The sequence below is a fragment of the Caloenas nicobarica genome, chromosome 2, assembly GCF_036013445.1.
Source record: "Caloenas nicobarica isolate bCalNic1 chromosome 2, bCalNic1.hap1, whole genome shotgun sequence".
Lineage (NCBI taxonomy): Eukaryota > Metazoa > Chordata > Aves > Columbiformes > Columbidae > Caloenas > Caloenas nicobarica.
In genome coordinates, this window is record NC_088246.1 from 135076927 (window position 1) to 135149015 (window position 72089).

At 42.2% G+C, this 72089-nt stretch overlaps 1 protein-coding gene across 1 annotated transcript; it reads right to left on the reverse strand.

The window, feature by feature from the left end:
* Positions 1-22996: 22996 nt before the first annotated feature.
* On the reverse strand, positions 22997-37703 carry PAG1 (phosphoprotein membrane anchor with glycosphingolipid microdomains 1). The gene is made up of 6 exons (XM_065629420.1): positions 37510-37703; positions 34805-34856; positions 34189-34285; positions 30814-31409; positions 26226-26285; positions 22997-24275 (listed from the first exon to the last, which is right to left on the reverse strand). Exons 1-6 carry the CDS (start codon positions 37632-37634, stop codon positions 23925-23927), a joined length of 1281 nt encoding a protein of 426 aa, XP_065485492.1. The 5' UTR covers positions 37635-37703; the 3' UTR covers positions 22997-23924.
* Between the last annotated feature and the right edge of the window lie 34386 nt (positions 37704-72089).

Sequence of the window (72089 nt, forward strand, 5' to 3'; positions counted from 1 at the left end):
TTGTTTAGAAACACTAGAACTGTTCCATTTTGCTGGCTTCCTTTGGTAGAGGTGTGTTATATTTTAATCTGTGATTAGTGTAAGCAAAAAGAAAACCTTGGGCACCGAAAGTGTTACTAAATACAAAGTGTTCTTTTCCAGTGTTTATAGAACAAACTGGTTTGTGTATACATTTTTTTTTTATATGGACTGCTGTAGTGGATGAATGGAATGCACTTCACTCAAAAGAGTGAAGCAGCAACATGTTTTATTGACATAAAATAATAACTTGTCAGAGTTCAATGAATTTGATGGAATTTAATAGGGGTTTACCCAGGTTCACTAAGTTTGATGGCAAAGTTCACCTTATTAATTACTGCGTGGAAGAAATACACAGAGGAAAATTGAGTTAGAATGTTTCACACAGGGACCGGAGATACGAAGGGTCTGGGAAACCCTCCCATTGAGTCACAAGGTTCAGAAAGGTCCCCCTTGCTTTCTAAACTCCTTATGGAGCCTAGGTGCAGCTTGGTCCAATCTTAGTCCCAGACTTAGTCAATGGTTTATGTCTAAGGGTAAGGAAGAGAAGCATAGAGTAAGGAAGACCCTCCTGTTGAGTCACGAGGTTCAGACGGAACTCCCTTGCTTTCTAAACTTCTCAGGAGTCCTGGTGCAGCTGGATCCAGACTTAGTCTCAGATTTGGTCAATGGTTTATGTCTAAGGATAAAGATATACAGAGGTTATAATTAATATTGAATAGCTATGTGGATTGGCAATGTTTCCTTAGTATCAATTCAACATGCAAGCGTAGTTACCAAGGCAAACTCAAAGTTACCAAGGCAAACTCAAAGTTACCGTACTACAAGGTTATGTGCAATATCGGTCACTTACCAAAGATGTGTGATTGGTAAAAGGTCTCTCTGCACCAAGGAGCAACCTTGAGAGGTGTCCCAGCTCGAGGGGATATCACCGCTGTACAGCCACTCTGCCCAGCAGGGAGAGCTTGAAGAATAACTCACCTACGCCACTATATTCATGGATAAAGTGGTTGGCTCGCAGTCAAATCATACACGTGGTGGGAAAGGTATGCGTGAGACTCCTTGTGCCCATGGCTTTGTTCCTTGATAAATGAGTCTTGGAAACGCCACCCACTATTCATACGTCTCTCGCATGATCGGTGTTCCAAGCTCATCGGTGCTCAGCGTGCCGCTCTGCTGCTTTGTGGGTGAGCTGGAGATCACGTCTCTGCCACGGCTCAGGCCTTCGCTTCCTCCGGAGCCTGAACCGAACCATCGCCAGTCTGGTCAAGGGGTCGAGTGCACCCATCACAACTGCTGCTCCAGGCTTTGTTGTGGGAGGGATGGAGCAGCGCGGTGGTGGAGGGAAGAGGGGAGCACAGGGGAGAAGCCAACCCGAGTCCCCCTGGAGGCTTTCCCACCTCTTGGTGTTGAAGATATTTGCTGAAAAGGTGCTAGCACAGTGCAAAAGTTTGGTGTAGATGGCAAGATAATGAGTTTCACTTGAGCTACAGTTTATTGAAGCATCTACTGCCTTGTCTGAGTTAGTAATTTGGAACGTGTTACTTAGATAAACACAGGCTCAAAGCGGAAAACTAAAGCAGAATGAAGCATCTCAGGGAAACAACATAGAGAAGAAGCAACAGTAACAGCAGAGGATGGCAATAGTCACAGCGGGAGGACAGCAAAAGAGGAGTGGGGAAGCAGGGGGGATAAATCGGGGAATAGTCCCCCAGTAGTGAATGATAGCAGAGATGTTGATGAAACCAGGAGTTTTGCTTCTGATATTTATTTCCTTGCAATTTTCCCTTGAACACAACTCTTCTTCATTGCCGGTTTACTGGGTCAGGGGAGAAACAGGTAATCAAAGTGATATCACACCCTTGTGAAAGAGGCTTGGGATAATTACACATGACACAGGTACGTGTCCTGAAGATACCTGATAGAGCTCATGTTAAAAATTTGGGTAATTTTCTTTCTGCGTCACTATATCTCTGGTCACATTGACCCTCGTGCCGCTCACAAGTTCAGCTGTCTGCAAAACCCAAACTTGGGAGACTTGGAACCTGTATTACCATTTTCCTACAGTAGCACAAAGTTGTTCTTACAGAATAAGAGACACCGATTTTAGAGAAGAATTAACCCCTTCTGCCACAGAACATTAGGTGAGTAGCCTGCCACACAAATTATTATTTTGATTATTTTAAATTTAATAACTAAAGTGTAGCATAGTTCTTTCAAAAAGGAGGTTAGTTAACCATCTATTCCTACTAGTTATCTGCAACTAGATTAGAGAGAATGATACTCCGTTTGCACATGCATTTCACAAACTTACTCCGCAGTTGTACTCTTTATTTTGCAAATTGCAGACATTGAGATGAAGGGTCTATAATTTCCTGGCTTGCCTTTCTCTTGGAACAGTGGTGCTGCACTGGCACGCATCCACTTTGCTGTGACTTCATTTGAATACAGCGAATTCTTTATTATGATTAACAAAAGGTTGCTCTCCGGTCTGCTTTGAATCTCAGTCTGCTCATGGAGATTAGTGGGTTCTGAGCAATGCCAGCTCACTAAATATCTCTGCTTCACTGATCTCAAAGACATTTGTGACAATGGATTTAGTAGTCATTTTCATGCTTGTTGTTGCCTTTGAATGGATAATACCTTAGTAGTTCTGCTTTCCATTGCTCTTTGATTCTCCATCCCATTCAAAAAGGTTTAAATTCAAAACTTCTCTTTCCTCTACGTTGCTTCTTTGTGATGCATAAACAGATCTATTTGTGGTTTTAGTCCTTGAATGCAGCCTTTCTTCACCTCTTTGATTTTATTTTGGGTGAAAATGTTGCAAATATCTATGTATTATCTCCCTCTTCATGGTGGAAACAAATAAAGCTTTCTCTCCCAAGTCAAGATTAACGGAAATAGTTCTTTAATTGAGCAGGAAGAGGTGGGCGGTTTTAAAGGAGAGGGGTCCCAGTTACATGTCCCGATGTTACATGGGGTCCCAGTTACATGTCCCCAATGAGACATTGGGCCACAAGAATTAGAGAATGGGTGAAAGTACAACCTTAGGTGGCATCAGATCAGATCACTGGCATTTCATGCCAATGTCTCCATTAACCTCTCCAGCTGTTAGCAGGTAACACATAGCAGGTAACACATACAGACCTCATTTAGCTGTTAAGTCTGACTGAAGTGTTTGTGCCAAGCACTTTTTTAAAACGAGGATAATTTTTCTTCAAATCGTCTGTTCAGTATTGTTTTCTTGTAAAGGTTTCTCTCAGTTCCACTGCAACATAACAAAATAATCTTCTTCCTTCCCCAGACACATGCCTCAACTTTGAGTTACCCAGAAAGAGAGATATTAGATGCGTATGTATTTTTCATGATGTAATCACATAACACATGGAGTGAAATCTGAAAACATTGGAGACTTCCATCATCTTAATTTCTAATTTTCCAGTTAAGGTCACGGGCATGAGCCACACTGTATGTTGCCACTTCCAGAGGCTTTCTTTTATACCTGTAGTCCCTAGTCTTCTCTAGGGACTCAGGACCAAGAGAACATTTAGGTTTTAAAGTCCTTCTTGCCCCCAGGTTTAAGATGTAATTCTTTTCCGAAATGAAGATACTTAACAGGTAAAGTGCTCTTGTGTAGTCAGAGCTCAGTGATTATGAACAGCTTACATTTAAAAATAGAATAATTATTAGCAAACTCATCCCTGTCTTATACCATTCACTGCAAAGTGGTCACACAGGTAAGATTTTCTAATGGGTAATGATGGGATGGGATGGTGGTCTAGGTATGAAAAATCTTCCATTTGTGTATTTCTCTTACTCCAGCTAGGTGGGACATCACCATTATCATCACCTAAATAATGAAAATGTGTTCATTTGGATAAATCCCTTATGGAAACAGGGCCTTATATTGCTCATTAATTTCAATGAATAAAACTAGGCAGTATTAGAGAAGTAAAGCCAGGAGTTAAACTTTTTTGAAGGAGTATTTGCAATTTGGGGTTTATTTTCATTCATGTTAGTAAGACATACCATGTGGCTGAACAATATCTTATATTGATGTTTACCACATTACTTCCATCAATGCATTGAACACAACAACTTGTATGATAAAGCAGGATCTTGGAATGACAAATTTTAAATTTTCTCAAAGAAAACTGATCAGCCTCTTTCTCCTTCCCGAAATTTTCTTAAGACAAGCAGTATTACTTTATGTATGAGACAGAAAATTATAAACCTTTCAAAAATACTGTGTTAAATTTATGGAAGCAAACAGACCTCAGGTTGAGCTATAGACTGCTCTTTTAATTGCTCCAGGAGAACAGCAATTGGTCTCCAGAGCTGGGTTTGGTTTCAGAAAATGGATGAGCACAGTGAACTCCTTATTAAACTAAAGAAATTTACTAAAGCAACTTTCTCAAAAGAATAAAAGCAAAAGAGGTTTGAGCTCTTAGTTCACAGAAAATCCAGATCCACCTACACAGACATAAAATAGGTAAGAGAAGTAGAAAGTATTAAGTAATGCTGGGAGAAAAACAAAAACGAACACCAAAAAAACCCCAAACCAAAACCAGACCTTGACGGTAGTTTCTCTACAGGGAAATTGTTCTCAGCTCAGGATTTGGCTGTTATACTCCCAGTCTATGCGCAACAAAGGATATAATTTATTTGTAGTATCTCAGAGGCTTCTTCTAGGCAAATCTTTCATGATCTGCCCTACTCAGTATCTTTATCTGGATTCCAAAGGCCTTTACTGTCCTCTGAGGTAGAAGTTCCCACTGATGAATCCAGTGGATCACTCAGGGCATTTGCCTCTGTACATAACACACACTCTGACATCAGCAGCACAAAAACAGAGGCGGTGGCGTAAAAACCTTGCAAGAAAGCTCTGTCGGTGCTGTGCTACGCTCACAGCAATCAGCCACGAAGAACGTGTTCACTGATAGCAGCTTGCCCGGGAGAGCTGCCGTCACGTCCCTCTGGCTCCAAGTGCCAGATCGGCCGAGCTGTGAGCCACCGGTTGCTTCCACCTGCTCCGGGTGTTGGGTGGGAAAGATGCCATAGCCTTGGGCTGTTAAATCTAGAGCAGGGTTTCACTAAAGGCAAGTGTCTGAATTGCCACCCAGCAATGTGAGGTTGCCCCCACGTCATTACTTGCCCAGGGATGTACTGAATCTTGTTCAGCGGGCTTTATAATCCTATCATTAGGAAGTGTTAATAACGGTGCCTCTTTGTACTCAAATAGATATTTTCCTGCAGCGTGACCCTGGGCTTTGCCTCCAGCTCTTCCTGCCAGACCCAGTGTTTCCACATACCTGTCTGGGGCTGTGCTCCACTGGGATCACGTCACCTACACAGATTTACGTAGCTTCCAGCACAAGTCACACGGTACCTGAAACATCTTTCAGCTGTCAGCATTTCTATCCAAGGTAAAAAATACAGGTCTCTAATCCCTGAGTTTTAATTATGTTCCAGCCACCCTGATTCTAGTACGCTGACCTGGCCTGAAGATACCAGCAATGGCAAGAGATATTATTATTATTATTATTATTATTATTATTATTATCATTATCATTATCATTATCATTATTATTATTATTGTGCATTTGTTCCCTCAGAGTATAATTAAGCTCCAAGTTTTGCATGTAGACATGTACCAACAGGGACTGGGCCTGTTGAAACGTTTGCGTTGATCAAACTTGAATTCCATTCAGAGTTACAATCAGGGAAACAGCTTTCAATGTATGCAGAGAACATTTGCTTGATAATGAAGAATATGAAAACCTTTCCATGAAATTTGGTAGCACTAGTTGAAGGCAGAAGGATTTTTACTGAATCTGCCCCAAATTCCCACTGCTGAAAAGGAGAAAGATGATTGCGTAAAAGGCAAGATTTTCCCGTTTGCCTGTCAGAAGTTATGAGGAACAGGTGATAATGAGGAAGAAACTAGTGGCATTATTTTGAAGCCAGAGCTAAAAAAACCCAGTGCATGGTTGATCACAGGGCTAATACTGTATAATGATTGATGATTCTGTAATCAGAACCACATAGGGAGAAACAGGCTGTAAATTAAATGATGGAATGTGTCACAAATGGCTTGGAATTGTAATGTGATGATCAAGAATTTACAGAGAAAGACTTTATGCCCCTTTTTGAATAAGCTGCAGTATTTCTAACAGAAATAATTAGGGTTCTGACAATGTATTCAGTTGAATGAAAGATTGAGTTTGACAATAAAAAAATAGCTTGTAATCTGTGTATTACGTGCAGCTTTCTACTGACACACAACCTTATGGTCTAGTGCTCCAGCATTCACAGCAAATTAGTCTCAGTTTTGCCATATTCTTTAACCATACCAAGTGGTACCTGGAGAAATAATGTTATTTTACTATGTCACTGCTAGTTAGGGAGCTCTTACGAGTGAAAAAATTGGAGAATGATTCAGTGCAGATAATGCCTCTGACACCTCTAGGAAACACAGGATCTGTTGCAGCCTTCCTGAAAATTGGAGATGTCAAGTTTTGAATTTATCTTGCCTGTGTTCCACATCGCATATGTACATATTCTGTTTGGGAAATCCCAATGGCATCAGCCCTAGTTCTTTCTAGTGTTCAGTGTCACAGTGCAGCTGACCTCTTTCTTGAGGAGATCTAAGATGCTCTAAAACTGCCGGTTCTCAGAAGTTCTGGACACAGATTTTCACCAGCTCATCAGAAAACTGAGCAGTTTTATTAACCATCTCTTAATCAACTGATAGATAGAAAGGGATCTTCCTTTCTGTGATGGCTTGCTTGATCATACAAACTACCAAAGCACCATGTGTGAGTTACTTAAGCATTTTAGTGGCTGTCTTCATCATTGCAGATTCAGGGGGAGGTAATTCCAGCAATGACCACTTCTGGGCATACAGAAACTGCTCTCAAAGGAGTCTAAGCATCTGTTCAAGTTGGGACAGCTTTTACCTTGGGGACAGTGATGTCCATCCCAATGAGAAATTTATAAGTCTTGTTAATAGCTTTCTTTGTCATTGTATTTAATAATGACTTGTAACAACCTTCCTAGGTCTTATGTACATGACGGTGTTCTTGTCCGTTTGTGGTGGCACATCTGAGTCAAATTTTTCTTTGAGAAGAAGGTGTTGAGCATGCGGAACAGATGAGACACTCATTTACGAGAGCTGTGTGTCTTGGCCAACTTTTACACCGGTGTGGTTATGAGAACAAATGAAAATGTATCTGTGCAGCAGCCGTCAGTGAGGGTTTCAGCAGCTGTCCCCAAGCTTGCAGGGATGAGCATGTGACAACTCTAACTGTGAAAAGGGGCACACAGCAGAATGACACATGCTCCTATCTGCTGGACCCTGATTTTGGTCATGAAGCTAGTAGAGGGAATTTACAGTATAACTGTACGCTTCAGTGCTTTAAGGATTTTTTTAACATTATTTTGTGCAATATTTTTATCTTAAATCTCACTTGTGTTATACATATACACTTGCATGCACATACCAAATTTATGTTGAAATGCCCACTAGATAGGAAGAATTAGAGCTGTCACTAGTCAGGATAATGCATCCATTAAGTAGCAGCCCTTTTCATGTAGACTGGTTGTGGTTGTCTTCTAGACCACACTCTTCTAACCTCCTTGCAGAAGAAGTATCTGGTGAAGGGACCACCGTGCAGGACTGGGCTGGTAGAAGTACTTGATGTGTGTGTGGTGGATTACCTGGCTGGGGAGATGCTTTGTTGTCACCACCTACCAATCCACTTCGAGGGTGAGGCAACTGATACCAAGAGGACTCCCCATTGCTTCACTCTGCTTGTTTCTCCAGAGAACTCTCTCCCAGGTAAGTTTAATTAAAATTCCAGCAAACTACTTGATTTATCCTATGACCATAAGGCACACCCAGGTGTGCATCGAGCAAACTAGATAAGCCTTTTGTGGAGAACGTGAGAGACAATGGTACAGAGCGCTTCTATCCCCTGTTCATTCCCAGATGTGGCCAACTGGGCATGGCTGCCCCACAAAACCAGTTTCCAGCTACTGCAACCAAAAAAATCTCCTCCGACCCTGAAATCAGTGGTCTCAGTCTTGTTGGTGGCAACAACATCTGTGACTGCGGTGAGCACAGCAGAGCTACAGTGAAATCCAGGTAACCACCAGAGTCTATCCTAAAGACACTGAAATTAGAGAAATACTTTAAATTCCCAATTTGCACAAATAAAACAACCCTTTACCATTGAATCCAAGTATGTACCTACTGTACTTTTGACTTGCCGTGAGTGTTTCATGCTCCCATGATGGTTTTAGGGCTAGAGACAATTTTGAAGGGTGTTGAGCCAACGTTTTTCACACATGTTCAGTTTATTTACACTGTGGCTTGTTTTGTACATTGCCTACAAAATTATGCTTCATAGAAGAAAAGCCTGGCAACACAAGGGAAATTGTAAACAACCAGAGTGAGCATTCCAGTCTGCGTACAATAGACATGCTAGAACTCAAAATAGCACCAGAGGACAAAAAAAACCCCAACCCTTAATAAACAGTAAGAACATTGTTTCTTTTTAAGAAACACTGAACATTGTTTTCAGTTTCTAGATTAAGCCAAATTGCCAATAAAAGCCTTTGTTACTGCCTAAAACAAACTCAAGTTGGGAAGCATAGGCAATAATTATTTTACTTACAACTGGACAGCCAAAAACCTAGGGGTGGGATTGCAAGAAGTGAACATTGTTCTACATGAAGAGCCTTAACCTCTCCCTGTCCTTTGTCTCTCTGTTTTTCCAGGTGTAGGAATAGCAGCTTTAATGAACAGCAATAGAAACTGAGTTTCTGAGAGAAAATGAGTTTGAAAACAGAGAGCTTTTGGCAGTAGTCCGCCTCCCCCTCTTTTTGAGATCCTTAACACTTGCCAAATCTTTCCTCTTAACACTTGCCAGGGCTATTGAAAACCGAAGCCAGTGTTTTGACCTTAAAACCTCCTAGAACTCTGAGACATTTGTATGGAGGGTACTTGCTGCCCTGCATATCTGCCAGAACCCAAGACCAACATTTTAATTGTAGATTCAGCTTTGGAATCTTAAAAATGAAAATCCTGACTGTGTTCTGTCTCCTGTTCTTTTCCCTCCCCTCCCAGCTCTTCCACCGCATCAGACACAAACAATAATTTCTTGTGCCCTGCAGTACCCACCTTCTTCCCATTAGGAGCAAAAGACTTGGCAGTCTCCCTGGATGGCCATGCTGGTCCAAAATTGTCTCTGGGATATGTGATTTATTTTGTGCTCAGTGGAGCGAGAGGTACATCCCTTGCAGCAGAAATATAGCTCACAATAAAATGGGGAGGACCAGAAGTTGTTCAGTAGCTGCTGTTATTACAAGTGGGTGTATGTTGTATAAACAGTAAGTACACTAAAGCTGTCCAAGACCATGGACTCTGGGGATTGCCTCTCTTCTCATCCTTTTGCTACAGAATCTGTTCATCAGATATAGAAATGGGTTAGGGGATTATTGGCAACTTAATGGCAAGCTTTTTATTTCTGCCCCAATGTAGAGAGCAATTCATGAATTAAGCACCCAAGGTACTTTTCTAGTGCATGAGGAAAGCTACCTCATGGCCCCAAAACCTACATAACAAGGATGACACCACCCCCAGGAGTGCATTAAGAAGAGCAGTTGAAGTCTTGGACCCTGTGGAGACCATTGATGGATTCGGAGCCAATCATGCCAAGGGCTTCCACCTGTCTAGGAAAGACAGAATACTTTTTCAGTGTGGTAAGGAAAGGCAAACATATAACAGCAGTTACTGGTGAGGCCTGCAATGTCAAATCCACAAGATGTGGATGTAATAACATGGCCCTTTTTCAACAGGAGAGGTAAAACATTCCCTCATGTCAAGTAACAGAGTGGTTGGAGATCTCTTCTGGCAGCAGGGAGGTGGGTTTAAACTCTCTTTGCCTGGGAATAGAGCTCATCCCCTTGCCCAGCATTTCACTAGAAAATGTCCTGTCTTCTCTGAATGTGTCTGTGACTGGTTTTGTGCTGAACTCTGTGACACTGAGTTGCATTAGGTGTGTTCAGAGCATGCCTGCTGGATCGGTGCCCTCGGAATAGGATCTGTCTAGGATCCTAATGGCACCAACATAATTAAATCAGGCACCTAATTACTTGAATTTGATTACTGCTGGGATGGTGCAGTTGGTGTGCAAACAAGTGCTCAGGGGACTTGTAGGTCATACACTGGGGAATGTAGTGAATTCATGTATTTGTGGAGCTAACCAAGCAGCTACTAAACAGCAGCAGGTCTGGATTGCACTTAAAAGATTTTAGGCGATTTTTGATATCTAGGTCATCCCTTGGCTCTAGCCTCAAGCCTAACATGACTGAAGTCTACCAAACTGGATCTCTCAAGCCAAGAACAGGAGCTGCTGGGTTAGCAGTCCCCCTCAGTGAACGTGTACTTGAAAAAAAAAAAAATCAAGCAAAATCTGTCTGAAGAAAATTCCTGCAGTTTGTTCACCTACCTCAAACTCTTCTCTCTGGTTGCAAAGAATAAGTGTAAGAGTAGCAAGAAGCCAATGCGATGTGATAGCATTCTCATTCTTTTTCCTCTGTTGAAAATGTACTTTACAGAGGAACAGGTGACTTCATCACAAATAAACTACACTTCACATAGTGCTATTTGACGTGCCTGGCTTTCAGTGCTGCACCTTTCCTATTCCTGCAGTATGGAAATTGCACACGCAGCACTGGCGACAAGTCCCTGAATATGCAGTTTCTGTCGTTAGTTCTGAAACACTAGAGGGAAATCTGAACTTTACTGAAATCAGTGAGGGATGTCGTGGCCTGACCAGTTCAAGCACTCCTCTAAATCAATTCTGAATGCTGACAAAAGTGATACATAGCACTTTACGTTTTTCAATATACTGTAATGGAGGTGACACATGCTTTAAAGCATTGGATTTATGCAGATTTGCCAAGAGGGCAAGGGTGCACAAATAGAGACATTTTTAACAGAAAAGACATGTTCTCCCCATATGGATGCAGTCATGGTTGCTTCGTCTCTGAATGAATTCATACTTGCACTTCTCCAGAAGCGAATACATGCTAAGTATTTCTTCAGGCTAATTTTTTCATGCTACAAATAATAGTTGTCATCATCTCACCCAACACGCAGGTTTCAAGACACAAGCTGTCAGAACAAACTGGAATGGATTGTGTCTGTGAAAGATGACTGCCAGAAGTACCTGCCTGGTTTAGCTTGGTCCCTGAAATGGGCCAGCAAACCCTTAATATTGTCCTCTGCGTTCCTCCCCGACTACCTCAAGCAGTTTGTTCTCACTACATTGCCTGTTTGAGACTCCTCCAAAGGCACCTAACTCCATTAGTGGTACAGGGGATCCAGGGACTCAATTCTTATTTTGTGTCAAGCATCTAGGGCTATAATATCCTCGCAAGTGTCCTTCATACATGGTTTGGGTTTTTTTTGAAAGCAAATGGAAAGTTGTTCGGCTCAGGTCCAAAAAGGAATAATTCATATTTTTAAGATTTTTTTAGATTAACCTAAAATTACGTGAGAACATGCCTGTCCAGCCACCTCAGGCACCAGGATAGTCATGTTTGTTTTAATTTTGTCATGTGTGTGGCTGAAGGGTGCAGGATAACCCCCAGGCCACCTTCCCTTCACGAATGGGGTTTCTGTTGCTTTAGCACGTCATGATGGTGTTGCCTCCAGCTCACACATTTTCAGCAGTAGAGTTCTTTGCTTCCAAATGCTCTTCTGTGAACCACGCTGAACTGACCGCAACAACCATAAATCTTTTTCAGGATGGGAGGCTCTTCTCTCATTTTCATGCTATCTTTTCTGACAGTTTTCACTATAGGCTATTGCTCAGACAATTCAAAGTGTAAAAGCACAAGACTGATTACACTACTAGGAGCAGCAGCTGTTTTTTCCCTTCATAGCCCATCTAGATTTCATTTTGCCCAGGTCTTCTTTTCTTTGTACTTTGCTGCTGAAAATAAGCTGCGGGAAAGAGAGGCAAAAGACCTCTGAGTGCTGGTTTGAGTGCTGGCCTTTGAGTATCAGCTGGAGAAGGCTTCGTTCTCTGCTATTTGGCTTGAGGTGCAAGTGCAGCCTTAGAAAGTTCAGGTTCAGGTGTGTTTATTTTTTAATTTAATTTAATTTAATTTTATGTTATTTTATTTTATTATTTTTTGTTTAATTTGTTTGTTTGTTTTGCAGGCTCCCATCATTTCCCTGAAAAAAATAAAGATGGAAGACAAAGACTTTTAGGATAATCTAGCTTTTTATCTCAGCCAAACACTTACAGAATTTTATGGGACACAGGAGAAACACAATGCTAACCATAAGAGTTTTGTCCTTGCCACATTTCAAAGATGAACTACATAAATGTGGAGCATGTATGTACTTTTCAAAACCACTCACAAAAAACTTTTACATAATAGAAATGGCCGAACAGTCTGAATATACAGATTGTTACCAGACCTTCCTTACTTTTTCTTCGTCTTGTGGCAAAGTGTAACCCCTAATAACAATGACCCTTGCAATTGTTATCTTATAGTACCCTAATAATCCTTAATTGTATGAAGTGATGATGTGATTTACATTCTGTTTCAGTTACATCTGTAAACGTAGAGGTCTTGACTACTTTGGTCAATAATCCCTTTAGCAGAGACTACTTCAGAAGTATCTATCATAGCTCTCCTTTGCTTTCCAGCACGACGACACGCACGGGTTCCCTGGTTTCTGCCTGAACTGGCAGTTCTCTGTTCTTGCCTATCAGTCCTTCCACAAAGGCTGCACGGAAATTCCAGTTATGTGAGTTATATTAAGGGTCAATCTCATTTGTGTAATAACCAACGGAGAGGAAGTAGTGACAAAGTGTCGCGTCAGCGAGAGTGCTGGGAAGAACAGCCATTCCTGAAAGATCATTGCACTGCAATTTTGAGCTTTTGAAACAAACCTGTCAGATACATTTTCTACCAAGTAATGTCACGCCACTCTTTAGCTCCAGCGCTTTCTAGTTCAATATAAAGCTATGCTCCATGAACACAGGGTGAACTGTGAGTCTTTGAGTGAATATGTACCCAATTAAAAATAAATTGACAGTCACATTTCACAGGGAAAAATTCTATTTTAAACACCAGGTGTCACTGCAGTATACTCCTGATTGCATACCAAGCTCCCATCAGGTTAAAGCTTTACTTTTAAGTGATGTCAAAGATCAGTGGAGAACAAAGACACTTGTACTTTCTATTCCCAAGTGTGTGCATACAGCTACATGATTAGCCAGAATCTGGGCAAATTGTTCAATATTTCAACCAGCTACATTTATAGTTCTGTGTGATTGGCTTCAAACCTGAAGCTAGCCATTGTAACAGAACTATTTTATGGCTGATAGCAACTGTTTGGAATGAAGAATGAAATTAGTATCTGTGATACTATTATTTTGATAATAATAATAATGTGTGCATTTTTGAGAAGAACAGCCTCTATTGGGTAATATTTGGAAAGTTATTTCATTAAAAAATTAAATCAAATTTCAATTTTTTCAGCTTCTTGGTCTATGATCAAATGTTCAGTAAAAAGCAATCTTGTTTTAAACTATCAAATCCTGAATGATTTTTCATTTCAATTTTCCTTATTTTTACCTATTTCCTTATTTTGACCTATAACCTTAGGTCTTAGAGTACTAAAATATATTTACTGAGGTTAAACATTAAAGAGCCGTCACCTTGACAGTGAACAGATTGTTTTTCTGTACCAGTTTGACTTCTCAGCTTCCCAGCTCAGCATAACTGATCCGTGCCTGCGCTGTGTATTTTCCAGGGACCCGCTCATCAGTAACTACTTGGTATTAAGTGGGTAAAGCTGCTTTAATCTGTAATTAAGAAAATGAGGGGGAAGGTGCAACTCATGGACGATGCAGGTCCCAGCAGGCAGGTTCCATTTCAGCCCCGTGCTGGAGTCTATGAAGTAGCCTTGCTCCCGTGGCATGCCGAAAAGATGATATTTCCTTGTGTTAGACTGACATGCACAATCTGCATTATGTATTCAGCTGTGGCCCTTAACTCAGCTGCCTCCGAAACGTTTCAGGATGTTCTCAAAGTATTTCTACACAAATTAGAGTCTTGCCATTGACAGAGCGGTGCAGCAAGCGGCTGGGGAATGTTACCTGGAGAGCGTCTTTAGCAAAGAAAATGGAATCAAATGCCACGGCAATTTCAGAAGATAATCCACAAAGCAGGTAATTGTAGTCCTTTAAATATGCTGAAAGCTGCAAAAATTTAAAGGCTAAACCCAGTGTTCTTACCTGTATTAAACAGCATAGTGCCACTATGTCCATGGGAGTTTCTGCTTTAGTCTAGAGGCAACTTAAAACTGGTGCTGTTGTGTGCCTGCTTGAATCTTGACAGGATTGTGGCTTTGGGAGGAGTAAGGTGCTATATAACACAAAGAAGACTTAATAGTTCTTGTCAGATGATGAAATCAGCACAAAATGCCTGGAATAAACAAAATTCTACCAAATAATGCAGATTTTAGCACCTGCAGGAGGAAGTGACTACAAGGACTTAATAAAACATTTGTAAAGAAAAACAACAAAAAAGGTTCAGATTAAAAAAAAAAAAGACAATGCTTACTTATTGTGTTTTATTCTGTCTGGCTATTGAATTCGTATATAGATTTCAATCCACTGAATTTTGCCAGGCTTTTTGAATTAAACTCATTTCATTGCAATGTAACATTTCCCATTTGACTTAATTTACACAGATTTCCAATAAATTCCAAAGTTATTTGCAAATATATTAACCAGATAAAATGGCAGAGCCTCTTTTAAAAGCTTTCAGAGAATACAGTACAGAATCTTCAGATTTTTTCTGCATATAAACAAGTAAATATTAGGATACTACTGTACATAAATAAAACATGTATTTTATATTATTGACCTATGTTCTTACTTTTAGATAACTGACTCATATGTAGCATTTTCTCCCCCTGAAATATTTACATAAAACTTGTCTACATTTACAGTAAATAACCATAATTACCTACTGTGCTTTCAGCAGCCAAAAAGCTGAATTGGCTGGAAACATCAGATGAAGATTCTTGAAATAATGGCATGACTAAATTACATCAACTCGTGTATACTACTACATAATGTTGAGAAGAATTTCATGGCATTTATCAACTTACAAAATGCAACTTAGTGTTGGATCTGAACTGCTCTAACAGTAGGATAAGCCCTGCAATTACAGTCAAGCTACAATTTATGGAACATACATTCTGCAAAACTACAGTATTTCAGTGTCTGCAGTGGTGTTAATGAAATGATATTGATTTCCGACAGGTAGCAAGACAAATAACCCATCATGTAGCAAACAAGCCTCAGCTACTGCCACCTCTGGAGTCTGCATGCACTGACTCCAGGGTTATATAGTACAGTCAGTCCTTCGAGCTGCTCTCACTGCCTCCGGGTCTGAACTATACAGTATTTAACTGCCTCCACACAAAGACAGCCAGAGACACTTCTAATCCTCTCTTTCCAGAAGCTTCTACTGGTTTGAGGATGTTTTGCAGCATCAGTGACCAAGGAATAAAATGGTTGTCAGAAAACACAGTTTGTTGCAAGAACATTTAGTAAGAGAACATTGCTGGAAAACCATTCCAGTAATAAATATTTTTTCCATTATAAAACAATGGATAAAATACATGAAAGTGTCTGTAATTAGAAATATATATCCACTATATTCTAAGTATGCAATGTTTCATATATAAAGCAATTTTACGATGAAGTTCTGATAGCACCCCATTTAAAGTGACTCCTACTGAGGCATGATTTTAGTCATAGCTATTAGAGATACTTATCCATACAGAAGACTATTTTTTCTTGTTACTATGGATGTCATATTAATTCACTAACATAAAAGAAAGAAAATATATTTCACTGAAAATACAAACAAAAATACCTAGCACTAAACCAAACTTCTTCTAAACTCTTAGGGTCCAATCCTGCACCCTTGTCACATGCAAATAATTCTATTTAAATAAAGTAATCCTGTTGGTTTTTTTTTGCTAAAAAACACCTATGCAAGTCCAGATCTGCACATGGTACTTACATTAGTGCACCTACATTTGTCCATTTTGGATTTATGATAGAACAAAACCATGTGTTTAGAATTTATTTTCGTTTCATTTCTGTTGATATGGAGGATGATGAAAGATCAGCAAACTGCATCATGGTGGGGCAAAGAGGACTTGCCCCTGCCCCTTCTCCTTGAGAAGAGTAAATGATTCCATCCATCTCCTGTGAGATTCTTGGCAACTTGTCCCTTCACTGTAACCTCTCCTGCTGTCAAAAATCTTTCTGAACCCATAGTCTGTGGTACAGGTTAAGTGCAAATGAAACTTTGCTATTGTTCCTTTTACCTCTCTCTCCCTAACTGCTGCAGTAGGCTGTACCTGTCTTGCCCTGACAGCAAATGCTCTTTTCTGGGTTTGCAGGTGGGCTCTTAGCACACTTTTCATCTACAAAGACTAGTCAGGCTGAGGAGAAGCAGCTCACCTCCCACTTTCTTAAGTTAAAGGGGTCAGGACTGAGAAGCAAAGGGCCATTCCTAAATCATCATCACCACAGGGCAGAGACAGGCCCTGCTGGAAATCATGAAGGTGGCACATGTGGAAATCCAGGAGCCACCGGAGGGATCCAGGTGCACACACTTGTGGGACGTTCTGAGAAGACTGGTTACATGACTATTCTCAAATAGCCTCAGCAATAAAGACCAAATTCCAGTATCCTCAAGCATGTGAGGAAGAAGGTTCTTGTGCTCATAGTTGTTTGTTTTGTTTTGTTTTTTTTTACAAATAGATTTAAACATAGTACCAGTTCACCCCTTACATACATCTTTCCATGTCAGTTGAGTGCTTGCAAGGTACAGAACTTCTTGCCTTGAAAGAAAGTGAAGACTTCCAAAGAAATCTGTAAGACAAGGTTTCCCCAAATCATCTGACTTAAGTCCAAGCTTCTAAATCTCACAGGCATATTAAAAAGGTCCCATTCAGAAGTCTAACATGATGCAGTTTTTGTACCCTCTGGACAGTTGCCATATTTCATCAAGGACAAACGAGATACTTGGATGGTGACAGCTGAACGCGATGGGGAGGAGCAGTCCCATAAACAAGAAGGTAGTCCAAATCCAGCTATGCTGAAAGTTAAAATATCAGAGTCTCTTTGCAGACATTAGGAAGTCAAAACATCAGCACTGATTGGTTGTGGGGTTTTGTTGTTGTTGTTGTTGTTTTTGTTTGGTTGGTTTTTTAAGTAACAAGATTTGTAAGGTTTAAAACCCCTTCCCCTAACATGACAGGACTAAAATGACAAGAGTTAGTAACATTGTGTTCTAGCAAACAAGAGGCCTTCTGAAATCTCAAATGAAGCATTTTGAAGTCACGTGATACTTATATGCTTTGTAAATCATCTAAGCAGATTGTTGCACTATCACAAACTGTAAGGAATAACATAGCTGCCCTCTAACCTGAACAAAGAATCTCATTTTATATTTTCTGTAACAAACATATGCTAGTTAAAATTAGACAATGAATTTGCAGAGACAGAAGACTTCCCAGACTGTGCTATTATAACAATAAATGAACATCACCAATGAAACCCAATATTCATGAATGTGTATGGCAAGAGAGGACCACATACAGTAGACAAGTTGCTGTGCAGTAACAGTGAGTATCTTTACCTTCACAGAAACATCTTTATTTTTAGGCACTTTGCTATCATGTTTGCAGTGACTGTCTTTCTTGACAGGTTGAAACTCAAGACCTCCAGAAACAAAACCTCACAACTTGAAAGATCAGAACTATAAGTTTTATGTTACCTATAGAGTGGGCACAGGCCAATGGGTATGTAATACAAATATAATCCACACATTTGCTATGGAAATTGGGGTGCTACGTGAGCAGATCAAATAGAGCACTAAATTGTTATAGTGATTCTGCCTACACCACCTGAGCTGGATTATTTAGAGTTAGCTTAAATATATCTACATTGTGTAGACATCCTGCCTGACCTTTGGCTTACATGTAAAATAAGTTTTATCAATTACTAATAATCAATGGGAACCTGGTATTACAAATAAGCTTTCATCTTTCTGTTGTCCACAGGAAAATAACAGTGTCTAGTGTATGTGATACCCTAATGCACTCCTGGAAAATTACCACATAGGCAAATAATTTGTTTAAGACTATTGTTGTTTAATACTTTTTGTAAGCCTGGGATCTTTCATACTGACTCAACCAAAGGGGGTTCTCTCTCCTTGAAGAAAGGGAACCCTGTGTTTTTATCTCTGTAATGTTACATCCATAGCATTTATCTTTAGCATAATCCTCAGCATATGTTGCAAGCTAGCACGCAATATAAAACCACTTTAAAAAAATTTTTGGTTTTTGGAGGCTGAGGTCTGCTCTGGCAATGTCTTCAGCCATGACCATCCCAAAAGAGATCTACAAATCAACTTCAGCACCAGGGTATGAAATCATATTAATAGCAATTATGCTCCCTTCTCCCAGGAGAAGACCTGCTGTTGAAAGTCTTCAGCACATCACCACAGGAGCACCTGTCAGACTGAGCCTCTTTCTGCAGTCTCCCATTTTGCAGTAGACTACACACAGCAAGTTACTTGTGAGGCACATTAACAGCCTTTTTCGGGCACGTTCCAACCTACCTAAGTAACACTCATCTGAAATAACTGGTAATTTGCTTAAGAGCAAAAATCCCTCATTGGAGCGTGGCCCAAATTAAAACGCTTGTCGCAGGAACAGATTTATTACAGTCATATTGCAAACAAAGGTAAATGCACAATCAGAGACAGAAAAGAGTCCTTGCGCCGGGCTTGATGATGTTTCCGATCCCACGCTGCACAGAGGAGAGTCACGTCTCCAGCTGCCTGCGAGCCAAGGCACTTGGCCCAAATGGCTGGGTTTAAACACCCGTGGCAAAAGCTGGGCGTGTTACACGTGATGACTCGGTCCTGACCGTGCGTGGGATGAACGCGAGACAGGGCAGCGCTGCCAGCCTTCTGTAGTCAGAGGAACAGTCACCGCCGAGCTCTGGGAAGCAGACAACGCCAGGGAGAGTGGTCTGCGTCACAACTTTGCACATCGGCTTTCAGAGAGCACATTGAAACCATTTAGCCAGCATCTGATAAAAGCACCATTGAAAGGTTGAACGGAGAGCACCGCGTGTACAGCGTTGTGACCAAGAGAGCAGACAGGAGCTGTTCAGGGAGCTATGGAGATGGACACAGCCCAGAAGAATCCCTGCAGGATGGATTCCCTGAAGGTAGGACAGACGAGGGCTTGAGGAAGAAGGCAGCTGGTCCTCAGCCAGTTGCTGCTGTGGGGACGGTCCAGCTCTGGGTGACTCACAAATATTAATCCCTTCACCTACTCAGCCCCCACAAATCCTGCTACATGTAAGCAAGCCTGCAACTGATATTAACACAAAGACTGAAGCAACTATTAATAATTGTTCACAGTTGACATGGACAAAGGCCACCACCTCCCTGAATGCTCACTGTTGAAAAACTTCAGAAGACGACTGATAATTCTTATTGCAAAGCTTAGTCATCAAGGCTACAGTACTGGGCCTTTTAAAGGACTTTTGTGAGAGACTATTGCTATTGTAGGGCTAACTGAGTTCCAGTACATTTAAAGTGTCTCTGTAAAGCTGCTTCCAACTTAGACAAAGTGGGGGTTGTCTTTTTGTAGTTTTGTATTAAACAAACACAGTATGGAAAAGAGTATGCAAGTACTAGCTACTTTGTAAAAAAGGCACTATAACTGATCTAACGGTGGTAATGAGGCACCTGCCTGTGCTACAAATATCTGTAAAGAATCTGTTTCCATGACTGAGAAAGCAATTCTGTGCCATCATAGAAAGAGGCAACTGGTTTAGATATGGGGTTAGCACTGGTTTAGGTACGTGGCAAGAACTGGTTTAGGTATGTGATTAGAACAACTCCCACATGATTTATGGAATAGGCATCTAAACTGCATTTCATATCTCTACCAGTTCCCAGAAGGAAATCAGAAAGGACCTTTACACTAGCGCAGTTATACACACATTACAGCTTGTCCTGGCCTCACCGTGGCAACTTGATGTGAGACCTTATATTGTTATGACAAAAAATGGAGGCAAAGAGATAGACCAGGGCTGTCACACCCATTTCCACTGGGGGCCACATGAGCCTCGCGGTTGCCTTCAGAGGGCCGAATGTAATTTTAGGACTGTATAAATGTAACTACTGATGTGGCCCTCAGTGAAAATGAGTTTGACACCCCTGAAATAGGACTGTGAAGCCTCCCCAGAAAAGATCACCAGGTAACAAATACTGAAATTTGGACGATGGCATTTTATTTAGGGATATGGTGAAAGAGAAAAAACAGCAATGAAGAGACGAGTAGGAGAGACTCCCTTCTCTTTACTGTCAGATTAATCTATTTGGGGATTACTGTTGGAAAAATCTTGCCATCCGGTATATTTGCAAAAAGGAAGCACTGGCAACAGCTATAAAGGAATAGATCTTACTTCTGGAAAGAGAGAACTAAAACAGAAGCTTGATTATTTGTCAAGGTGTCATTATTCACTTAAGAACCTTGGACTGAATTCTAAAACGTTTTTCTTCAGCATTAGACTATAATGGAGGCTGTAGGGGACTTATGGACTACCCCGTGCGTCCTTGCTGAGGAGAGTAATTCCTTTTTGCAGCTCCCAGTGCAGGGGGGTCTCAAGAGCTGAGGGCAGATGCACACGTTGCCAGCAGCAACCCACAACCTGAGCTCCTGCCCCACCTGGCTGAGGGTCCAGTGGGTGCTGAAAAGGTGGTGACCAGCCCAAGGGTCATTTAAATGGGAAGGAACGTGCCAGCACCACAGGACTGCAAACTCAGTACCAGCTCCCGGTGCGAGGCTGTATGAAGCAGGTTCAAAATAAAAACACAAGAAAAAAGAGAGGGGAAGGGGCTTCACTGTGGAAAAGGGATGTCTGGTGGTCTCAAGGAGCAGCTGTCAGAAGAGGGGAAAGAAAGGAAGAAAGGAGCTGAGTCTCATGGCCCTTTCCCCAAACCAACACTCTCTATTCTGCTCTGACAGACGGCAGAGAGCAGCGGGGCAGCCCTCCTCCTCCCTTTGGCTTGCTGATCTCCACGGGGACACTTCTACAGTGATGTTTAGTTTTCTCCTCTTGCGCCTTCAAATTCTATAATCAAGAGTTCAGTGTTATTCTTCATTACTGTTAACTGGCATTATTTTTTGTCTTTAAACTGGTCTTGAAATTGCATCTAGTGAACCCGACAAGCCTCATGTTGCTACTGTTTCTCCAAAAGCAGTTGTCCACACGAAGAGTAAGACAATCTTTAAGGTATAACTGCATCTTGAGATGTATTTGGGAATGTCAGGAGTTGGGGTGTGCCTGCCACTAAGATGCAGGAGTCAGACTGAGGACTACATATATAAACCCCTACCCCTGAGCAAGGAACAGACCGCAAACACATAGTTAAAGACTTCAGAAATTCTCCGGACTTAGCACAAAAGATCTTATGAAATGTGGTGCATCTTATCTTTGGCCTTAAACAGTGTGAAGCAGAAGGAGAGAACAGTCAAAAGCAAACTTCATGAATTCACGGTAAAGGGAACAGAAACCTTTTTTTGAGGGAAAAAAATTCCAGAAAGGAAGACCGAAGTCAGCTCTAAAAAGCACTGCAGTGAAGTGGAAGCAAAGGGTTTGCTGCAGCTCTGGAAGCACGGTGGCACGGTCAAGAACGCGATGGATGTAGACTGATCCAAACTGTTTCTTCTTGGAAGAAGAGTCATGGCTCACAGGTACTGCGCTGTTGCATGAGGTCAGGACGCAAAAAGTCTGCATCACTCTGCGGGCAGAACTTGGCTGCTCTCCTCAGAGCCGTACTCCTTACAAGCAAAGCCCATAAATTAGTACACTTCCTTCAGTTATGAAGTTATTTCTAATAAATGTGTATAACCAGACCTTTGTTTGCGCTTGATAGTACCAACTAACGTTGAGCACTGGCCACTGATCTGAGAAGGACTCAATCTGATATATCAAAATCCAGTACCAACTGAACTGAAATTAAACCTGTTCTAGGTTACTATGGAATAAGCCAACCTCAGTTTATGTACTATTTACTTTGAATTGAAAAGAAAGTACTCTTCAAGCGCATGCCAAATATTACATATGTCAATGTTATTTGAATACTACCAGGTTCAGACCATAATTTATACTTGTGTCCAAACTATACGTGTATGCTTATATACATGGAGATATATGCACGTGTACGCATAAACGTGTACAAATGCATATCACACAATGCCAGTTCTCTACTCTTGGACTACTCTTGTACTATTGTACTATTCATTGCACTATTCTTGAAGAAAATAAAAGTATCAACCCAGTACCTACTTATTTCATACAAGCACCATACTTTTTAATAGTAACAGAATAACTTGATAAGTTTGAAAAGCCAGTGGCTATCAAACTGCTTGTCAGAGCCCCAAGAAGTTCTTGGTTGCCCTCCTACTCTTTTTAGTGGAGAAACAAGGAGGACCAGTGGCTATCCCAGACTAAATCCCACTGTCTCTTCAGCCTTTTTTTGCCCTTTGGCAGTGTTCTTTTACATAGGCTCCATTATTTTGAGCTTAAAAACTGCAAGGCATGTTCCACATCCCTGTTGAAGAAGACCAAAAAAAAAAAAAAAAGCAATTGTTCATTTACATAATTCTGAAATAGAAAAAAATATTAAAGGAAAACTGAATAAAGCCCAAAGAATGGGATTCTTCTTGTTACATAAACCAGTAAGTTAATCTACAAAAACTTTGAAGATGAAAAATATGTTGTAAAAATAAAAAATATCACCCAGAGTACATAAATTTTCCTCTATAATAAACCAGACAAACATTAAAATATTTTCAGTCTTACAAAAGGACAAAATTCTTAAAAAAAATGACTCAACACTGTTAAGGTTAGACTAAACATTAAGCCAATGCATTCGTTTGCACAACTTTTTTCAACATGACAATCGTCTGGTGTGTATGCGTAGGTATATGTGTGCACGTGAGGGGAATGGCACAAGAATACTAAGGGTGTCGCAGGACTTCACAAATAATTAAACAACAAAAAAAAAATCTACAAATACCAGGACACATCTCAAATATTGCAAGTCATATGCTACAGCTCTTGACATTAAAGAAAAGAAAAAGCCAACAGAATGAATTCAAGTACATTTGGATTAGGTCCCTTGTGAAGTACTGTTGTTTGCACTTTAGTTGCAATGAATATGGACAGACCTCCCCAAAACACACAGAAGTGAGCACACTGTCCCCAGCCCTGCTAAGTAAGTCTGAGTTGAGGTACGGTGATCTGTGATTTACTCAGTGTTGTGGATGCCCATACTTGAATGAAAAATGATGCTTGAAAAGCTACTTGGAAGCAAATGACATAAAATAATCTTTTCAAATGAAAAGTTAGCTTTGTGTAAAGGCAGTCTTTTTGGTATGGAATCCTATCGGGATGACAAGCCCTGTACTCCACCACAAATTCTGGTTGTTGTGGAGCTAACGATCAAGAAGCCTTTACGTTGTCCTGGTCATCATTCCGACCTGACATACCCTTTCCCGTGAGCCTCCATCCACCACCCAGAATAATCTATGGGTATCACACCCTGGCTGAAATGTACACTGCTTCTTCACAACTTTTGCTCTCTACTTAGCTTTGTTCTTCAAAAGGAGAAGCACTTCTCTCTCCGTGTTTCACATGTTCCTTTGAAAATACCAGCGAGTAAGATAACGTGCTGAAATATGCCTGCCGGAGTAGTTAAAGTCTGGTGACATCCCTGTGGTGCTGCAAGTCCCCTATGCTCTCATAGTCATTCTCTCCCGAAAGAGCAGAGTGGTTTGTGTGAGGCACAGACAAGGTCCTGTCTTCTTCTCGGCTCACAGACTGGATAGCTTCATAGTCAGGCTCCAGCTCCCCGTTTGGTCTGTCCACTGACTGAGGCACAGTGGTAGCATTTAGGGTGTTTTCAAAGTCCTTCACACTTGCATAGAGGCCACTGCAAACAGATGGGGACCTCTGAGACGTAATTTCTTGGATACAGGTGTAAGGAGAATCCAGTGCCTTGATGGCCTGTCCTGGCTTACTCACCGACGAGTACATGGCTGAGATCTAGGAAAAGGAAACATTTGCTGAGTGTTTTAAGCATGGCATAAAGCTTGTGTGCCAGTTTGTACCCCTTCCACCACAAGGATGTTGGTTATTTAAGAAAAGACAGGATCTCCTAAAAAAACCATATCCTTTCTTACAAATTTCTTACAAATCCTTTCTTTTCTAGCGTGCATTTCTAAATGGATTTTTGTTCAAAAAAGAATGCTTTATAAAAGAAGTTCATGAATGTAAAATTTCTTTGAACATAAATCCTGTGCAGGCAAATTAGACCCAGGACAAAAGGGAATCGCTTTGTAAGCAGGAGCTCTTGCAAGTTTTGCTATGGTCCTGGAGCCAGCTTGGGCTCAAGGTGGAGACAGGTGTCAAAGGGATGATCAAGTTTAGCTGCTACAATGTAGGAAAATGATGTTGTCTGATCCTTGAGGTTTTAAAAATTATTATTATTTTTAATGGTAGCTGCTACTTTTCTGTTTTTAGAGACAACCCAACAGGAGAGTAGTTGTTTGTTGTGTTCATAGGCAGGACCAAGGAGGCACCAAGTCACGTGAAGAAAACATGAAAAATCAGTGGACAAATTATGCACAACAGGAAATGGCAAATAGTCAGTGCCGATCTTGATACTTAAGACCTGTTCTTTTGACGAAACTTTGCCTACAAGGAGGAACTGCATCTCAGTGACTGCGTTGCAGAACTTCAGTCCAGAGACTGAAACCTCTCGGCTACTACAAACACAAGAGAGGGAGCTGGAGTCTCACTCCTCGCTCTAAAACTCCCCTCTGAGGAGGTGGAGTGCTTAAACAAGCGCGTGAAGAGTTGCAGGAGAAGCCTGTGTCCACGTGTCCATCTGCTCAGGGCTTGCCGGGGCTGGTGCCGAGCACAGGGAGCTGCTCTGACTCCCTCTCCCAGATAATATCCCTCAAACTGGGCAGTTGGATGAGATTCCCTGCACTGCTTCTCTGGGACCTAACATCGCAATTGCAGCATAGCTCTTCTGTTACATTGCAAGTCTTTCCCAGGCATACAAGGCCACTCTGGATTTGTACCAACCCCGCTAAAATAGTAGATTCGCATGAAAATATCCATTACCATTAAGCAACACTGAGTGGTGCAGATGAACCAGATCGCTTCTGTTAATTGTTAATTCTGTTTGTTGTTGTTGTGTGGTTTTTTAGTTTGTTTGTTTTTAGTAAAAAGAGATCTCCAATTGCAGATGGCAATACTTCTTACTTTTTACTTACTTCAGCCAACCAAACAAAAAATGGCTTTTCTGCTCATCCATACTTCAACCCCTTTCCAGCACTAAATTGCATGAAGTCAGTTCAAGGATCAATTTATTCATTAATGTCTGGGAGTGCTCCTCCTGGCAGAAAGCATTAGTTCACTCAGCTCGTTGCCAAGTTTCTGTTTACCTTTATGTCCGAAGAAAATATTTATAAATCGCATGGGTGTATTGCAGATGATCACAAGCAACCTTATTTCTGTTTAATTTTTCTGTCTTTGTTTCAATGTCCTCAATTTATTTGACTAACAGACATTTTAAAGAGCAGTTTATGTTCCAGTGCTTTTATTGTGCTTCCTTTTATTTCCCAGAGCCACAAACACTCTGCGTAGGGCAGATGGAACATGTTTCAAAGGGCTGCTGATTATTATGCTTAAGTAGAGCTCGTCATCCAAACCTAGGAAGCTGCCCTAACGATGAGCTAGTTGTGGCCTCCCGGTATTTTCTGACACCATTTTTTAACCTATTGGCCCGATACAGCCATATGCTAGAATACTACTGATTTTTGGCATGTGGCAGCACAAACTCTGTGCAGAGAAACTTTGGCCTTCATTTTCCCTTCAGACGAATTTCACCTTTTTAGATCTTGCTTAATCATGCAGAGCTTATGCTAATTTCTGCCTGAAAAAAGGTCTCTAGTCAGTTATTGGATTTTTGTGCAAGAAACCTACCTCATCTTCTGTAAGAGATGGATCTTCCTCTCGAGACTTGTAAGACATCGAACTAAGCCTCTATAAAAAAGAAAGAAAGAAAGAAAGAAAGAAAGAAAGAAAGAAAGAAAGAAAGAAAGAAAGAAAGAAAGAAAGAAAGAAAGAAAGAAAGAAAGAAAGAAAGAAAGAAAGAAAGAAAGAAAGAAAGAAAGAAAGAAAAAAGCTCATTACCAGTCAACAGTGTGAAACCTGTAATAAAACCCTCCCATTACAATCAATACATTATATTTTATGGTCATTGGCTCACTAGTTCCATTTTACACAGCTAATATCCCTAATAACCAGAGTACATCTCTTGAGATAACAGCCCTGAGGTTAGGAGAGCTTTTTAATGTATCTCTTCTTGTCCTGACCTGAAAAGGGTAAAAATAATGTAATGGTTAAAACAAACTCTGTTCTGCTGTATCCCTGCCTTTACACTTCTAATGAAGCAAGAAAGAGTCTGCAAAGGCTTTTGAACAATTAAAACTCAGCTGTTGTGACACACTAGTTGGCCTTCCACGTGATTTTCAGATATGGTTTCAGATGACAAAACAACAGTACTCAGCTGGCACCTTCCTGACGATTATGATCCTTCACTCAGTGGATCCTGGAGGTGCTGTGAGGGAGGTGCCGTGTCCTGCTCCCCCAGGAGATGCAGCAGCTGTGCAGAGGTGCCCAGCGCTGCCTCACAACTGCTCGGACCCTGACCACGGAGAAGACCTGCTGCAACCCACCTCGAGACGGGCAGCTCAACCCTCAAAGCCTCTGGCTGGGTCCAGTTCACGTATCAAAGTCACTAAAGGACGTAGGCCTTGGTGTGGTGTCATGTCTAACTTCCAGCATGCAAAGCGTCATATAGAAATCAGGTAATGAAACACTGGGGGAAAAGCATTTTGCTCTTACGAAAAACATCTTAGGACCTTCATGGCAAGGAAGACGCTGGTGTCTGATTCCTCGCCCCTGGGGCGAGAAGGCTTTGCGGGACCCCTGCTCCACAGTGATTCAGAGGGAACTGTTTGCAAGGGGCCCTATTTTGGAGTTTCATGCACATTCTCCACCTAAAATACTCCAGGCCTCCTACAATGCAGAACAAGGTGGAGAAGTAGAGCTATTTTTAGCACTGTTGATTGAATACCGCTTCCAGGCACATACTAGACACACAAGACTCTTTTTTTTTCCCCACAGAGGATGATTACAACAAATTCTTTCCTACTCCCATTTTTCTTGGTGTTTTTGCTTCTGGTAAATATCAAGCTTCAAACCCCTGGGGCACTTCCAATAAAGACCCTGACCCAAAGCACACAGAGGTCTGCCCACTGCTCCCGGGGGGCTTCCCTCATGTCTAACAACTCCCTTGCTTCTTTCTCACCATCTAGAGAATGTGCTCCTTAACCTGCAGTTTGTTTACTAACCAAAAAAAGAAAAGAAGGAAAAAAAAAGAAAAAGGAGAAGTTCAAATGTATTTTGGCCCTTTATTAGTTCTGCTTCACTGCAGCAGCTCAGTTTTGTTTTTCTTATTTGCAGGATACTTTCTATGTTCAGAAGTAAGTTACTAATTCCTTGCTCACACATTAAAAGAAATACGTATTTGCAAAATTCTGCAGTGACTTTCTCTCATCAGTGTGTCTATAAACATCACATGTCAGGACCCCTTCTACAGTTTCCCACCCAAGTACTGACAAATACCCCAGGGTGTTGGCAATCCTGTTCTCATTTCCCTAGGACTTAGCGTTCTTTCTTCTAAATGTGGAACTTTTGACACATCAATTTTGAAGGCTATCATCATCTTGGATACTGAAAAAAACCTTCCTCCTAAACATTTTGTACCTAGCAATGTTATAAATTATACCTGAAACCTCAACAGCAGCAATGCAAACAGCACGTGCCCTTATTTGCCTTCCACTTTCCTTTTGTTCCTCGATGGCACTTGATTTTTTGCTCTTTGGCTCAGCCGCTGCACCTGCCTCAGGCATCAGAACAAGAAGATCATTCTCTTCTGGTGCATTTATAAGAGATGCTTTGCCCATCCTCAGGCTGCGCAAGTCTGAAATCGGATGGCAGCAGCCAAATGTACACACAGAGAGCATTTCCACCAGTGCTCACTCTGGAAAGGCCTGGGTGAAAAAGGAGATCTGTAATTTCCCTTTTTAATTAAAAAGGAAGAACTAAAGAAACACTATTCTGCCTCTCCAGTTTTATGAGAAGAACTATGCCCAAGTTTTTCCAGGTGCTGGAGGCCTGTAAGAGGCATCATGCTGTTAAAGGTGCCTAGCTTCACCAAAACCTTCCAAAGGATTTGGCTGGGTCATGGCCAATAACCAATTTAGATAACTAATTTTAACCCAGTTATTTGATGCCTAGCTTTATCCTTTCCATGCTGTTATATACTGGAATGATCTCTGGCTTGGTCCACTTAGTGCTCTCCCAGATGAGTGTCCTTCAGGAATTGCCATGGGCTGGGGATCATCCTGGCTGCCCTAGTAAAGCAAAGCCTAACTGCAGTGAGAGACACTCGCACGACTGCAGCCTAACCTCTCTCTTCATCAAGGTCAGGGCAGAAGGTTGAAAACTCTGGGAGATGGATGTCGAATTAAGCAAGGCAGCCAAGTAGCCTCACAAGAGAGGAAGCAAAACCAGACACCTACGGAGTCTGTTGAACTAAAAGAGTTATCAATGTAACATACATTTCCATCAACGTCTTGGTTTTGGTTGCCACATCGGAAAAAACAGGCATTGCTGTGCATTGTTTGAAGCAGCAAAACAGAGGGGAAAATTATCATCATCACAACAGAAAAACAATCCCGTAACCACGTTCCCACACAATGCCAGCAATAATGACATTTATATATTCCATCAATTACCATTTCCAACTCTGCAGCAGCTGTAGCTCTGAAGGACAGCACAGGCGCTCGCTTCGATGCATAATGCATGTACTGAGGAGCGAATGCGGGAACGCTCTGATGCTGCCCAAGCTCTAACTCGGGATGGCTTTAGCTCTGAATAAATTTTAATTAGACAAACACCTTTTTCTTCTGGCACTTAGGGGACTGCATGTGTCATCTCTTGATTAATCCTTCAAAACCTGAACCATCTGAATCAATGCCCACTCCTTGCAGTTACTGACACTATACACGGTATGTTGGGGAGCTACAGAACAGCAAATGCTTTTCCTTTGTATTGTTGCCCGGGAAATACAATGATTTTCTGCAAGGCTTTTCACACCTGGTAGGAAAAATGTCACTGTTATAGCACGCTGTTTCTCTAGAAGTTTAATTAGAAATTACATATGGCTGGAATTTGGAAGGAGGGAGTGTTGGTGGATTATTGTTGACAATCACGTCTTAATTTTTTACTTAATGAGCTTGTTATTTGTACGAATATGCACTGAAAAGTCCAGATAAGCCATTTTTATATTATGAGTAGTCTTCAGTTTTTTTTTCATTTTGATTCTATTGTGCTTTAGAGTTTAAATGGTTAATCAGTTATTTAACAAGGTATTTTTCTGCCCTTTGCCTGGATCACTGAAATACTTCAAATAAGAGAGCAACCACAATCAGGCAGCAATACCTCAGCTCTGCTATGATTTTTCAGGTAAATGTTTACCTTAAGATGCCACATCACATCTTAAGAATTTTTAGAATATTTTCATCAGTACCTAATGTTATTTGACATCTCAGACACCAAAATTATACTAGCCTGCTAAAATCACAGTTCTTTCATTCACAATTAATAACAAGCTACTTAAACTAGTTCTGAAAAATGCAGACTCAACACTTTATGAAAACTCTGGCCAATGATCTGAAAGCATCTTTAAAATTAATTCTGGTGAAAAACTAAAAACAGGAAAATAACTTGTTGAAAATGTCATCATTCATCATTTCAAGAACACCACTAACTTATCCCAAGGCTGGCAGAAAGAATACGCTGCTGAGGAAACATAACTTTTGGCCATGATTTCAGCAGGTAGAAATTTATTACGCTGTTTACATGGGACATACGGAATTTGACAAAAATAAAAGCTGACAGTTGCAATCTCTCTTTCTGTCCCTCTCTCCCAACGGAGACGGACGAGGCAAGTGGCTTTAAGCAGATGCCTCACACACGGCTAAGCCTAAGTGGCCCAAGAAAGGAGGCACACCTAAAGTTAGGGCATCCTCCAAGAATGCCCCCCTCTCCTTTCTGTAAAAGGGGGAGCCATTCTGAACAAGATATAAATGTTAACAGGGGTACTGGATACCTATTGTAATAGCTGCCACAGGTAGAATACTATCAAATAAAGAACCAGAGGCTTCCTGTTCAATTTCTGGATAATATTTGGGAAAAGCCTTATAAAGCACATACTGCGATGATCCAAAATATAGGTTGCAATAGAATGAATACATGCCTATAATGTGAAGGCTATACCGTACATTTTAATATTTCCATATTTTACAGTCTTGTATCACCTTGAGTATTTTTGTTTGTTTCCTTGGCATTTTTTTGTTATTAAAAAAAAAATCCTCTCCCGTCCATATATTCTTTATCATTATCTGCCTGTTTGACAAGGACAAGTATTTGCAGTATTTACCTTCTCTGGTTTACTTGCTCCTTCTGTCACTTCTTCTTCCACTTCTTTCTCTTGCACATTCTCATTTTCATCAAGAAGCTTCATGGGTACTGGAGGGGGAAGCTCATCCTCTACATCTGGTGTGTTGTCAAGAGGGCTTTCTGAATTAGCACTTTGCCGACTTTTTTTGTTTCGGTCAACAGATGCATATTCTGCTGATTCAATTCTGCACTCAGGAATCTGATCCTGATCTTCAGAAATTGTCAGTGAAGCCTTTGATTTGCTGTTACAACTCCCTTCCATGCTGGCTACTGCTCCAACATCTTTGATTTCCTTCACAGTTTCATACAAGCAGTCTTCGACTATGTTCTCTTGAGAGGAGCTGTCTTTCAAGACTTCGTAAGGCCCTTCCATTCCAAGACCTTGATCATTTTCTGCATTTCTAGCTGAGATGATGGTTTCCATGGTATTGTTAGGGGGAATACTGGGTAGTTCCCGGCTCTGGTGACATTTTATAGACTTTCCAAGGCTATCCTGTTGATCTAGCAGATCAGAGACAGATGTTTGTACTTCTTCATAAGGCTGGATACAGGCAGTTGTACTGTCCTCTGAGAGTACTGGAGAAAATGATAAAGAAATATTTTAAACAATTGCCTAACTAAGAAAGGTGAGTGTGATTTGGTACTCTCTACATCATTTTGGTTTTGTGTTTCATCGGAAAGGATAAATGATACTTAATGCATGGAAACGTCTAGTGGTCATCATGCTTTTTGTTTATCAAAAGGTTTCAGCCACAAAGATTTCTGCACTCTACTGTTAAAATATCTTTCTTTCAGCATCTTAAATACTTTGTGCACCCCCACATCACATTACACAGCAACGGCATCGACAGTATGAGCCGGGGATGGGTGGGTAGGTGTAGGTGTGCATGGATGTTCTGCTGGCTTATGCTTGGCTATATTGAATTCTGACAGACTGCTCAGTAGTCTCAGATGGGCGACACCGGAGGGAGGCCTTGTACCAAATGCCTGTAATAAAAGCCTTGTGAGATTTTCCTCCTTCCATTTCCCTGCCCTTTGCAATCAAAAGGGAAGGCATTCCTGCTTGCTCCTCACCTTGTTTAACACACTGGCCAAATTCTCGTTTGGATCACCCCTCGCCCAGCCCTGCTGCCTCCCTGCACACCACACCAGAAGCTCCTGGCTGGAAGGCTATGCTGTACTTCTCTTAGTCTCGCAGCACATAATGTAGGTTGACAACCTACTAACGAGCCAGCCATATGCACAAGATAGAAGACTAGACTTCAGAAAGTAGTGTTAGGCAGAACATGTTTTTTAAGTCCCAGAAGTGGGTCACATGTCACTGTCACTAGAGGGTGTTAGGGACTGAGATCTACGGGACTTCTCATCTTAGAATACACACAAATGACATTTGCCTGCATTCAGGGATGTATACATGGGCACACACAAGCACGTTTCAGGTGGTATATGGTATGTAACTTTACATGACAGCATTTCTTTGAAAAATCACTTCTGACGAGCTTTACTTTTCTTAGTACAGTTCCTAGGGCACTCTCTCAGCAAAATCAACCCATTCTTCCATTTCCATCAGTGTGTTTGATATGATGACATAAAGTGTAGCTGAAGCAATCAGTACCCTTGATTTGGTGAGCGTCACGGATGTTGCTTTGTCCTGTGCTCAGGGCACAGGGACTCAGGCAGCGCCCACAGTGAGCTGCACCCTGACAGCAAAATTCTTTGTGGAACTGGAGGCCTGAGACAGTAATTGCTGTCTGGATGGGAGACGAGAGGAGAGCAAAAGGAAAATATCCTTCTTCATTCACTTGGTTCCTGCATACAACTGGGGAGGAATAGGTGGAATAGGAAGACATGTCCACTGTGTCCTGACTGGGACTGAAGATGTCCTAGTCACTACCCCGGATGGCTGCAGACTTCCTGAGGAACATCAGGAACTGGCCTGGAGAAGCTGGAACATGTTTTCCCCTTCTGGTGCTTTCTCTCAGGGGTTTCTGTGCTATGCAGAGTACTGTCACAGACCCCAGAGAGCACCCACTCTGTTCAGCCTGGGGGGATAAGCAGAAGTAATGAGAGCTCACATTTCCATGTTCCTGTGGTTATGGGTAGTGACACAGAACGGGTTGGTGTAAATAAGGGGTTGGCGTAGATAAGGGGTTGGCATAGATAAACACAATGGTGCCACGTTGGGTAAAGGAAAAAAACCCAACATTTGATGGTGCTGCTTCCATAGCCCTGCCCCTGCTCAAAAGGCTGGCAGAAATAAAAAAAGGAAAAAACCCAACGAACTATTAACAAAAAGAACACATGAAGTATAAATTAAAAAATTAAAGCATGTTGGTTCCTGTTATTCAGAAGGGTTGTTATGCAGAGTGAAAACTTAGTAACATCAGACAATCTGAAAACTGCTGCTTGACAGCACACCTTTTAGTAGCAGCTTTGGCAGCTGCATGTGTGGTGATTCGTGGCAAAGAGAAATGCTGCCCTGCTGCGGGGCACTGCTCTGCGTGACTCCCTCGGTGAGCCACACACACCTACATATGCAACAAGCCAATGGATGGGAACAGCGATTAGCTGCAAAAACAAAGTCTGAAAATTCCCTTGGATACTTGTTTCTGAGGGGTGAAGACTGAAGAGCTTATCTCCAGCTGCACAGTGAGCTGAGGAGGTAGGAGATGAGGAGCGCAGCCCCCGGTGTTGGTGCCTAGTGTGGAGACAACAGTCGGCTCCCGGCGGCTCTGAGCTGAGACCGTGTTTATTTTTAGGTGCAGCTGAGTAAAATATTTTCCAATGATACTTCACTGTGAATCATTTTGAGTGTTCAGCAAAACAAAGACTAAGGAAAAAAAAGAAGCCTATTTATGTTGCCTTGTTTTCTAAAATACAAAAATACACAGCGTCACGCAGCATAGGACTATGTTCCAAAGCTGTAGTCCCTGGAGGAGGACCTGAAATATTTCCACAGCCTCCAGGAGTGAAGCTCCAAGGTAGCTGGATGAAGTTTGGGAAGGCAGCAGCATTTGCCTGATGGCCTGGCCTCCCTGCAGGTGTGGCTTGGTGGCCCAGAGGAGGACCCCAGCACCTTCCCAGTGTTGGCTGGTGTGGAGGACCAGGAGTCAGGGTGCAGGGCTGTGCCAGGGCATGCCCAGCAAGGAAGCGCAGATGCAGCCTAAAATCCCAACATCTCCATGGGATGGGCTTCTGCCTTCCCAGCAAGGTAAATGCACTCACCACATTTCTTAATTGAACATAAGTTTTGTGTGAATTATGTTCTCCACCATCAACGTGCAGCTGCGGTGGGAGCTGTGGGCAAGGGGACGGCGCCGCTCGCCCACCCGCCCGCAGGGGCTGCGCTACTCACCCTCACCATTGCTGAGCACCCCGTTCTGGTCGCTGCTTGGGGGGGGCTCTGTGGCTGAACTTGTGATGGAGTGGCTGAACACCTCCTTATCGGAAGGCTGCAACACAAATTAGTAAGATCTCATCACTGCTGGATCAGAACAAATGTTTGCCTAAGTAGATCACGCGACAAATTTCATTCTGATCTCAGAACCCTGACTCACAGCTGGGACTATGCTGACTATGCTGAAAGATTTAGGTGCCTGTGTTTATAGATGTTTAAACAAACAAATACAAGTATGTCCAGAGTGATCTCCCTTCCAACTTTTATGGTAACAGAAATCACCATGGCTTTAACCTGTGAGAAGGGAGCAGCTGACAAACAGGTACACCGCACTTGCGCTGCAAACAGAGTGAAAGAAAAGCAGGAGATCTGGAGTGAAAATGGTGACAGAAAGAACATTGAGAAAATGCAGATTATTGGGGTCTACATGAGTTCTCCTCGTTTTCCTCTTGTGCAACATTTAACATTTCCCTTGCTCAACCATCTCCAAACTCCTGAGCTATTTTCCAACCTGCAGTATTTTGCAAGGAGCTTGGTGCAAGCCAGCCACAAGCTGCCAGAAATAAATACTCACCACATTCATCAGATTTTCATGATCTCCATTCTGATGTTTGGCCTTCTTTTCCCTTAATGAAAAAGATGTATGAACTGTTACTACAGATTATACTAATATACAAATGTCAGTCATTAATAGATCTTACACACCTGAAGGGAGCAGAACCGGGATTCACAAAAATATTGAAAAAGGAATAGCTGAAAATTTATTACAGGGACTAATATGGCCTCTGTGTAAGGTCACCAACAAGGTAGGGCAGTGATGAACATATCTGAAGATATACAAAAAACATACAACCCTTCTTCTTGTTCAGTGTAAGATTGCAGTAAGGAGTAACTGATGATAATCAAAATATTATTACCTTCAATTTAAACATATCTGAAATGATCGCAGATACATGAGATACATGTTTTGGTGACAGACTACCTTAATCTGTGTCAGTAAAATGAGTTTATCCTATAAAGAGGTAGAAAAGGGCCACAAAATCCAGCCTTCTTCCACTCAGGATGCTGATTATAATTAATAATAAGCATAAGCCTACAGATTTCATAGCAGCAGAGGCCTTAAGCTTAATTTTAAAACCAATCCTACTTCACAGGACTCAAAGTAAGGATCATGTTTCCAGATTCTACCATTTTGGAAATACAACTCTTATTCTGAAATATCATAATAAAACATGAGCTTAAAATGATAATAGAATCATGGAATGGTTTGGATTGGAAGGGACCTTAAAGATCATCTAGTCCTAACCCCCCTGCCATGGGCAGGGACACCTTCCACTAGACCAGACTGCTCAAAGCCCCATCCTTGAACAGTCCCACGGATGGGGCATCCACAGCTTCTCTGGGTAACCTGTTCCAGTGTCTCACACCACCCTCACAATAAAGAATTTCTTTCTAATATCTAATCTAAAACCACCCTCAGTTGAAAACTGCTACCCCTTGTCGTATCCCTCCACTCCCAGATAAGAGTCCGTCCCCATCTTTCCTGTAGGCCTACTTTTAGTACTAGAAGGCCACTAAAAGGTCTTCCCAGATGAAAGTGCAAGTAAAAAGCTGAGAAAATATTGACAATAGAAAATCCGTGCTTCTTCTGAAGTCTGCAATGCACTGTACTTCCCACATTGAAGTGAAATAAGAAAATGGAGCAAGTTAAGTCTGCATCAATGCCGAGCATGGTTAAAGTTTACTAATACTTAATATCCTCTCTGGAATTTTTCTGACTGACATTTTAGAAAGAGTAGATTTTATTCTGTTTTCCATGTCCTCAATCATTTTTGAAGACTAAGCTAGGAAGAAATTTTACATAATTGCATTTATGCGTTAACAACCTGCCCTACAGAATGACCTGAAATAAAAGATACTGTGTCCAGACTAGCAACACAAGAATTTATTGAAGAGCATCACCGGTTTCTGACAATATATGTCTGTAACTGCAAAGACATACTCAGAGGTTTGATTCTGTCTTAAAAACATATTTATAGACATGTTTCAAGGGCTGGAGTGTTACAAGACAAAACATGGTACCTAACTGCAATGTTTGTTGTGGGCTTAAGGATTTTTCAAATAGGTTTTATGCTTTTAAATTAATTTTTAAAAAGCCCTAAACATATTTCTACTATTTTTGTTCAGGTATCAGAGGAAACTGTGAGGAATAAGACACTGAAATGTCATCTAACAGCTTACAGTGCAACAGAAGCATTTCTCCTGAATCACATGAAATTATGCTTTTTAGGGTTTCAACCAACTTCTGGGGTCTGGTCTTGTGCATGACTGTTTTTTGCAGCGTGGGCATTAAAGAAATCCTGCTGGAAAACAGGGTCTTCCAACAGACACAAATTATGTCAATGTAGGGTATTTTATGGCTGCACAGATTCCTCAGGGCTCTCTGTGCTGAAAGAATGTGCTCCTATAGGCATGAGGGTCCAAAACAAAGATTTTGCTGCTACACTGAGTTACGGATAGAGGTTTTTACTCTCATACACTTGGTTTATAAAACTATGCTGGCAAAACGTAGTGATACGGACCAAAACAGCCCCTCTCCTCATGGTGAAGGGTCTGAGGTGTTGGAAGGGTGTCCTGGATTGAGCGCAGGCTGCCCAGCTCCCCTGTGCCATCAGCGGGGCTCAGCTTACCTGTCATGAAGGGGCCTTGAAACGTGAATAAACAAAGTCAGTAGAAGTGCCTGTATTGGTAAAACTGAACCCTCTTATGGAGAAGAAAATAAGGATCAGCTACAAGTACAAGACATTAATTAGTATCACTGATTCTTATTCATTTCGGCTTGAATGTCAGGATCAATTCCCTAGTCTTCAGGAATGGCCAAAGCAAAGTTGAGATACATCAAAATTATTTTCCTTTCCTTTTTATCTATACTTTTTTGGTCTTGTTTGGCCAACCTAATTTTCTCAGTTTCCCATCAGTGGTGTGATCTGCCAAGTGTCTGCCTGAGCTCTAGGCTTCAGCTTAGGAGAAAGCACCTAGCAAACACAAGTGTTTTTCCTTCACAGCAAAAGAAAAAAAGAGAATTTAGACTTCGGAATGAATAGAACTGTTCAAATACAGGTTTGCTTTGAAAACAGATTTTGTACCTTTTTTTTTTTTTTTAAATTTCTGTACCTAAGTCCTCAGTATTTCTTCCTAACTAGTTATTCATGAAGCTATTTCAGTCCCTGCACTTTTTGACTCAAGAACTGCTACTGCCCCTAAGCTCCTGAGCCTTACCTGTTGCAGCTGGAGCAGAGGAAGATGAGGAAGGTGAGGAACAAGAGTGTTGTCACGGCTGCCAAACTTCCCCACAGGATCACGTGGACCTCTCCACTGCCTAAGAAACCACCCTCTGGCCCCATGGTCTCAGCAGGAGCTGCCGTCACTTGGGGATGAAGAGGTTATTCCTTGGAGAAGGCCGGCATCTGTGCTGCGTGCACCTTCTGTTTCTGCAGAAAGAAAAACACCATTATAGGTTAATGTAAATTTTGAAAATAATGAATCTGACAGCTAGAAATCTGACAGGACAGATTTTCAAATCCAGATCTTACAAAAAACCAGTTTTGAGTATAAGCCAGTCAGCCGAAGATATTTTTAGCTACGTTCCTGATGGCGACATAGAACAAACCTTGTCAAATATTAACGAACGCTGTTACCTATCTATAATCTCAACACGAATCAAAGGTAGTCCAGTATCTCTGTAATCGTATTTTGAGGCAAAAGTTTATAAAGCCACTTTGAGGGACAGAATAGTCTCCTTTGCAGTGGTATTTGTTAACTTCATTGAAAAGTGAGCTTTCAAAACCAACTACAACTTCTGCAAAGTTGACAAGCCAAAAAGAGAGGTGCAGCAGGCATTCATCTCCTTCCCTCTCAGCATCTCCTACCTGCACGTGATTCAGTGCTTGAGGTACAGTGACACGTAAGTGAGGTCAGCCTTTGAAAGGAATAGAGTGAACACCTTTCTCACAGCAGATCAGATCTAATCTTATTTCTATGTGAAATGCTTCTTTTCTTAATAGTATGTCTGGAGAGTAATAATCCTGAACTTTCTTTTTTTGTTTCTCCCTCCTGAGTCTAAGAAAACAACTAATGAGAAAAATAGAGAGTGGTTTTTAAGAACTTGGATAAACACAACTTTTGCTACAGCACAGCAGCCCCTGGAGAAACATCCTGGTGAAATGGCATTTATGCTATAGAAGTTTCGGTATACAATATATTCTAAAAATTTTATACACGTTTTTAATGTAATACATTGTTGACATCGCAAAATTAAAAAGTTGTCTTTCATTGTGCACTGCAGAAGATATACATTTCCCCATAATTTAGGAACGGGTTATGCAAAGTCTACTTACAGGCTTCCAGCCATACCTCAAGATTGATAAACACTGAAATAGACCACAATGCTGAAGAAATGAGCAGTATTTTTTTGGGAATTAAAAAGTAGCACAAACATAAGGCTGAAGTCTAAAGTCACTAGGATTTACTTTAATCTTTTGCATACATTTTCATATATATATTTTATATATGGAATATGTAAACTTTTTTTTCTTTTCAGCAGAAGCGCACTTTGTAGTAGCAATTCAATTAGATACTAATATCATATCTGTATCAAAAAACACCATGTCATCATTTTGTTATTAAAATCTCACAAGAAAAAAGATTAATTTCCAGAAAAAGGCCATTCACAGCAAAGGAAATCTGGTGAGTGAGCAGAAGAAACTTGTAACGACTAAGCTATGTGACTGGGTAGCTCTTGCAAGTAATCAAGTAACAATTCTGTTCCTGCATAAAATGGGCTTATTGGTTTCTACCATGCAGGATCAGACTTCTGGACACCTTCTAAGAAGAGCCTTTTTTTTTTTTTCTTTTAGACATTAATGGCATTTCAACAACTTGAAATGGGAAGAAACAAACAAAAGACAGTAAAAGTTGCTGATCCTTGAAAGACAAACTTCAAAGTGTAGTTTAATATTTCTAGTTTGGCCACATTATAAGAAAGTCAGATAATCTGTAACTCCTCCAAACCCCCATAAATCCCCAGGATGGGAAGAGTAGGTGTCGCACACCTTGCCAAAGCACAGAGATGTCTCACTGGTGGCCTTGAGCACCAACACCAAAGAGCCACCACTCTTTGGGGATGACAGCTGCTGTGCAATCTGCCTCTGTGGGTATCTTGGTATATCTTGAAAAATTAAACATGTAAAAGCAATGGCAGACCAATCTAAAAGTGACGTCTATTGCAGACGTGAATCTGATACGGCCCTGCCTCATCCCTACTTTAAAGCAAATCTTGGGTTATGTCTACGCCGAGTCACAGCCCCATCGCTGACTGTGACATGGGGAGATCTTAAGAGAAGCAGAATCAGATTTAGTCAGGAGAAAACTTGGTGTAATGCCCTCAGAGACATCTCTGATGAAGCACAAGGGCACTGTACGCTGGAATGGATTCCTGGAGAGGTGATGGGCCATCCTCATGTAGAAAACCCTACAAAGCACACTGCACTGGCTGCCCCAGCTAGCTCCAAACCTTTGTTAAGTATTTTGAATAGGAAGCATTTTTCTTTTCAACTTTTATTTTTTATGAATTTTCAAAGACATTTTCTGACATGTTAAAGTTTTTAAAAAGGCTCCTAAAAGATCTTTTACTCTCTTCCCCCCCTCCCCTTTTGTCTTAAAAAAATATTTTCTTCCTTCTTTGGGAAAAAAAAAAAAAAAAAGGAAATTAAAATGAAACGTGGAAAAAAAAGCTGAATACAATATTTTTTCAGCATTTTTGTTGTCTTTTCTTGCTTAGTCTTCCCAGGAAATAAAAAGAGAGAAGGAAAATGAAAATTAAATATATTTTGTGTTCCCCCCTCCCAAATATTGGGCAAAGAAAAGCATAAGAAAAAGAATAGGGATTTCACAACATTTGCTTTTTCTAAAAACAGAAACACATGATTATTCAGTTTTTAAAGCAGACACAAAGTTGTCTTGAGTGCTATGATTGAAATTATTTCAACCAATAAGTTAATTATTTTACCTACTCTGAAGAACAATACCATACTCCTCTCAAAAAACTAAGTAATATATCAAAATCTAGTACAGCAGGAAAAGTTGTTATCTTATTCTACACATACATTCTTAAGGCTGCTAGCCTTCAAATAAAGAAAATATTTGAGATAAGGAAAGCTCAGGATGCATGGAGAGCAGACCCATAGAAAAGCTGAGTCTTTGAAAACTTCAGTGGAGAGTTAGGAAGTGTTGGGATGAGCGAGAGCAGACGGAGTTGAGACTGAGCTTAAAAAGGACGGATATTAGAGAGAGAGAGAGTTGAGGGAGATCCACGTCTGAATGTCAGGAGTAAAGTGCAGGACTGAAGGTGGACGTGAGACATCCCACGGGGCAGAAGCCAAATGGAGCAAAGAGAATGGCCAAGGACAGACACTGTAGTTAATCTGCAGCAAACGAGCAAGAATTCAGATACCGAAGCTTTGACTGTAAGTTGAGAGAAGGAGGTCAGAAAAGGTCGGAAAAGTACAGTGGCACTCGATCCAGGGGAGGCAGTTGCTGGAGACACTGGTTACCTGTGCAAGAAAAATAGAAAAATAAATCAGAACAGACTGATGACAGATGAAGCCCTGTATGAGGGAAGCTGATCAGCCAAGAGGCGACCAGTGACTCCTCTCAGCTCCTGGAACGGCGAGAGTTTGGCGTAAGTGCTAGAGGACCTAGAAGCTGCTCAGCATACAGGACAACCAGAAGTAAATATAATTGTGATACAAAAAGAGCATGCCTACATTCACCCTCTGTAAACCCTTCTCACGAAATGCCATCAGAGAGCTTACTCTGACTGTTTAATGCCTCCCAAGCAACGAGGCTGAAATAGTATTCACTCGGGCTGGTGCCTTTAACACAGAAGAGCCTCTGAAATACGTGAAGCTGGACAAGCATCCATCAGCTGCCCTGCCCAGCCCTGGACAGAAAGCTGGCAGGGAGATACATTGAAAATACAACTGTCTGGACTCCCTTTGCTTCTGCTTGGTGAATTATTTGCAATAATAACTAGGGAACAAGAAGCAGCTAATTTCAAAAAGCTCTTTTGAATGGCTTTTTGACTCTGAAATGGTTAACACCTGCTTTTACAATAAAAAGTGATATTGTGCTGCCCTCTGGTGAATCTCTCCATTTAGGGACAGGGATTTGTGGCTCTTGTGAGGGTGCTTCAGAGCTCAATGCAAACCCTGCTGCTCAAGATGGAGCTTACACAGCGTCTTCTGTGTGCTGGGTTTGAAAGAAGTCCTACCTCCACCTCTGAAAGACTGCCAGACTTGAATAGTTTAGCCTTGGAGAGAGACATCGCCGAAACAGGATAATGGTCAATTGAACTGTCTGAGATTGTTGGGGTTTGGTTGGTTTGGTTTGGGGTTTTTTTTGTATGTATCAATCTTTTACGATGAAGAATTTTGTTGTATCCTTTCCACAGACATCTCCACACAAGTTGCTGATGATGCTAAACTCTAAAAAAGAGTTACACAGACAGGCCTGGTATGAAAACTGGTTACTTCATCATCTAAGGCAAAATGCAAACCACAGTTCACACTCACATTTCAAAGCCATTATCAGTTCAGAAAACTAATCCTTACACTATATTGCATACAATTTCTCCTTCTTGTGGCAACTTTCTCTTGCTTTTTAGACATCAATATTTGCCATCAGTGGAACCTATATGACAAATAAGGCACATAGCCATTTCCTTGAAATTGCGCTTAAATGCACGGTTACATTTGTGGTTTCAGAAAGACAGATATTTCATTGCATGACCTGCATTTTCATGGCAAATAACGTGTCATTTTTCCTTCCAGCTGTTGCAGGGATAAAGCAGAGCTGAGGCTGTTCAGCCTGAGTCAGTGATGAGGGGACTGTAGGATGTGCAAGTGCAAATTTGTTGCTAAACTGAAGAATAAGAAATGCATCTCGGGTGAAGCTGTTTTTAGCGTAAGATATAGGCTGCAATTTTAGGGAGGACATGGAGTGACAATTTCAACTAGTGAGGACAAGCTTGGGCTGAGACCTGAACTCCTTTGAAGCCTGGGAATGGACAAGTGCTTTGGGTCCAGGATCTGACCTGGGTTTTCTGAGCAAAGACCCGCATAAGGGGATGTGCTTTGCGAGAGGTGGCCACCATGCCCTGGTGGCCTGGGAGGAGATGGCATCATGTCCCTCTCCCACCCTCTTCCCGTTGGCTTCTGGATTTCACAGCCCTTCATTCCTGTCCTGCTGCAAACCCCGCTCAGCCCATGCTTTCCAGAGGAGAAAGAGTGAGAAAAACCAAGAGCTTCACCTCTGTGCTTTTATTAATGAATTATAGATGGAGGGTTGGCAAGGGAAGAAATTGTTTTGACAACTGAGTGACTTTGAACGCGAGAAGCCAAACGTGACAGGACAGGAGGGATTCGGGGAGGGCTGTGGGATCTCAAGTCCCTGTCCGGGGCTGTCAGGCTGAATTCGGCTAACGGGGGCACTGCCCAGGAGCTTCATGTGCTGAGCTTCGGTTACAGGGCTCCCCCTCGGGCTGCTCGGTCTTTTGCTGCTCTCTTCTCCTTCCCAGCCCTCCTCTTCCTTCAGTTATCTGCTGCTGAACTGCACGACAGATCAGTCAGATCACCATTTGTATGATCCCCTCTACCCCAACTCCTTGGGAGGGAGAGGGGAGCGCAGGGAAGAAGGCTGTAATTTTTAAAGGAGATTTTACTGGTCTAGTAGCAAGCCCCCGGAGAGCTGTGTTAAACCAGAAAATGGTGAAGTACAAGATATGTGGAACCATGAACTGAGACAGGAGCTGAGAAGTATGAAACTAATGTCCTCTTGTCTACATCCAGCTGCAAACACTGTCATTCAAACAGAAAACCAGAACAGAAACCTGGGCTACAACAAACAGGCAGCGGCAGAAACAGTCCAGCAGGTGTGAGTAACATCTGTGGATGCTGATCCTTTTTATCTTCTGTTCCACCAAATACTGCAACAGACTTTTTCTATGAAGCTAGAGTCCTACAGGAGACCTAATGAGGTCCTGTTACTTTACTCCCTCTCTCCAGAAAAGTCCCTCTGCAAATTCAGACCCAGGTCAGGCGTCAGTGAGTGCAGTGTATTTCCAAGTGCCCAAGGACTGAGTACATCCCTTGTATGTAACATTCTCAGGCCACCCTAAAGAAAACACCTGAAGGAAGGCAGGCCATCACCACAACTCCTGTACCAACAAGAGTTCACATCAAACCATGTACTTGACGTAGAGAAGAGGGAGGATATGGCAGATTCATTCTACTCTACCCAGAACCATTTCCATGTCAGGACTGTTCTTTGCACACATGGTGACACCACACTGCTGGCAGGGAAACACCATTCATGCTCCTCACAGGAGCTTAGGTGCAAGGCTATGGCGAACTGGGTTGAAATGAACTCAAAGCACACTTCCTTCACCCAAACATCCTCTCTCTAAACCTTTTGATTTTAAATCGAACTGTTTTTTGACCTTTTTTCACCATGTGGCCTCACCATGCTTCAGCAGCAGAGCAGCTGGAGGCAGCTGCTGAGTATCTCCTTTCTGTAGTTTCCCACAGCTGGTGGATTCCTGAAGCACAACCCGACACGGCATTATGCTCAAATTTTGTGACACCATCAGGGCTGCATTTGTTCCTGTGTGGGCTAAATACTTGGCCAAACTTTTCGCAGGTATCTCCTACTGCAAGTCCTGGTTTGGAGCCTGTGCGCAGAAGTCGGTGGGAGTTGTGCTCCGAACATTAAGGTTACATCCATTGCAGTAAATTAAACATGTCAGGGATAATTGTCTTGTCCTATAGCCAGTTGGCATGGCGCAGCTTGTGCCCACACTGTTAAACTTTCTCATTCTCCAGAGAATGGTGGTGGTTATATCCAAACTGTCTTCCAGGAGTGGTCCCTGACCAGAGCTAACTCCTGAGTGGTGCCTGGGATTAGTTTTGGAAAGAGCCTTTTGACTGCAGCCAAAACTATGCCTCAGGCTGTTCTAAGTTGGTAAAACCAAATCCCTTGTACCTCAGACTGAGAATGAGGTAACAGCGGGTCTTTTTGGCCTCGATCCCCCTTCCGTCAGTATTCCTCCACCACAGAACATGCCCAGTGTTCTACCCACTCCAGCTCCTCTCACCAGTTCCTGCCTCTCTCACAGTTCCCAGTTTTGTGTGCTTTCTGGGGCCAGCACCTCTGTTACAGAAGACAAAAACTACATTAAGATATCAAAATAGCAATAAGCATGTATGAGTACCTAATAAACTAAATACAAAGATGTTCACATTTTATCAAATTGAGAAAATTCAGATAATTGTCAGGCATTTCTAGATTGAAATAGATGATGCTATGGAACTGCCTCAATACACAAACTTTATCCTTGCTTTGTATTGGTGCTAGGTGCATAAGAGCAATTGCTATTAAATGCTTCTGGAGATGACAGGCAAGGGGACTGCTGTCTGGACTGAGGTCCTGCTTGGCAGAACCTCTCCTAACACCACAGTGTCACCAGAATCAAGATTGTGAAGTTTCTCCAAATGCACCGTAAAACAGTTTCAAGGCCGACTTATGTTATTGTTTCTGCACCTGCATTGCCTTGTTTCAGCTGCTAGCTATTTATATGTAGATTCCGTACTGAACTATGCAACCTTAAGACCAAGATCACCTTTCTCATGCAGTACCTACTGCATTTCACTTTTGGGGTTTCTGTGCACTAAATCAGGACAAATCCTTTCCTACAACAGATAAAAGCTCTTCTGGTGCAGCTGTGTTTTGAGCTGCTTGGCTTGGCAGCACCAATTTAACAAGAACAGTTAAAGACAGACATGTCTGATTCCAAGCAGTGAAGAACTGCTGCAGAAGACCAGATGTGCAGATAATTAAGGCCTGGTCCTGAAAGCCTGATGCTGGAAGGAATTACTGACATGGACTGCGCTGCTGTTGCAGACTGTCAGCTGAGCCTCGCAGAGACCGTGCATGCCATAGCCTTCAAAATAGCTCATGTTTCTGCTTTGTGAAGCAGCAGAATAATGAGGTTCTGATCTAATTCCCCACTGTACCTACTTTTACAGAAATCATAGCCGGCTTATCAAGGGATGTGTGTGCTTTATAATGCAAAACCAGATCTAAGACAAAACTGAGCAGTCGCAAACTACCGGTCATTTTTAACCCCTTCTAAGTCGTAACATCTCCTAAAGAAAAAACAAGCCTCTCTGAAACGATCTATCTGTGACATAGCAGAAAAATTTTAAAAGGCTTTTGCAGCAGTAAATGCTGATCCATGCCACCGTCTGCATTCATACTCCAATCAACTCATTCATGCCCTGCCAGACCATGTCACCTCAAGGTCAACATATTCAAAGTTGACCTGACTTCTCCTTCCACACTTTCCCCTCTATTCCTACTAGAATTTTAGCAATTCTACATGAGCCTGCATTCATAGAATCATAGTCATCTAGTCCAACCCCCCTGCATTGCACGCTCCCTCTCCTCCTCAGAAAGACATTTGGGAAAGCGGGAAGGCTCAGGACAGTTGTATGAACAACTAAACATGTGGATTCAAGAGCTTGCTTCAAGGCGGTGGAATAGTTTCTATTAAAATGCTGGAGAATCTTAGAAAATAAGAGATGTTACTAGCAAGGTTTTCTAATAGACTGTAAAACTAGATTTTCAAAGGAAAGCGAGCATAATTGCATGTGAACATGATTATGTCCCAGCAAAACACAGTCTGCATCCTGGAGTTAATATATGTGCATAATTATGCACCTAACTTATCACATAACTAGCACATTTATTTCCCATATTCTTGAGGTCTTTCTGTGTATAATCCATACACTCACAAACCTCTGCCAAAGGTATCTTCCATTATAAATCGGGTCCTGAGCAAACAGGTTTTTAAAGCAATAACCTGAAGCGCACAAATTCATTCCACGGTGGCTAATAACGTTGCCCCCGCTTCACTCCCAGCGGTACAAACCCCCTGGCACGAGCAGGGAGAAGTGGAACGCTGCGGACACAGCCTGCAAACACAGAGCATCGGCTGGGCCGGGCCAGCTGCTGAGGAAGAAACCAATAATGAAGTGTCTGAAACAGCTCCCAGGAACATCACCACATATTTTCCCCAGGCTTGCGCAGCCAAATAATGACTATCTCAAATGCGACAGCAGAAAAGCTTTATCTGACGAGTGACCATGCCAAAGATTACAGCTTAATTGTAGCACATTGTTCTCTTTCCCACACCCCACAATATCCCATATTGCTTTCTGGCTGCAGTGAGGTAATTAGAGCACGATTACTGCATACTTCAGAGCATATAGAAATGAAAGCTGTCTTTGTGAAGTGTTTTCCAGCTCTGACACAACTACTCCTGATAGCTTTGCTTTTCCTGGAACTAGATGTGACTTCTTATTAAACACAGGCTGTTTATAACTGCGCTTCGCTGTTTATGTAAATCTACCACGCCAAGCCTCCTGTTAGTCTTTACAGTGCAACAACAATTGGAGCAGCCCTTTTGCAAACTCAGGTAATAATGCAAAAACAGGCACGCAGAGATTTCCTCTGTACTCTGACCTAAAAGACCTCTAAAATCCATGGCAATTGTACTTGTTCTCAAAATGGTGTTTGAATCAGGCCCATGAAATGCAACAGATAGATAGTACTTTTCCAGACGCTACTTCCAATTCAAAGGACTCTGAAATTACAAAAATACAGAAGATTGCAAAATATGCAGCAGCAAAACACAGTACTCTGATTGTTCCCAATGAAAAGCCACTGAAGAAGTGGGGCTTTTTTTTTTTTTTTTTAATAATAAGCAAGACTTCTATTTGGAGTGGGATTCAACTTACATATGGGTATGTCTCTAAAAATAAGCTTCTATTCACCCAGACACTGTCTATGGGATCTCACCTCTGTTCTCACCACAGGAGAAAGCTAAATGACTTCCACCAAACAGATACTTAACTTCTAGATTGCTCAAATTTTATTACTTACAGTGAGATTAGCCGCATTTGAACAGAGAAATGTTAAAAATGCCTTTTATCCAACTGTCTGGATATTACAGCCTTTTAAGGTGTTTTGAGTGAGATCCCCCTAAAATGAAGCCCACCAAAATCACCCTAACTTTGAAAAACCTAAGCAAAAGAATTTTAAATCTAGAAAGCCCAGATTACTGAGTGCCAACACTAGTATATAAATACGATATCGGCAGATACCATGACTGAAAGACAGGAGTGTTCCAGGGAACCTAAGTGATGGTCCTTGGAGGTACAGCACAAATTACATCAGATGGGCTTCTTCATATTTAAGATTAAATAAATTTGAAGCAAAAGGAATGGGTGAAACTGAACTGAGCAAAACAGTAACTCTCTCACAACAAGAGAAGCATCCATCAGTCATTTAGCTTAGCAACAGACCAATTTTACGAAAACAGTGCTCACTCTATGATGTGCTTTGTAAAGGTGAAGACCTATTTCAAACTCAAATTTTTGTTATTCACTCTAATTCATTCAGCAAAGTGATTTTAAACTTTTTAGCATTTGTATTTCTTTAGGAATGTCAGCTTTCCTTAAATATTTGGTGCATATATGCAGGGCCTTCTTCATTGCTGGAGATGGTCCCTGTCCTGAAGAGTTTACATTTTGCCTAGATATGACCAAGGCAAACCATGAGAGAATCCTTGTGTTAAAACCTTCCTTTTCATGGAAAAAAAGTCCAAGACAGAGAAGGATTTGGTGGTTTATGAAGGGCTCTTTGGCGGAGATGAGAACTGATCCCAGGTACCTCGCGTCCCCAGCCAGTGCTGCATCTATGCGATCTTCCTTTTCTCCTTTGATGTGGAAACAGCTGTGTGGTCCTTGAGGGGAGGTGCTGCCTTAACTTCAGTCATCTGAAAATAATCTGAACTGGCTGCCTGTGTACTCTGCATGGTCAGTAAAGACTAACTTCTGCCTGTGGAGAGAGGACTACCTTCAGAGGTGGAGATCAGGTATGACCTTCAAACCTGGTCATACCCAGTCTCCTCTTACAGACCAGTAAACTTTCAGGCAGCTAGAATTAGGAGAGGAGATACCTATAAATCATGGACAAAAGCGGGGGAGGTTAATGTGTGGTGACCTGATGGGAAAGGTCTTCAGACGCACTTGTTTGAGTTGACTTCCTTGGTTGACGCATCAGAACAGAAAACGTGGCTAAGCCCTTGCATGGCAGGAGCAGCACTGACAGACCATGTCTTCTCATGGCCTCATGTTGTTGCACTGTTTCACTGCAATTTCTCTCTGAGACCAGCATAATGATGTCATTCTGTCCTTTCAGCTGGAAGCAGGGCTGGGGCAAATGAAAACACCGCTTGCTTGCCATCATCCAGCACATCCTGGTGGCTTCACCTCCCCAGCAAAGCACAGGCACTGCCCATGGCGTAGCGAGGCAAAATAAACCAAACTGCTTCCTCACACCAATGTACTGGCACATGGTGCGTTTTATCTGCCTGCTTGCCTCCTGCAGAGAGGGAAATATAAAAGTCTGGGCTTGGTCCCAATGGACTGCGGCAGTAGAAGCTAATCATGGCTCCTGTGGGAATGATCTATGAGCTGGGTTCCCCCTACGCACACCCAAACCCTTCACTTCCTCATCATGACACACAGCAAATACAATTATAAGATCTAATGAACTGCAACTAATGTAATTCCGAAAGTCTTCACAGCTAATGAAAACCAGGTCTTCCCCTTCTCAATTTAATTGAGATGTTTGGTTCATACTCCGTGGAAAAGAAACCCTCCATAAAGCTATGTATGAATACTGCATTTACACACCCAGCAAATGCAGTTGCCTGTCACAGTTCTGGGCTCTTTCTCCTGACTCCAGGACATTTAATGCTAGGAAACTATCTGTGAAGGGAAATGGACTTCAGAAAATAAGTACTTTCTCATGTTGTTTCAAGGGAAATCTCCAGTCTGAATGTCTACTAACTACTACTTTGCAGCCTGAACTTCATATAAACAGAACATTTCCTAAACATGAATAATCGTGATCTCTAATAAAAATATACCCCTCCTGCACCTAAGCAAGAATCAGAAGACAGAATTTGGTCTGTAGCTTGTAAACTTGAATTTGTCAAATAACAAATGACTAAAGAAAAAATAAATTCCATTTTTTCCCCTTCCTCCAGTCTGTCCTTTTTGCTGCCTGTTGGCATCAGTTTTTCTGCAATTTAAGCGTCACTAATTCTGTGAGACTTCCCCTGCCTCTGTGCTTTCCCACGTTACTATCACTAGCACTACTTTAGCACGAAGCGCTACAATATGGGTAGCACTGCAGAGAGAAGGATAAATACATCATGCCTGGTGCAAAAAGTTTCGCCACTACTCTGAGTTAAGAGCTGCCAAAGCATGATGACAGAGAAGCAGTTGCTGATAGGCAAGACAAGCATCTCATCACTTCACACAATCGATAACCAGCCTGGCTTTTCTTCTTCCAGGTTTCAGTTTTGTGCTGACCAAAATCATTACTTTTTCCCCACAGAACTTGGTCTTGTTAAGGTTTTGATGGAGAAGAATAAGACGGGAATTTGATGAAGACCCATAGTGGATACAGGATAACTGCTCCCCAGGGACAGGAGAGACAGTCAAGGCAGACCAGGTAAGAAGAACAACAGCCTCACACTGGTGATGTACGAGGGGAAGAGCAGACAGCAAGCTCAAAACCTTTGTATGGCTGGTCAGTACCGAGCATGTCTCATTCACACAGCAGCTGAGCAGAGTCTTTCAGCTGTGCAGATTTGACCACATCATGCGCATGCACCAAGGGCCTCAGCCCATGTCCACATACATGCACACCACAATGACAGCCACTGCCTCCACTCCATGGCCGGGAAGCCTCCACCTCTGTCATCTTGCCGCCTTCTGGTACCTTCACCCACCCTGTGCCACGCACAGACCCTCATTCCTCCTGCCATAGCCACCTCCTCCTCCTTTCCAGAGGCCACGGTGATGGTGCCACAGCTCACTTTTGCCTCATGGCTCCATGAGCTGCCACCAGTTCTCCAACCACCTCCAGGCTTGGTCCTTCTAGCAGAGCACTGCCACCCTTGCCATTAGCTGAGTATTTCCCACCCTGGGCAACATTTTTATTTTAGCGCTTCTTCCCCCCTGAATTATTTTTCTATAATAATATACCAATCAAACATACTCACACAAACTCCTTAGAAAATTACCAGTACTGATATCAACATCTATTGATTACTTTGGTTACGGCCTATTAATATTAGGATGCCCAAGTGATAAGAAAAGGCAGGGTATGTAAGAAATACGAAGGGCAGATAATAAGAAATACACGAAACCACTCTCTCAGAAAGAGAATGAAATGATAGGAATGAAGTAATAGGACTGCTTACCTAAAATGTGATAAACAACATTAAGTGACACACAAGACTCAAACATATACATGATAATCAGATGTCTGCTCAAGAACATATCCAGCTACAATACGCCCAACCATCCCCCCAGTAAATTCAACAGCTAGTTAACTTTTACAATTTACCATTACAGCACTGATACAATACCCTGTTCAGGTCTGATTTTCCTTCACCAAGCAGTCTGGGTTTAATCTGCCTTATCTTTATTCTTTGAGAAATTTGCCATGCTCAGCCTCCTGTAATACCCTCCTGAACACAGCTCATTTTAAAGGATAACCTAGCGCTATAAGGTGAACAAGCCTCTTTTTATCCTTTTCCATCGCTTAGGGAGACGGTTTTATTGTAAAGCAATCAGATTCTGCAGAAGGAAACAGTTTTCAAAGAAACCATTCATAGATCAAGAGGGTGACCATTAGTTATTGAAAGCTGAACACTTACATGTTAATTTGATGGCAGCGATACCAAATTAATTTTTCTTTTTGTTGAAAGATTTTCTTGACTGTGACGAACAGCTGGCCAACTGCCTGAAAAGCAGAGGTCATCCAGCTCTGCATTTACTTAGATGCAATATCAAATTGACGTGCTACTTTCAGAAAAACAACCACACCATACTTTTAAAGAATCCTTTCAAAATTTTCAGCTGACTTGTAGCACATGACCACCGACCTCAGTTTGAGTCAGCTAAGAAACTACTTGCTCTGCTATGTATTTCTATGAGTTATTCAACTAACAGGAGAAAAGCAAGACTGAGTTCGGCTGCAAGAAAGCAAAAACAACAGAAAGACTCATCACTCTCTTTACCCCAGTGTCACAAGTCTCAAAACAGCAGAACTGAGCTAAGAGATATTATGTGGGCAAGAACAAGAACCCAGATTGATAAGGGAAAATTTATTCTTAGAAAATCCCTCATTTTGGAATGATTATACACAGGCATGCACTGACCCAAATAGATCACGGCTCCGATCATTCCCTAGTGCATGCAGATAAAATGCTGACATGCACCAAAAAGGCTTGGGGCAAAAAAGCAAGCAAAATCGGCATGGAAACTGCCAAAAAAAGAAAAAGCACAGCAGCTGGTACACAACTGCTAACAGGCAAAGACAGCACTGCTGGCAAACACACGTGAAGGCAAGGGAAAGGCAAAATGACAATGGAAAATTCAAAGATCAGACAAAATGGATGGGGGAAAAAAAAGCCAGTTACCATGGAGTACCTACTGGTGTCTCAGAAACACAGTCATTTGACCCACTGACTCCCGGTTTGTTGCACTGTGCTGGTGCTGCCCAGTGGTCAAGCCTCAGGGACACTGATTTCTCCCAGTGCAGATTTCTGACTTGGCCTGATTGCCCACATTGCTGTTGGCTCTGCAGATGAGACAGGAAGATTGGGAGACCATGGGTCAAATCCACAGTGCGTCTCACCAGCTGGGTTACAGAGCACAACGGAGCAGTCATATGGGCAGCAACTACAGCTTTCTCTCCTTTCTTCCTCTCAGCCCTTCCACAGTTTTCTCATTTTCTGTCAACGAAGTCCCAGGTGGCACTGCAGGCTCAGTGAAATGTCACACGTGTGACGTGATGGGTGGTAGTCAGCCACCCATCATGAGATGCATGAGATGCCCACGTGTGTCTACGTGTGAATGATGTGTCTGAGCGCTCCCAGGGGCTACCAGGCAGTGAAGGCTCACAAGGGATGCGGCTGACCAGCCCATGGAGATGCCATTTAGTTGCCTAAACACGGGCAGTCAGGACCACCTGAGCTGGCTGAGGACATCCAAGCTACCCGGATGTCTATGCAAATATGTCTGTAGAAATGAACGACTTAATGCAGGAACTGCAGAAGATTTCTGCCCTTCTGGAGTGGCAGCTGGAGGCCAAGGGGCATAGACTGTGGCATTTAAAACAGCACTCAGTACCCTCTCTTTAGGCAGATGAAACCTGCATCTGGATATGGTTAGCAGAAAAGGCCTGGGACCTCCAGAAAACTCTGATGCTTCTCAAATAGAGATTATGAAAAAACATCCCAAGGCATCTCAAATGGCACCAGCTGCTTCTGGGTGGGCAGCTGAAGGTGGCCCTGGTCGCCGCTGACTGTAACAGGGCCTGAAGGTGCCTTGCAGGTACTTGCCTAAATTTAGGCGTTTTCGTTTGCACTTGTATCTCCTACCAGTAATTTCATGCTTACTTTTCACACAGATACAAGCACCTTCCATCTGCAGTCATTTCCTACACAAGGCTGAATGCTCTTACCACTAAATCTTTCTCCGAAAGACATAAGGATTTATGCAGGGATGAAACATTTTAGTCTAACACTTTTCTCCAAGCAAAACAATGCCTGAGCATCACACTCCTCCCAGCTGGCAGGACAAAAAATGAACGTCCAAATTTTCAAACATTCACTACCGCAGACTCTATAATGTTTAATTATCTGATGGTGCTTAGGACTCTGGGTAGAGAAGAAAAGAAGCAAATAAAACCACATGAGTCTGGCCATCATATGAATATTTAAGACCCCTCTACTGGAGCATCAATGCATGGGCTCATATCAATGTTGCATTAAACATCCCTATGCAGCTACAGAATGCAAGTATGAGCAGAAGATTAGCAAACAACTGTCAAAAGACCCATATTCGGGGGGAAAAAAAAAGTTCTTTTCCCTTCATGAACATTTTTAAACAAAGTGTTCATTTCCCTCTAATTTTTCCGCATTAAAATTTTAGGTTACTGCAAAAAGATAGGTATGCAGGGAACTTCTGGCCCAATTCTGTTCCCAATGGTTCTCGTAAAATAACTGCAGGCAGAACATTGTCCCCTCTGTGGAATTACGTGCAGCTCCAGGTTTCTTTTTTTTAATGCATTAACATACACATCTACACACTAAAATATTAAATCGGCATTAGAGGCAACTATTTGCCAACTGATTTACATAAAAGTAGAATAAATAATAAAGTCTCTTATTATCCAGCTAAAAAGACTAAGAATATTTATAAAGCTACAAGAAAATGCAGAGACTTTAAGGAAAATACAAAAGTATTCTTGCTGCAAGAGAAAGTTTCCAGGAATATAAAAAACTGTAAGTCAAATCATGGACTTATTTTGTAAGCTATTCTCACTTCATCTTTAATACTGGTATGCTGCTATGAAAAATAGCTAAGTGTCCTGCAGTTAGTGTTAAGCATTAGTTACTATTTTGTGAAAGTAAGCTGAAACTTAATTGTCAGCCTTCAGTGTAAACCTGCTGAGATTTAGCCTGTTCCCAGAGTAAATCTATCATACTTCAGTAAATAGATGGGATATAAATAAAGTAGGAGCTCTGCAGAGTTTAAAACAGGAATTGCCACTGTATTAACAGGCTTATGGCAATGTTACTTATAAGTATTTGTTTTAAAGTCTCAGCAGGCTTGTCCTGATGCCGATTGTGTAAAACCATCTGCCAAGCAGACAGAATCGACCTCTGAGTGTGTCCTGCTTGGTTTGCAGAATTACCTACTGTGACTAAGTACATAACTCATTATTAAAAACAGTCAGACCTGGTCTTTCCTGAGGGTAAACTAATGTTTCTCGTCATCCTTAAAAGAAACCAAAAAACAAACGACACAACAAGAGATAAGGAATAGTTACAGAATTTAAATAAGAGCTGTTATTTGAAAAGCTTACTCCCATGGCCTGAATCAACATGCAAATGTGGACTCCCAATCATCTTCACAAGATAATTATAATTCATAATTGGCACTTCTAAAGCATTTTCACAGAGCTGTGCAAATATTGACTAATTAGCCACAGCAGTATCCTGTGGGGTAGATGAGCAGGTACATTAACCCCCTTTTGTATCTGAGCAAATTGTTGGGGAGAAAAACCCCAAGCTTTGCCCACCAAAGGGGCTGGGAAGGTGGGGAGGTGTCCAGCCTCATGCCCCTCGTCCAGCCCGTGTTGCTCCCACCACTGGTGTGTGAACTGCTCTTCTCTTCCTGAGAACAGATGAGATGAGCTATGTTCTAGCAGAGGTCTGGAAACAGTGGCCAAAAGTCAGTTTGTTACCCAAAGTCCTGTTAAACAAAAAGTCTAGATATTCAAATGTCAAAATAAAGCCTGAGGATTTGATACAAGTACATGCAGTATTTACATGAGGACGGTAACCTGTTCTGCGAGGAACACTCCAACGGGGATGTACTGCACAATTGTGGCTTAATCCCAGAAACAAAACATTACACAGGTACTTGTAACTAAATAGTAGAAAAAGAGCTCTGCATGTATGGAGTAACACACTCCTTTACTCAAAATTCAGAGAAATCTTATTATCCACTGTGCACAGTGCACGATGAAGGCTGAAGAAACCATGGAAGTCCTGATAGAGCCTCTAAGAGGCTCTACCTTCATCACGTAATAAAACACAGAAGGTAAATTTAATGTCATTAGCTTAGAAGAAGGGTCTAAAAACAGAGTGAAGATCCTTGGACGCCACAGAATCTAGAAAGTCAAATACGACACTGAATATTGCCTACATTAACTCCAGCTTTCCAATAAACTGCCCTTAGGAAAGCAATGATGAGTCATTAGTGTCTCAAGTTTTCTGGTTTAAACCAGCAAACACTAATGATGGTTTTATTCCAGAGCTTTGTTATTAATCACCACATTTCGGGTAACAAACAGGTCTTTTCTAAGTAATTGTATTATCACAAGTTTACAACATATGCAATATAAACAATATGAATCATTTTTCTTCGGTGTAATCCTACTTTGTCTATTGAAGCCATTGGTTATATGTTGTGTCTAATTTCAGCTACAATCACTTTAGGGCAAAGATTATGTCCCTGTGGTTTTGTAAAGCCTCATTCACAGTTATGATGGCATATAAATTAAATAAATAAGGAACTGCGGGAATTTATTCTCTCTTTATCAGGAACTCACAAGTGAGGATTTACATATTTTTAAATGGATTTTATTAAGATAATATCTTCCAGACATCTGGTTCACTTCTGTTGTTTGGAAATTGGGAAATGGCTTTTAATTTAACTGCCGCAACTATCTAGGTAAAAATAATAACAGGCCAAATCAAGCCAGTGTGGTGACTGGTTGAATACTAAATCCAGTGTTATTCTACTGTGAAGCTCATTCTTCATCCTGGTTCATGTGCAACTGCTTCTGAGACAAGCATAGAACATTAACATGATGGTATTTTAACTACTGCATTAGTTATCTAATCTGAGCAAGGTTAGACAAAACAAATAGTAGGAACAGAGCAGAACTAGATGCTCTAGTGAGCAAAATTCAGCAAGAAACCCCCAAACCCAAGGAGTACAGATTAGGTGACTCAGGTTACAATACAACAGAAGAACAAAAAGGGCTCTGCACTCAGAGGGTTTATATTGGTGGAAAGAATGGAGAAACAGTCCAACAAAAATTACTAACATTTTCTACATTTGGCACTCTGGGCCACTTGTCCCCGACATACTGGAGCAGGGGCTGGTGGATCACACTGCCAGTGGTAACACAGGAGAGTCATAAGCCAAAGCAAGTCTATGATAAGCCTCCACATGCTACATTTTTTTTGTGCACACATCTTCATCCTCTCCAGGAGGAAGAGAGAAAAAATAAAGTGTCACTTTTAATGTAGAAATATGTTAATGAAAATAAGCATTCAGCCTGTTCTGAGGCTTCGATAAGTGGCTCCAAGGGCCTCAGGTGACTGCTGGGCTCTCGTACCCGGAGCTGGCAAGTTAGTGAAAACACAGGGCAACTTTGGTCTGTATGTATAGAGGATGAAGACTAGGGTGAGTGCCTCTTTTCAGGCACGTAAATGTCCATCTACAGTAGGTAAAACACAGCAGTACTAGTAAAATGAGTCAGCTGCATTATTAGAAATGTTAATTGTCCTGGCTAGCCTTCTGCCCTTAGAGTCCTCCAATTTCACACGCCTCTAAGGTGAGGGTCTGGTCCCTACGGCCAGAGCGTGCAATTACAGATGGACATTCCCCATCCTTCAAGATACCAAGCCCGAGTCATTGAGCTCATAATTTTTCTTGTTTTTCTTCTTGGTTAACAAAACTACAACCTGTAAAGGGAACAGCATGTGAAGTCAACTCTGTGCACTAGGTTGGAAAATGCACCCATTTGCACAGAGTTAATAACATGTCCGAAAATGGCCATTCACCCTCAAAAGACATTAGCATCTAATAGCAGCTGCTCATTTTCTGAGTGGAGATGAGTGTTGGAAAAAGGTGCTGAGAGGCTTTGTCCTAGAATTACATGTCACTGTTTTAAACGTGATGTGAGGAAATTATTTTAATTGCCCACATCAAGTCTAGGACTGAAACGGCCCTATATTGGTCGCTGTCTTGGTACGAGGGGTGCAAATGTCTTTCTCAGGCCAGGGTGTTGTTTGAGAAGAACATGTACATACCTGAATGTCTAGAAAGCCTCTCTACAAAATAAAATGAAAGAAAATTGCCCCGATAAAATAGCTTTGCAAAACATTAGCTAGTAATGAGAGTTTTTGACCACAAGTCTTACATACAGCAATCTGATTTCTTGCAAGTATGAGCACTGAAAGAGCAAGAACTGTTATTTTTGAGATAAATGTTACAGTTCAAGTGTCACAAACTGTATTAGAGGCATTCACAATTGGCTCTGGGATTTAAAGAAAAAAAAAAAAAAAGACACTGTTGTAGGAAGGTTGGTGGTGATCACAGTGCTAATGACCATGAGAGAAATACAAGATTTTTTTTTTAAGAATCACTATCTAGTGGCCTTGACTGCTAATCTAAACAAGGACTATAATGCCTGATTTAATAGGGTTTGTCTCAGTAATGCTCCTAAGTGGAAAAAACTACATTAAACCCAGACAAGCTACAAAGAGAGACAAATGGCAAAACAATACACTGAAAACCTAAGGATTCTTTTAATCTACTGTTAACTGAGTTACCATCCATGGCATTCGCAGTTAACTGGGGCTGTGAAATCCATTTGCTGCACATCACAAAAAGGATGCCCCGGGCAGACCGAGGGCCTGGCACGCTCCCTCACAGACCACTGCCATTCCCCGCGGCTCCAGGGCTGCAGGGACAGACGTTAACTCATCTCAGTAGGCTACGGATTGTCCTCTTAATGTTTAGGGGATAGGGCACTGAATGCCAGGAAGATTAATTCATCGCCATCATCCTCCCTCCTTGTTCCTTTGGCCTTGCTCATCTCTCCTCTGCATGTGCTGGCCCATAGCATAGCCATGCTGAATATCTTAAGCTCAATACCTTAAAAGATCAGTTACATTTGAATCCCTCAAAAGCAATTAAATAGGCTTTCTGATGTATTTGTTTTTCTGTACCTCTCACATTGAGACGGGAGGACCCTCAGCAGCTGATGGTGGAATGCAGACTACAGGGTGGATGAAAGATTGGCCATGAGCCGGCAATGTGCGCTGGCAGCCCAGAAGGCAAATCGTATCTTGGGTTGCATCAAAAACAGCGTGGCCAGCAGGCCAAGGGAGGTGATTCTGCCCCTCTGCTCTGCTCTGCTCTGGTGAGACCCCACCTGGAGTCCTGCGTCCAGCTCTGGAGTTCTCAGCACAGGAAAGACATGGACCTGTTGGAGAGGGGCCAGAGGAGGCCACCAAGGTGATCAGAGGCTGGAACAGCTCTGCTGTGGGGACAGGCTGAGAGAGTTGGGGTTGTTCAGCCTGGAGAAAAGAAGGCTCCAGGGAGACCTTATTGTGGCCTTTCAGTGCTTAAAAGAAGTCATTAAGAAAGATGGGGACAGAGGGCAGGGCTTGTTACAACAGGACAAGGGGTAATAGCTTTTAACTAAAAGAGGGGAGGTTGAAATTGGACATGAGGAAGAAATTTTTTACAATGAGGGTGGTGAAACACTGGCCCAGGTTGCCCAGAGAGGTGGTAGATGCCCCATCCCTGGAGACATTCAAGGCCAGGCTGGACGGGGCTCTGAGCAACCTGATCTGGTTGGAGATGTCCCTGCTCATTGCAGGGGGGTTGGACTAGATGAGCTTTGAAGGTCCCTTCCAAACCAAACTATTCAATGATTCTATGATTTTGGGCAGATCCTGCAGGAAGAGGTGACAATTTACAGACAAAATGACAGCCAAGGTATAGAGGCAGCAATACTCTTATCACAGGATCACAGAATGTTAGGGATTGGAAGGGACCTCAAAAGATCATCTAGTCCAATCCCCCTGCCAGGGCAGGAACACCTAGGTGAGGTTACACAGGAAGGCGTCCAGGCAGGTTTTGAATGTCTCCAGAGAAGGAGACTCCATAACCTCCCTGGGCAGCCTGTTCCAGTGTCTGTCACCCTCACTGAGAAGTTTCTTCTCAAATTTAAGTGGAACCTCTTGTGTTCCAGCTTGAACCCATTACCCCTTGTCTTACTGTTGGTTGTCACCGAGAAGAGCCTGGCTCCATCCTCGTGACACCCACCCTTTACATATTTATAAACATTAATGAGGTCACCCCTCAGTCTCCTCTTCTCCAAGCTAAAGAGACCCAGCTCCCTCAGCCTTTCCTCATATGGGAGATGCTCCACTCCCTTAATCATCTTTGTGGCCCTGCGCTGGACTCTCTCCAGCAGTTCCCTGTCCTTCTTGAACTGAGGGGCCCAGAACTGGACACAATATTCCAGATGAGGTCTCACCAGGGCAGAGTAGAGGGGAAGGAGAACCTCTCTGGACCTACTAACCACCCCCCTTCTAATACACCCCAGGATGCCATTGGCCTTCTTGGCCACAAGGGCACAGTGCTGGCTCATGGTCATCCTGCTGCCCACCAGGACCCCCAGGTCCCTTTCCCCTACACTGCTCTCTAATAGGTCATTCCCCAACCTATACTGGAACCTGGGGTTGTTTCTGCCCAGATGCAAGACTCTACACTTGCCCTTGTTATATTTCATTAAATTTTTCCCTGCTCAACTCTCTAGCCTGTCCAGATCTTGCTAGACAGCAGCACAGCCTTCTGGCATGTCAGCCACTCCTCCCAGTTTGGTGTCATCAGCAAACGTGCTGATAGTACACTCAACTCCCTCATCCAAGTCGTTGATGAATATATTGAATAGTATTGGTCCCAGAACTGACCCTTGAGGCACTCCACTAGATACAGGCCTCCAACCAGACTCCACCCCATTGACCACGACTCTCTGGCTTGTTTCCTTCAGCCAGTTTGCTGTCCACCTCACTACCCGATCGTCCAGTCCACACTTCCTCAGTTTAGCCGTGAGGATGCTGTGGGAGACAGTGTCAAATGCTTTACTGAAATCAAGGTAGACCACATCCACTGCTCTGCCATCATCTATCCACCTGGTTGCATCCCCATAAAAGGCTATGAGGTTGGTCAAGCACAACTTCCCCTTGGTGAAGCCATGCTGACTGTCCCTGATGACCCTCTTATCCTTGATATGCCTTGAGATGGCACCAAGGATAAGTTGTTCCATCACCTTTCCAGGGATGGAGGTGAGGCTGACCCGTCTATAGTTACCCGGGTCCTCCTTCTTGCCCTTTTTGAAGACTGGAGTGACATTTGCTTTCCTCCAGTCCTCAGGTACCTCTCCCATTTCCCAAGACTTGGCAAAGATGATGGAGAGTGGTCCAGCAATGACTTCAGCCAGCTCCCTCAGCACCCACGGGTGCATCCCATCTGGACCCATGGATTTATGGATGTCCAGATTGCCTAACTGGTCCCTAACCCAGTCCTCATCAACCATGGCAAACTCCTCCATTGCCCTGCCTTCCTCTGGGGCCTCAGGGGTACGGGGCTCCTCAGGACAGCCTCCGGCAGAGCAGACAGAGACAAAGAAGGCATTCAGTAACTCTGCCTTCTCTGTATCTTCTGTCACCAGGGCACCCACCCCATTCATCAGTGGGCCTACATTGCCTCTGGTGTTAGTTTTATCTGCCATGTATTTGAAGAAGCTCTTTCTGTTGTCCTTGACCCCACTTGCCAGGTTTAACTCTAAGGAGGCCTTAGCTTTCCTAGTTGTCTTCCTACATCCTTTATGTTCATTTAGAGGCAATAGCAAAATTTTTCCAATGGTCCAATCTTGGAAAACTGGATTAGCCCTTTGTTCATGGTGTACACAAAATGTAGGTTCGTGCACCTTATCTTGAGGAAATTTTCAATAAAGGTATTTAAAAACTGAAGCTGTAGCTTAGGGAACATATAATTCATTCTGTAATTAATGGGTTCTCCCCAGTATTACAGAGAAAAAAATCCTATGGTTTGTATTGCTTTTGTAAAACGGTTGCTCTCCTGCTCTCAAGGGACTGCAAAAGGTTGGTGGTGTTGAATATACATGATTTATACAGTACTCTGGGATGAGAGGTGCTGTGCAAATATAAAATGTTATTACAGCATACTGTCCTTAACTGACATATACTGAAATGGAATTGGCTGGGCCACAAGAGCAGAACTAAGAAATCAATTTAGCCTGATGACAGCAGATTGTCTGAGGCTACTGACAGACTACGACAACACAACTACAAATTCATCTCACAGACAGATTTACCTAATGCTGGAAGTTACTGCTGTTCATCTGGACTAGGTGATATGTGGATATGAATTCGAAGACTATGTTACACAGAAATGACTAAACAGGCAAAGTTCACAGATTACTCTGTACCATGATGAAAAAGTGGCTTCTGAAGCAATCATAGCCATGGGAGTCCCGTGTAGTCCGTCTGCCTTCCACAGAAAAAGTGTCTCACCCAAGGCAGTTCTCAAATATATGCCAGAGATGCTTGGGATGCCATGGTCTTCACGTGCTTTGCAAGGGTACCCTCAATGCACTTTTGGTCTCAAAATATGCATCCTATTTATCCCTGGCTTTGATAGAGACTTGCAAGTTTCTCTTGAAGAGTTGAACCTTGAGATTTATTCACTTACAGCTATGTCCAAAGCGGCTTCCTAAAAAACAGTCTCTTAGCAAACTGAGTGAGAATGAGCCGGACTGGACTAGCGGTCCCGTCCCCTCTCAGGAAGCATAAATTATGCTTTCACTCCACTTTTTAGGATCTATTCCAATTTCTCCTTCTTCTGACAACAACAGTCTATACTTTAACACTGCAATAAATAATCAGTTTGAAGTAGATTTCAAAATATTTTAACAGCTGGGGCAATGACATTATCACTCCACTTTACCATAGATGGGAACACTCCATTCCCCCTCTCAAACAAAGACTGAGATTGCAGATCATGTTCTGAATTCTTTTCAAAACCTAGGTCAAAAGATCTCACCAGCACAGCCTGTTCCCCTTCACATTATTATTCCTACTCTCACAGTTTCTTTTATCTAATTCCCTTTCTCCCTGAGGTTTACACTGTCATTCCAAACATTTTTCAACGGCACTTCTCTTCCCTCCTCTTAAATTCCCTCTTTCTCATCAGCCATCTAAAACCCTTCTTCAAATAATGCTGTTTTCTGCTAGAAAAATGATGCTATGAATTCAGCACTACAAAGTAATCTGTTCCTACCTTTTTTTCTGGTGCTAAAACAAGCCATTTTAGATCGTTGTTTTGTTTGTTTGTTTGTTTGGGGGGTTTTGTTGTTGTTGTTTTGTTGGGGGTTTTTGTTTGTTTGTTTGCTTGCTTGCTTCCTGCTCCTAAATGGAAAAAATGAAGTTCTTACTTTTCAATGTATTCATGCTTTCCATGAAAATTGATACATCTGTCTGGGAGGTAAAGAAGATGTGGATTATCTATATTTGTGAGAATAGTTGCATGAATTTATTGCATAAAATGATTGATTTTCTAGCAACAGAAGTTTTACTCAAGGATAATGTCAAAGGTATTCTCATCTGTGCAAAACACTTCTCACCCATACAAAAAAGGCTCTTAATTTCCTCCACACAGAAAAAAAATGCTATTGTAGTTTTCTTTTCACTGATGACTTAAGTATTTGGTTTCTTCTATTTTCTTTGGATAATTTTTACTCTTAATAGTTTTGCTCATTTGGCTACATCTAAATTACTGTAGTAATGGCAGACAATGACACTTTTAGGCTACTCTATACTGATTAATCTGTTCTCCAACTGAAAGCATTTATCATCTGGGGGCTACCCTTCCCATTTGTCTTCCCCCCATGTTTCCAGCTCTCCCTTCCTAAAAAGGACAATGACAAGAATCAGTATGGGTTTCTAACCCTGGGAATGAAATTTTTAGCTCTAAAGCCTATGTGTAAATGTAAATTTCCAGCTGTAAGAACAAAAAAATAGCAAATGTGAGGCAGATGTTAATATATTACCCATTATTAGCAACACAAGCAAAAATCAACTTAAAAAATGTCCCAGCTATTCCAGTAATAAAAGCCTACTTGCTTGGGCATTTACATAAACCTGTGCCTAGAGAAATAAGATCTAAGTAGTTTCTCCCAGTCCACGGAGTCTAGACAAATCCTCTGTGCCATTTTTTCCTCTTCTGATATTAGTAATCTACAGGCAACGTACAGCCAGTGAAATAAACTCTGTATGTTTCTTCTGCTTAGTAATCTGATGAATGCCTGAAGACCATTCAGGGTCTCTACTTCTCAGCATCTACTGCACGATAAAGTCAAGTGGTATCTGGAGGACCCCGTATCCTATGCTATAGCACTGTTTCTTGGGACCATATTCAGCACCAAAAGTTAAACCCCATGTCTGGTTTCCATCAAGTACCACTTGACCGTAAGTCTTCAAGCACTTATGAAGCCATCGTAGGAAGCGCTAATGAGCAGCTGCGCGGAGCTCCCCAAGAACTCTGCTTTCCTTTGAATCCACCAACTGAAAAACCCACAGCATGTCCGTGAATGAAATAAGGCCCTTGGAAGGCAACCGCGAGGCTGATGTGGCCCCCGGTAAAAGTGAGTCTGACACCCCCGAAATACAGTGCTTCTTCTTGTACCTAGTATCTTTGTTGCTTCTGCCATCTTCTAACCCTTGGAAGCTTCTGAATTAAGTGTCCTGGCATGGTGACCACAAGTCATAGCCAGAGGCATGGAGGAGAATGGATATTCAGAGCACACTTAGAGTTTAGATTCTCTTCCGGGGTCTCCAGCCTCTCTCTAGTTCTTACCATCTCACAGCATCTCACCTCTCTCATCTCACATCATCCTTCCCATGGACCTCAGATTCCCATGAATCCTAGAAGTCCTTCCCGCTAACATTAATAAAGCAGCGACTTTCGACCATCTCGTGTCAGGCACATTTATGTTTGTGATTCCTTTCATGCTAGGCAATTCATTAAGGGCTCTGTTTTGATTACCAAAATGTGTGAACGCGATTTTGTGTCTCATCTATCCAGGGTCACTCTTATGTCAGCTCATTTTTGACTGTGACAGTCTTTTCCCATCCTACAGGCAAAACAGTGTTTACATTTGGTTAGTTAAAATATTTACATTGCACATTCAAATGATGCATTTTCCCAGTGACAGGGCTCTCTGTGGTATTTCCTCCTGTACCTACTACAGAGCGGAAACAGATGATTAAGATGAATATTCCTGGTGTCTCTAAACAAGCAGATTAAGGAAATGAGCAGCACAGCTATACTATACTAACACTGCTGGACTTTGTAATATCCATGCGAGCTGCGTAATCTGCCTAACGCTGCATGAAAGCCTGTCCTTTAGGCCCCCAAATCAGAAGAGCTACCCAATTTCCAGTCATATTTCAAACACATTCTCCATGTATTGACTGCTTATTTGTTACTTGGTGCATGAGGTAGAGTAAAACATGAGAGACACAGGTCCTGGGAGAAGAGGTAAGAATGATGCTGCTTCCCGATGATCAGTCTGCCTGCGGATAAAAGCCTCGAGCCACGAGGTGCGTGTTTGAAGGGCTGCAGAGACAATGGGGGCTGCTACCCATCAGGAGAAGTGAAGCTGAGAAGGAAAGGTGACACTAAAGCTGGTAGGGGAAGGCCACGAAGTGATGGTATTTCTGGGAATCAGAAAACACATCAGACTCTGCTATTTTAATTTAACGCTTCAAAGATGAATAAAATACTGCAAAGTGATGCTGCACAGGGACCTGCTGCACCAAGAGGTACACCAGACACATAGCATGATCCTTTTCCCAAAGGGACCGTTTGAGGCTCACGGGAGAAAAAAGGTACGCATGTAAAAACCTCACAAAACAGTGAAAGTCAACATCATGTAAGACATATTACAGTCTACACAGTAAACAGTTAATTTTGCTCACGTATTTTTTACTACTGAACATATGCAAGTCCTTCTGAGAAGAAATCAGATGCAGAGTGAAGCAACTTCTCACGTGGGAAGTCCATGACAATGTAAAATTAGGAAGAACCACCTAAAACCCTGGCTCTCAGTGGGGGTATTCCTTACCTTACAGCACCGTCCACGCTAGTCTTCATACAGCCTCTCCCAGTTAGGAAGCAAAAGCTTCTGTGCTGAAAAAAACAACGAAGTGCTTGTTAAGAAGTTACTGCAAAGGCTCTGCCTGTGCTTACGTCCATCACGAACTCTGCTGCATCTTTTTGTTTACAGAAACATACACAATAGATGAAAGTTGACTGTGTAAGCAAAAGCTAATCTATTTTAAATTGACCCTGCCCGCTTAGTGTCATATACTCCAGAGGAAATGGGTTATAAAAGTCACTGTATAAATGAGGCATGCGGCATTTAGCAAACAAACTTCAAGCAGGATAATTTAATGTGTGGGAGACGTATCTGCTCCACTCTTTTAAACTAACAGTGAATGAAACTTTGTCAGTTAAAACACAGCAGTAAAGTAACAGGCTCTACAGCAGTGTAAGTCCATGTATCCACAATGATAAATGTCCAATTTTGATTTAACGTAAAACCACATTTATCCACATCTATTTTTATTTCCCAACAAGAGTGCCTATAGTAAAGCACCCAGTGAAAAAATGGGTGTGAATTGCAACCCCTTTAATTACAGGGTGTTTCAAAAAGATGGACCCAATTTCAAGCAGTATATTTCACAATGGCAACATGTTACAATTACACAAAAAATTACAAATTTTTTAATGAGTTATCAAGTAATCATTTGAAACTCTCTGGCCTGCCCTTTCAATTGGTATGAGTTTCATTCATGGGTGGCTCATGGTTGCAGTGATTTCAAATTGGGTCCATCTTTTTGAAACACATTGTATTCTGGCTCCATTTTTTTGATTGTGTAGACAAGCTCTGATTTGGGATTTCCACACTTGCTGGTCCTTGACAAGTGCAAGAAAATCACTCTGACACACAGAATCTAATCCAGAGTCTCACTTCTCTTTCTTCTGGAGGTAATGACTGTAAATATCTCTCATTTGTTAGATTAAAAAAAATAAATGGGTCTAAAGATACTTATTATTACTCTAAAATGTCACTCTTTACTGTAGTAGGTGATGTCTACAATGTGTTTCCTTGATGAGAAAGGCATCGTTAAGATGCTGATGTCCAAACAGCCAGACCCACGGTCCAGCATCGTCCCTCCAGCCCTGCTGCCCAGCCAGGGAGCCCTTCCTCTCCCTCTCCATCTCCCAGGGAGAAGGGGCACAGGGGTAAAGCCTCCCTGGAGAGAGCGAACGGGCTCATGACCTGCCCGCCTGGTGCTGACACGGCCCCACCACTGACCAGCCGGGGGGCTGCGTATGGATCAGCGGGGCTGGGACGCCCACAGGAAGGGGATGCCGCAATCCCCCAGTCCAGGATGAACCCGGGCATCGCGTTTTGAGCGAGCAGTTGGCAGCCTCGTGGTTTCCCACGGATAAACCTTCTTTCTTCTGGCCACCCTTGCTCGCTGGCCCACCATGCCAGTCCCCTCGTGGTCACACAGCCTGCAGCTCCCCGCCAGCGAGCAAAGCCCCGCCGGGTTTGGCAGCGGGACGTCCAGCGTGATGGGCAGCGGCTGCCGCTGTCACTAGCAGGATGTTTTCCAGAGTTTCTCCTACAAGGCAATGTGTTTATGCTTTGAAACAGTTGCTCCCTAAAGATTAGAGCCGAACAGGAGCACAAAAGCAGCGTGTGTTCCTCTGGGGCTGCTACGTGCCGTCGGGAGAACGGGAGGTACGAGCTGTGTTCTCCCGAATTACACGCCACGAACAGTGCTGCACTGACAGAAAGGCATGAAGTCCTTCAGCACACCAATTATACTGTTCTCTTTTTTACCCCTCTTAGAAAAAACAACCTCCCCGCCCCCTCACCCCATAGCTTTCAAATGCCACTTGTGACATTAAGAGCTCCAGATCTGGAGATGTGTTGGGGGGCCCCCAGCACAGCTGAGCCCATTCACCCCAAAAGTATGTCAACCTGGGCACGCAAAATGAACAACCACTGCAGCTCCAAGGGATGCACTTACAAGAACCTGTTTGTTATCATCCCCAAATAGCAGTACGCACTCTCAAAAATATAGTTAACAATTACAGGGGACAGACTGCAATACAAACAACAAAAGACCTGGAGAAGTGCTCAGACAAAGTATATCTTTAAACTAGAAAAATAACAGTAATTTAAAAACTACCAAAAATATCATTGAAGTAGTAAGAATACAGGAGAAATATCTGCACAAAACCATAAATTCTGTTTAGCATAGTCTGCATAATCTTAGTTATTACAAAGTGGCTGAAAAAAATAAGTCCAACAACAATTATTCTTTCTCCTGAAGTGTGTGGAACAAATGTGAATTTTTTACCACTGTACAGGATGTTTTCTACCTCAAGGAGTACCTGCAGGGGAGAGGAACTGTCTCTGGTAATAGGAAGAAGTATTTACCTTGCCTAATGGCTATATGCTAATGTATTTCTATCAGCAAAATTCATTTAATATTGCATATACACAGTAGCTTTTGGCTTAAAAAGTAAGAAAGCTGGAGGAAAGACTAAATGGTCTTTTCTTCCTCTGATGGGAACACATACAGATTTTCTCATTATGGGTAACACGAACGAAGCCCACATACAGGGGAACAGACAAACTTCAATAACCTTCAGCTCCAGCATGATGCCATCCTGAAGCCTTATTCTCCTAAGGAGTATGGCAGACTTTACAACCTCATCTCCCAGTACTATCACCCACATTTTAATTGATAACTGAATAGCAGCAACTGCTACCACGCTACTATAAAAATGAAAACATTACCTTCAATTAACACGGACTCCTCATCCCGAACCCCACTTGCACTGCGCAGAAGACACCAGGACAAGCTGCCAGTGGGGTGCTGTGAAACTCCCTCCTGTCGTTCAGGCAGCTCTCGGAGTTTCGGGACCCCCGTCCTCGGCCGCTGGCCGATTCCATATGCGCGGCGCAGACCCCCACCTTCCCCGGCTGCCAAGCTGGCCACAGCCGGGGAACAAAGCCGCCTCTGTCAGCCCGAGCCAGCGCTGGCACAAAGGCACGCTCACGTACCGCCCCGGACTTTTCTTTTTGCCTCTTCTTGGAGTACGGACTGATGAGAGTGGATGGGAGAAAAATGCGTATGTATTTGTGATTAGCCAAAGCTCTGGGATGTTAGGGAGGATGACGGTGTCGGCGCAGGATGGGCACCCCAGCACCCAGAGAGGAGACGAGATGTGCACTGGTGAGAGTGCTCCCTGCCTCGCTTCGCACATTTGTGTTTCAGATCCGTGGGTGGCTGCGTGAGCAAGCAGCCGAAACAGGGGAGGAGTTACATGAAATACAATTTATGACTTGAAGCCTTGTCTGCCTTTGAGAGCAGGACGGAGAGGCGAAATCAGAGCGATGACACGGCAGCATGCGCTACCCAGCCCACCTGCCACCACCTGCCCTCTGAAACGGGCCGGGAGGGTCCCCTCCCTGATACGGTGTTATCCCCGGCACACAGTTCCAAAGTGGCAGCTGCTCTTGCCCTGCTCCAAAACCACACTCCGGAGAGCCTCTGAGCACGCTGGCTGTTCGCTCCCTCCCCATGGCATTACCAATTTAATTTTCAAGAAGGCACGGCGCTTCACAATCTTAATGAGCAACTGTAGGATGAGATAATGAATGACACCCTCAGCAGATGTTTACAGCCGTCACTAGGATGGGAGGAAGACAGCAGCATTTTACACCTCAGTTTTCTGCAAAGCTCCTCTTGGAAATCAGAGAGGCAAAGCAGAAAGCCCTTTTAAAATCAGATGCCTATATTTTTCTTGTTTTGGAAGGACTATGGTGTGCACGTTGCAAACATTTCACGTAACTTCAGGTTTGTATTCTTTCCTATCAGAAAACGAGGAGCGATCTGGCCCAGCTCCAGAGAAGTTGGTGATGACTCCTGCTGAAACCAACTGGAATTTTATAATTTAACTCAAAACATTCCCAAGCCAACTCCACAATAGATGGCAGCTGTTTCGGGTTCCTCCACATTAATTATAATTGAGATCTTAAACCACTGCAAAAATGAACAGAGCAGCAAGCAACAATCAGTTTTCTTCTAGAAGCAAGCACCAAGGGACACGCAGCCCTAGGGTGCAGCACAGCCATGAACTCCTTCCAGGTCCCTGATGAACCATCACAGTGTTACAATAATTTCCCATGCAATTAGTATTAATTGGTGATTTGCTGGCAATCCCCCAGAGGCCCTATCTCACCCATTTAGCAGGTCCTACCAGGTCAGGCTTGAGGATTATCAGCAAGGCCAGGCAGCCATTGCTGGTGCCCCAGCTCTTGGGGCTTGTTTTTGCTATTAAATTTTTGGGGAACTGGCAAGGGTTACCTTGAGTAAAAGACAATGACAAATATGCCACTTCCACATTAAAGCGTATGAGTTTATAACATGAGAAAGCAAAGTAAGAGGGAGATTTCTACAGAGAATTTATTAATATTTTCAGAAAATAACTTGTTTGAAAGCATTTCACTGAGGCCAAACTCCAACATAGTTTTCAGGAGAACTGAGTAGCAGAGCCAGTGGATATTAACAGCCCAGTAAGACTCTGCATCTCAGACTCGAAATTAAGCTGAAAAAGGAGAGCTGTAAATGAGCAACCACCTCTTCTAATTGTATTCTTTAATAATAGTTCTTAAGGAAACTTTTGCCTTTTAGCCATTAATAAGATCAAGATATTTGTCTTAAGCATCTTGCCAAATGGACTTAAGCAGGATCAGGATTGCTTTATATCAGCAGAGCCCCACGACTCCGTGGTAATAAACAAAATCAAATGTTCTTTGACAGAGCATCATAAATATCTAAAACATCTTTTAAGTAGCTACCAGGGTCAGTATCACAGCCGATGGATCTCAAATGTGATCTATTTTTGCCCTGCAGAATTACATAAGTAATCTCAAAAAACCATATACTTCTATCCTTTAAAAAAAGTGCTGAGGCAGTTATTTAGAGTCAAAAAGATGCCCTAAACGAGAACCGCATAGAGGTCTGCCGAAATGCACCATTCAATAACTCGTAAAGGATGCAACATCTAATGGTAAAATGCATTAGGAAACGCTTGTTGCTAGAGGCAAGAAGAATTACTTCAACTAAAACAGGTCAAGTATAATCAAGAGCAATGTCCTACAGGCCAGCTTTATTCCTCCTCCCTTTTCTGTTTCTCCTAAGTTTCTAGTCCACACGAACCAGTGGTCCTTGGCACTACTCTTCTCCTGCCATTTCCCTCCTTTACTGTGCAAAGTTTGGGAACCACAACATCACATAAATAGGTTGCTTAATGCAAAATGTCTAATATACGGCATGCTTCGGCTTGGAGGTAGTTGAGAACACTAATGATGGTTACTTCTCTTGCAAATCTTAGGTCTGGAGCAGAGGAGAGTGCTACAGCCTGCCTGTGCCATCTCACTTCATCTCTAACAATTTGCACCTCTACATTTCGCTTGAAGGCTCATGCTGTACTTAGTGTACATGAACTCAAATGTGACAATCAAAATTCATAGTATTTACATTGGTCAGCAGATGTGTAAAGATTTCTCATTTACACGTAAGTGGTTTACACGGCATAGCTTACTGATTTTTTCCTTGGAGATCCTTCTCTCTTTGTGATCTTACTTGATTTTGGTTTTTTAAAGGCCTTATTGTCTTTTTTTCCCCATATCTACGGCATGTAAAGATCCAGCCGTTATTTTTTAGTGTCACGTGAAAAAAAATGAATTCTTTCAGATAATTCTTATGATTATTTTAAAAGTACACAAAATTACTTCATTTTCACTGGTGTAACCCCACAGTAATGCCATTAACTTCCAGTATCTTTGGATGTACACCATCCACCTGAGATATCCCTCACACGTATCTCACACATCCTTAGCTCTCAAAGAGTATAAAACCACAAAGATAATGCTCAAGGAAGTTTAGGTCACAAATGAGTTTTTCATTAAATGGAGGGATGGACTACGGAACCACAGAATGAAAGTTTCGGAGAAGATATTTTCCTTAAAAACATGCAAGAGGAAGGAGCACAGTGCGTGCTCTGACAGGGATAGTAAGGAGCAGCATCTGTCTTTGGAGTTGCAGAAGGCTTATTAGATTTGTTAGTGTGCTCCTACTCTGAAAAATCTGGTTTGCTAACAGGCTGTTACATTCACACTCCTACTTCACATCTACAACCAAGAGACACAGGGATGCAACATTTAGTTTTCAGAAAACACAAGACCAAGAGTTTCTTTCTCCAGTGAAGAATGCCAAGACTTGCTGCCACTCTTATACCCTGATATCAAATTCAATCTTTACAAATATAAACCAAATATCTTTAAGCAAATTATGAATGTCTCTGTCCCTACAGATAAAAGTTACACTTGTAAATTACTTCTCTAAATAGGTGTTACATCAAATCTTCCACCAGTCAAAGAAAGACATGTTCAGGCTGCATCAGGTGATAATGAAGTCTTAACCCTAGAGATCTTAGTTAAATTTGGATTAGCTGTTGATGAAAACCAATTTGATAACAGTGTTTATTTTAGACTTCACTTAATTACAGTTTTTCCAGTCAAACTTGTTGCTCCTTTCCCTCCTGCATTAACTTTTTAAGAGAGTTACTTCCAGTGAGAGTTCTATTTGTAGCACAGCATGGCATTGGTATGCACACTTCATCAGGTCCTTCCAACCTGTCTGAGCCCAGTGCTGGGTTGTACCAGGTTCTCTCCATCTACGGGAGATCCAGGGACTAAATACATAATTACACTTAATCAAGCATCACCTTTTGCTCTGTCTGGGAGCTTGTCAGTCTTGGGAAGTACCTGCAGATCTCCTATGCAAGCCGAAGACACGCACAGCCTGGACTGTCTCCACTGCTGAAGTATTTCCTATAGAGCTATCCATCTTACTGAAGTATTTCACTTGGACATAGACCATTTGAGTCTACAGTCTGTTCCCCACTGAAGGCTCGTGATCAGGTGAAGACATCAGCCACACAAGTTACGTAAGACCGTTACCGCCATGAGAATTTTAAGAGCAGTCAAGTCAAAGCCTTACAAAGATTTGAAGTGTAACCAACACAATCTAAGTTTTTGTA

Bases quoted from the DNA above. Each gene is read 5' to 3' on its own strand.
- PAG1 (XM_065629420.1), bottom strand. From the start codon at position 37,634: ATGGGGCCAGAGGGTGGTTTCTTAGGCAGTGGAGAGGTCCACGTGATC. The intron at 31,410-34,188 runs GTGAGTAGCGCA...CATTTTCTCCAG, and splicing joins GGTGCTCAGCAATGGTGAGG to TACTCTCAGAGGACAGTACA. The intron at 26,286-30,813 runs GTAAATACTGCA...TCTTTTTTATAG, and splicing joins GAGCAAGTAAACCAGAGAAG to AGGCTTAGTTCGATGTCTTA.